This window comes from Manduca sexta, chromosome 6 (genome assembly GCF_014839805.1).
Source record: "Manduca sexta isolate Smith_Timp_Sample1 chromosome 6, JHU_Msex_v1.0, whole genome shotgun sequence".
NCBI classification, from domain to species: Eukaryota; Metazoa; Arthropoda; class Insecta; order Lepidoptera; family Sphingidae; genus Manduca; species Manduca sexta.
Window position 1 is genome coordinate 5104652 of NC_051120.1, and position 72089 is coordinate 5176740.

Genomic DNA, 72089 nt, shown 5'->3' on the forward strand with positions numbered 1-72089 from the left:
GGTAAATTTAAAGACACCTCCAGAGAGGAAAGGAGAAAGAATTTCTAAATTAATATCCGTGTAATTCCTAGAAAACCGGTACTTAAAACACAGCATGAGATCAGGTCTCTTTAGGAGATATATTGTTGAAATATCTCTTTGTTTTTAACCTCCGACGCTAAAACAGGGGTGTTAAGTTTAAGGTTTTTTATATTTCAGTTGCGTCCGCCTGGGTATTGTCTATTTCTGCCACTATGTAGCAATATATAAGAGCTGGTGTATTACGGCTAGTAGCCATAATTATTGGTGATTACCAGTTTCAAAATATTCTGGATGGCAAGCGAAGTATATTGTAATTTAAAATTCGTGTTGCTTTGTTTCAAATTAAATGAAGTAAGATAATTTATTTGAACCTGTAAAAAAACAACCTCAATTATAATTTACTTGCATTATACTTCGTTTCTCATCCATAATATGTTGAATCTCGTAATGGCTAATAATTATGTTAGCTACTTTATATTATTTAAAGTTTATTTAGAAAAGCAATTATTTTCCATAAACGTATCAGTGATTTAGCAATATCTAAATCACTGATATCTTCATGGAAACCCCTACCATAAGAACCTTAAACGTCATTTGTATCTATTTATTAAAAAATATATACATGTTTTACTTAATTGGAAAATATGTCACCTAGTAAATACTTCATAATTAATTATAGGACACAAGTTTAAGTATGTAATATATGTAAATTTAATACTGTAAGAGCAAAAATTATAATTTTATTTATTTCGACCTTTAAAGTCTGAAAGTGGCGGTTAGCATTTAAACCCTTTTGTCTAGGCATCGAAATACATTAGTTCCATAACTATAGTACTCTGCGGGAACGAGTCAGCCAAGCCGGTCTAATGAAGTGACGCTCATAAATCATAAGCCAGCCCATATATTAGCATTGGGCAGTATTGACAGCGACACCCATGCCCATTTATCACTTCGTGTTTACATAATTAACCAAGTCAATCGGGAACTGAGATTAAGCTACAAATATTAGGGCCACGTTACTAGATTACGGGTGGTAGGTCTTTCATATGTGAGGGTCCGTCTGGGTATGCACAAAATGTCTATTTCTGCTGCCAAGCAGCAGTGTGTAGTCACTGTTGTGTTCCGGTTTGAATATTGTAGCCAGTGTAACAACTGGACATAATAAGATTTAACAACTCATGTCTCAGGATGGCGAGTGCAGTGGAATGCCAATCAATACTTTGTAATTCGAGTTGTTGGATGGTGTTTCTACTGTTTATGGGCGGTCATATCGCTTACTATGACAACGGCAAGCTCGTCTCGTCATTCAAAGCAATAAAAAAACAAAAAGATGAAACTCAATGTTGCTCTGAAGTGCGATGCGAGATGCGAGTTGTTAAATCATAACTTAAACTTTGTTTATTAAATAGTTCAATACATCAAATGCCTACTTGAGATCCTACTTACCCTCTTACTCTTTTATTATGGCTTTTCGGAACATATTGTTAATAGAATATCTTAATTATTATGTTATTATTATAATGTATTTCTTTAACCACTCTTAACACTTACTTTAAAGCATGATGCAAAAATTATTTATCTTTCACGACCGAAATATACCAATTTAATTTTGAAATGGACACAACACAGGTGACTCACATAATTAACTTCTCATTTTCTATATTGAAATTTATAACCATTCCGAATTCAGTTGCACTAAAGGTATTTATTATATTCCAATTTGTCCAGTAATTTGTAGTCGCTATTTTGGTTTGTTTGCCGATATTTCTGTGTCGACATAAGCTTTATTTATGATTGTTGCGCGTAGAATTGTATGGACCTCCCTTTTTTATAGTTAAAATATTATTTATTGGTATGTTGTTGAAGATAAACTGTTTAATTAAATCCCTCCTACCCATTTTACTACTACTACTACGCACTAATTTCGGTCATGGCGGCTAATCTTAACGGACATCAGGTACGCAGGAGATATCAAAATGCACCAGTGCGTGAGCAGTATACAGGTGCACCCTTTGATCTTCACTCTCTTAGAGGCATGAGACGGGAATCCCATCCGAGTGGAGCAACACCAGGTGTAAGACCAAAGGCTTTCGTGCTTGCCGAGGCACGTGGTATAACATTGTAAAACCAACCCCAACAAAATGCGAAGTAATTATTACGACAGAAAAACCAGTCACAATTTTTTTTCCGATCCTGGACTCAAACTAGGGACCTTAGAGCGGAAGTCGCACCACGTCTACAGATTGTTGAGATACAAATTTACTAATTATCAGTTATATAGCAGTCAATTTGTATTCTGATTTTTTTATTATTTCTTTGTATGACGAGACGAGCTTGTTATTCGCCTGATGGTAAGCGATACGACCGCCCATAAACAGTAGAAACTCTTCGGTTTATTTCACTTCTTTTGTGTAATGTATTGTTTTGATTGACTGTTGTAATAATAACAATAACTTAGTATTCTATAGTGTCTTTTTATGTTGTCAATTCTGTGTAACCTGTAATTAAATTAGCTAGCATGTTTGTAACATTGTATTATGTCCTATTTCGTGTAATACGTAAGCTGCTGGTGCACCATAAACATAAATAAATATATGTTTCTTGACAACAAGTTGACAAGAAAATAGAGTTAAACCTCGCTGTAGAATATTCAGTAGTAAATTGTATTGAAATAAAAGTTCCAATAATAATATGTCCTCGATATGCAATGGGAATCCTGTGTGGTGTCTAGCGGCATTATTAGTGCTCACCGATACGAATTTATGAGCCAACCGAGGTTTAAATTTGACTAATTTCGTATTAATGAGTGCATGTCTCGACGTTTTATTACACTAATGGAGTTTTAGAATAATATATTTCTTAACATATTATGCTACTTTTCTTTTAGAAGTTTCTCGAGTTCCATGACTATAGATTAGTCTACCTTATATCAAAATTAATTATGTAAGCTCTATTATGTGGCGTCAGAGTAACAATATCTACCTACATTTTACAAATATACCACTTTTTAAATCCTGCCTAGGATGGTCCGCGAAGCTATTGAAATTAAAAAACATACTAATTTTAATAATGAAGATGGTTGGAAGCTTGCACAAGTCTGGGATCCAGTTCTACATTTAAATCGGAACCCAAAAGACCGGCTGCCAGACTTCAAGACGCTGTGAGCTCATTCTACGTAGATCGGACCACCAACAGCTAATTTTAAAAAGTTGTATATTTGTAAAATGTAGGTAGATATTGTAACTCTGACTTTGCGGATGAACAACACCTCAGTCCCCCCCGTGACCATGAAGGCTGCAAAGTCTTCGAAACGTCGGGAATAAAGTAAAATATTAAAACCGCGGTAAAATCCTTAAAATAGTCTGATGATGGACGTCAAGCTCAGGGCCATTGCTTTGAAGTGCGATGTCATACGCTGTCGAGTTAAAGTCAGTATTTAAACGTCATTTTAAATAAACAATTCCAATTGCTTTTTTACCATATACTATAAATAGTTCAGTATCTTCAACGAATGCTTAGATCTTAGATTGGATAATTATTACGGGCCATGGAGTACAATGCTTTGTTTTTTAATTCGAAGTCCTGTACTGCTGATACTTTAACAGTTGTAGGTGCATACTATTAGAATATTAACATTTTACTTCTTATATTCATTGTAACAAAAACACAAATAAAATAGTAATATATATTTTATAACTAACTTTAATTTTACGATTTTCATTTATTTTATTTTGAAAATGGAAGCAACCAGATTTAATCATAAACAATCCAATCAATTTGCATAATTTGGATTAGCCGAGACGGAATGAATTCGTCGTTCCAATTTAACTTCTGAGCGCGGCTTCCCTTGGGAGCAGTGACTTTGATCGATGCTTTATGTTCGCGGGTTTGAATCATGGGGTTACTATAGTATTTATATTGTACAGAATGAAAATTATTATCTAAAAGACAATTATTCACTTCATCTGGATATACTGTAATATTTTTTATTTATTTATTTACATGCTTGCTTAGCCACAAAAATAAGAGAAAAAAATACATAAATATCCAAAACTAGTTCTTAAGGCTTAATCAAATATATGGATCGCTGTCTCTCAAACTAAGCAAAAGCTTGTATCTTCAGTGACAGATAGGAATTTAAACTTATTCAGGTCACAAACCCGTGTAGAATCTTATGTAACCTTTAATGAGTTTCAAAATAATTTATTTTGATCATGTTGAGGTTGTATTGGCAAACACAAAACCTATTCGGATAATGTGAACTGGCAGCATAATATTATTTGAATTATTGAAATTGGAATGATTAACAATGTCGAATTATTACTAAGTGCTATGTGCTGTCTTATAATGGTTGTGTTTGATGTGTAATGTATTACAAATACATTAGTTATTATTCTACTGATAATCTAGTTTGTTTTTATTCGCACGCAAATTCTGCCATGCAATTCAGATTAGGCAATTTTATTCTATTATACTGAGTATATTACATATTATGATAGGTTTAGGAGAGAATCGAAAGCATGTTAATCCAAAAGAGTTATTTCTAGGGCAATGTGGCGTGGAATAACTGATCTTCAAACTTTTAAAAGAGAGCAATAAAAAAAAAAATTGTTCAAGACGTAAAACAAAAGGAGTAGGTAAATAAATAACATTTCCCTCGAGACACCTGAACAAGATTTAATACAATTCCCAAAAGGGTTTAAATTAGAGCCTTGAAAAACAAGGGAATAGATAATCCTTCCAAACAGTTCCTTAAGGTTTACGCGTTCTTTATTGTTGCCCTTAAAACGGTTCCAAATTTAACAGCCCCCATAAAAATGGGATTATATTCATAACAGATAAAATATTTTAACGGCAACACTGGGTTTCGTTTGTTTATGTAATTCATTTTATTGTTTTTAGTACGTTTTTATTGCCAGTATAAATGCTAAGCGTGGGGTCAATAAGTGCTGCTACTGGAAGAAATAATTTGTTTTTTTTTTTCTTATTTACAATTATTATAGTCTTGATTTAATATTGCTGGCCATTTCACTTAATATTTTACACTAATTGGGGTACGATTTTGCTAAATAGCTGAGTCTGTACCTATATTTAAAGTTCTATTTTCAGAGAGAATATGGTATAAGTACAATTGTTTCGTAACCGTTATTTATAATAATAAACTGATTCTATAATAATTCGCGTGATGGTGGTATGTGTGTGAGAGCGAAAGGTATTCAAATTCGCACGCATTTGCCGCCAACTAAATCGACCAATACCGCTGGCCAACGAGAGGCCACACGCCCGCGCCATCCAGCGGATGACGCTAGTAACGAAAGTTTGGTGCATTGATGGCGGCACGTTCCCCGGCGCGCTTCATAATTAATGCTATAACTGTGAAAGTATAGATGTCCCAGGACCCATAATCCTTACATTGTGTGTACTAACTGTGTGTGGTGTCCTGACAAACGTGACGGAGTGCAGCAGCATAACCAAGGCGGGTTCCTGACGTCGTGTGGAAGTGGCAGATGTGAGTACTTGCATGCATTTCCATCGTCACGCGAATATACGTCTATGTCCCTATGTATCATCACAATACAACAATGTTTCTAATGTAATCAATATTGAAGATCCAATTATCAAATTTGTGCCCGATGTGACGACAATCTAAATTCACATCTTGGGACGGAATACTCACGGTGGAAACTGGTGGTACCAATAGCGCCTCTGCCTACCCTTTCGGGAATATCGCCTTTAATAAAAGGCGTGAGTGTGGTTGTTTTCAAATTTAAAATTGCATCAGTATCCTTATTTCATTGATATATAACACAAAGACGGTAAGGCCTCATTTAAATTTTTACACGCAATCCCCTAGCGGTATTGGTTCGAACCCATCGTCTAATCTTAGAATGATTGATGCTCTTATTGTGTGCCACTGGAATAACGACCATTGTAAGTTGACCTGTCTTTTGATCTGAAAAAAATATGGTATTTTACATAAGGTTATAGTTATGGATCTTTTTCTTATAGATTTTGTGTGCTTACGGATTTTTTTATCGATCTATAGATTTGGGAGGTGATAAGTTATTACTATAACCATAGTTTGCTTGAGTCTCCGTTAATCTAACTTTATCTTAATGTTAATATAAGTATGTATACTACTTGAATTTTCCTTTTTTAAATTGATATGAAAGTTTAAGTTAAAGTAAGTAAGAGTCTTTGTGAGGACAGCACAGATTTTGTATATATTTATGTAGAGGGCGAATTGAATTTAGAGTGCCTTATATAAGTGATAATACAGAAGTGATTAGTTTTTTCTTTAATCATTTCTATTTGAGTATTTCTCTAATATAATATGTACGTTCCGAAATAATTATATATATTTTTTGTGTCGTATGTTTTTTATTTGTTTTAATACAACAATTATACATTATTTAATAAATCGAATGTCTTAAGACGAACAAAAATATACACATGGAGACAGAAAATTTTGTAACATTATTTCGTATTTACTATTTCGTTACATAAACTTATTTTCAGAAATACTCATTTATTTCTCGTTTATATATATATCCATTTGTAAAGAATATGTTTTTCAACAACGTTCGATCGCATCCACGGATCAATTTAAACTGGTCGTAAATATATCGTATTGCCAATTTATTAGGACCTATTTTGGTGTATTTTACGTACATGTGTCGTTTGAAAGTGGATGATTTATGTGTGTATGAATAATTCATGTAATATTGTATGTTGATACGTCACATTATTCACAATTTGCTGTTGATACCTTAATGCGATTTGGGAATAATAATGCGAGATTTTGCGTTCGTGTGTGTCAAAATAATTTCAATAATTTTAGACATTTGGATTGACGTGGACTCATAGGATCTCAGGGCTGTTTGGATGGCGTAGTAGAATTTTGATACGCCGGTCGTAAGGTCTTGAGTTTGATTTCTAGGTCGGGTAAATAGTTATAAGTGTAATCTATTAACACAAATTGTAACCACATTATGGATGATAAGTACTTCCTTGAGCGGAGATTATTAATAAATAAATCGTGATATCGAAGAATGTTGAGTTTTTTCACGGGAATTGCCTCCGGTGTGCACTGTGCAGGCGCGGTCCGAAGGTGGGATTATATAACCCCACCAAATAGTATACGTCAATTTAAAAAATATTCTAAAAAATTATAAAACAAGAAAACCGATCTGTACTTGATAATAGGAAATCTAAAAAAATACACAATGACCCCCTTTGAAATTTCAGGCTGTGACCGCGCCTGCCGGTATGTCGCAATAAGCTTATCTCCTATGGTATATAACAGCGAAATGATATTGATTTACGTCTCTGCCAACCCTTACAAAGGTTAGTCGTGAGTGCTAAATTATTCTATTGAGTTGTCTTTTTCATAAATAACTGAAGTATTACCATAACTACTTTAGAATCAACAAGTCAGCTCTGAGAGTTCCCTATAAAAACTTCAGTTTGAGCCACTTTTATTACCGGTATTCTGCTCCGTGGCGTTAGTTCCCTCGGGAGTTTATACTTATCTTCGGTAGAATATGTGACTGGGAGTTTTAGGGATTTGCAGAAAAATATATTCTGTACTTTAAAAACAAGGCAATTAGGTCTTATTTAAGATACAAATAAAGCAAATGTATGACTGTTGTTTGTTTTGAAAATGTTATAGGTTTTTTTTGTTATCATAACATCTTTATATGCTCATATATTAGCCAGGTTTTTTGAGATAAGGCAAGAGAAACGCATGGAAAAACTTTCTAGCAATTTGTAACTTTATAAGTTCTTAAGCTGATGTTAGTTTTATACAGATCTTTTTATGTCAAGTCTTTTTTGCACACTAATGTAAGGCATACATACTACGGTCTACCGGAGAGGTCATCTGTGCAGGTATCAATTGAAAGAATTGATTTTCGATTCTGCGCCGGTCACCTGCACAGGCTCAAAAATCTGCACAGGTCTATTCCCACACACATTGCGGTCTATCGGCGCAGGCATACCTGCACCGGTGGACCTTTCCGATGGACCGTAGCGTGTATGGCAGCCATGACTCTCGAAAGGTGTTAGTCCAGAATATTTTGTACCCCCCTCCCTTCCTGTATTTTTTAATGGCAACAATTTCTTTTGGGGGTACAGCGTGCTCCCACAAAAAGCCTTGTCTTATATATTCTTAAAACTAAAGTTACAAGATCGATAGACGTTAAAAAGATTTTTGTCCAAATTGCCAAAGTTTATTTGCTGTCTGTATATTTTCCTAAATATCTTAATAGTTTTTTTGCTGACTGTATTTATGTAAATTTTTCCTAAGTCTATAAATACAGGCTAAAACCTCTTCCCAACTTAAGAATAGTTTGCCTGTAGCTGCAAGAAAATTCCATTAGAAGACTTCAGCAAACACCTTTACAAAAATCCACTCTATAATATAAGTAACTTTATTCTAAACCATTAAATATACAAACGCAGACGCTGACTCTACTCGCGTTTCCACGTTCCTGATTCCAGCCATAAATTATGTATTCCTGTTATAAAATCCCGTCTTCCAGATTTCACTGATCCCGCTCCTTAAATGCGCACTACTGAAGAATAAGTTAACTCAGTTTTACAACACTATCGTCTAGATAGAGCGTGTTGGGACGTGCATTGGCCAGTCTTGCATTTGGTTCTCTAGGCAATTATGATCTAATATAAGTTGCGTGGGACTAATTTCGGGTAAGGAGACGGGTTTAGAAAATAACGGAATCGAATTTGTGCTTACATTTTTACATTTATTAACACTCTTAACAATACAGCGATTGATTTTATTTTACAGAAGCAAATAAAGATAATAAAAAGGAAGTAAGGAATTGAAAAAAAGGTCGCAGTCAGCAAACTACCATCTACTCTTACGGTTACATCTAAACATTAGCTTTTCCCTGCAGCTCCGCCCGCGTGAAAAAGTTTTTCCAAGATAAGTAGTTTCTCTGTATACAAAGTAGCCTGTAGTACTCAGGAGGAATGTAGCTTCTTACTAAATATCTAAATCGGTTTGGTAATTCCTGAGATTAGCGCGTTCTAACAAACAAATTCTTTAGCTTATACATTAGGAAAGATTTATTACTAATAAGTAAATTGTGCAACAGTTAACATACTGTCTTATAATGAATAAAGTAAACAATGGCTAGAAGGTAATTAGCGTTGAAGTTGAGGCCGTAGACAGCCAGGAATCTGTCCAGGGGAATGTAAATCAAACAGCATTTAAATTGATGACTTTTTCCAAAATTAAGCAAATGAAGTAAGTGTGTTTAGAACAAATGAGTGAATTGAACAATGATGATAAGGTAAGTGATGAAGATGTTCAGGGCATGGACGGGCAGGGAAGTGTCCAGGGGAATGATGCGGCACGCACGCAGCTTGAACGGACGAGCTTCCACATACGAGATGAAGCGCTTTATGTCAGAATAGGTGTTCTTATCTGGAATAAAGGTGTTAAATATATATTTTTATGAAAGATACAGATACATACATACATAGTATCACACCTCTGTCCCGTAGGGGTAGGTAGAGACTATGGATTGCCACTTTGCAATCTGGCATACTTCTCTAAATTGAAACATATATCAATTTATTTATTTATTGATACGGTGCCGATGATAGATTAAGGGTATACTTAAGTACTTATATTTTATGTGTAATTATTGGACAAGAACTCATTTTTGGCGTCACGTTGGTAGTTGTTAAAGTTGCAGCAACTGTCACTTTCATGGCAGTAAGTATCTAATGTTTTTCAGCAACTCTTGGTACGAGGTGATTATTTTCCCCGGTTTAAATATTACAAAGATCAGCATTTTCGTATCCATTTGTTACTTAATACTGCAATAACTACCAGTTTCCAAAAGCAGTCTATTGTGCAGCGCGACTTTGATGTCATCAGATCGCCACGACAGCAGTCCACCACAGAGCGGCGGCAAGAACATCAGAAACACCGAATAGAGATTGGTGATGTATCCAACAGACATGCCAGGTATTATCTGCTAAAAATGTATTAGTAATTATCAAAACGAAGTTAGTGAGCGATAGCCTAGTTGGTTGTGGAACGGACTGCCGAAACGAATGTCCGCAGGTTCAAATTCCAAGGGCACACACCTCTGACTTATCAAAAAAATTAAGTGTGTATTCTTTGTGAATTATCGCTTGCTTTAACGGTGAAGGAAAACATCGTCAGGAAACCTGCATACCTGAGAAATTCTCTATAGGAATTTTCGAGGGTGTGTGAAGTCTACCTACCCGCACTAGGCCAGCGTGGTGGACTAAGATCTAATCCCTCTCAGTAGTAGAGGACGCCCGTGCCCAACGGTGGAACAGTATATAATACAGGGCTGATATTATTATTATTTATTTATTAAAACGAAGTTAATGAACCAAAAGTCGCATGAGGTCGCTAAATGCGGGCCGCTTACAATAGGTTCTAGAAATCTTTGGGGAAGGACTATTTCAGCAGTTGAGATCCTGCGGTTGATGATAATGATGTATGAAACAAAAAAGTTTTTATCCCCGAAGGAGAAGGTGCAACCAGGACACCCAATTTTCGCCGTATGTTTAAATATTTTATTTATTCAATAGTTACACCAACGGTTTACCTCTATAACCTTACAACTAATACAATGAATTTTCTTATACTAGATGATAAACCTTTACAGGTGTATACACCGTTGTTTATAGGGGCGAGGTTACAGCCATATGAGGCGCAAATACCTCTCCAGGCTGATACTGAGAAGGAAAAATCTAAATATTCTTCGGCCCGATAGGTAGAGACATTGCAATGGCAGTAACCCAGACGGTATTTCGAATGTGAGGGACTAAACTAAGTAACGGATAATTTAATTTATTTCTCATGGTGATAGGTTATATTTTATATCCGCCCGAATAGCGACCACCGTATACAAGGTGTTAATATCCGCCATAGTGACCCACGTAAGTGTGTCGCGTTCCGGGATCAGCCGGTGTATCCGGTTTCAACAGGCCGGCATAATTGTGTCGACTGCCGAGGGGTAATCATTTCTCATTAGGCGACATTCCATTGGACCCCACTCCACTTACCATCGGGTACAGTGGGGTCACTTTTCCTTGCCCGAAATATAAAAAAAAAATTGAATACACTTACCAAACCTGTCTGAGCTCGCAACCCTTTCAAAGATCTGTATATAGATATCATTAATGTTGGTCCATTGTGCAGAAATATCAGGATGAACTGCAAATAAACGCATGCATGTAAAAATTATTAATGTGTATTTTTTTCTTTTTGGTTCAGGTTTTTATAATAATAACTAGAAATGAAAGTTTAAAGAAAGATGGAAAGCGAAAAATTGTTTTATGTCAATTTTAATACGTCATGTCTTATGTAAATGTAGGTTTGGTACGCGGTGCCCACGTATTAGCCTTTCCATTACAAAACTCCCTTAAACACTGAAGGTATTATAGTGTCAAATACGACGCCAACTCTATCAATATAAAATATACAATTAATTATATTAAATAAGATTCTAGGTTTAAATCATTTAATTCTGAAATAACTATCATGTAAAATATAAAAAAAAAATGAATTTTTAGGCCATTTTTACTTCGCTTATACGTCCAAGTGTCCAAGTGACCCCACTACACCTGATGGTAAGCGGAGTGGGGTCAAATGAAATATCGACTACAACTCCACAGGTGACTACAGGTGATTACCCCTCCACAGTAAATTATGCCGGCATGTTGGAACGAGACACAGGCTTATCCCGAAACGCGACACATTTATATGGGCAACTATGGCGGATTGAACACCCTGTGTACGGTGGCCGCTATCCAGGCGGATATAAAATATATCCTACCACCAGAAAAAACACCTATAAATTAATATAACTCACCACAACATCGAACGCAGATTTCGCCGTCTGTATAGCATCTATTAATCCCTTATAAAGATATTGCATAAACACAATGCTTGTCGAACTGTTGTCGATAATAGTAACGATACTAGACAATCGCCAGTAAGTTGTGTAAAATATAAAGAAATAAACAATCAAAATCAAATCAAACGAAATGAAGAGGAAAATAGACAACTGCCTTGCCAAGAGAGGCCTAACACAAGATGCATCGAAAAATGAACAGTAAACAAACACGAAACTAAGTCGTAAAGCAACGCCGGTAATGGCGAAAATAAACATTTTGATGTCTAGGTACTGTTTCTTCCTGTTGATCCTCAAGGCCGTGTCGAACTTCAATAAGATCTTTTGGTAGTCGCAATACGTCATTCCACTGTCAAAGTATGCAAAGGTTAATGTTGCTATTACGTTGTGGCCAATTTGTATGTAGTACATGAAGGAAGTGACATTTTTATGACTCATATACATGGTGACAACGGTAATGATGCCGACGATAAGACATTTCACAAGGGACAGAGCCTTTGTAATTCTCTTCACTTTCTTAGTTTTGATGTTAAATCCTCCCATATCGAGTGAGTACAGAATATGAATAATTTTCATAATCATTGTTATCGGTTTTGAGATCTTCACCTCCTCAGTTTTAAACAAGTTGTTCACTTTCCTCAACATTTCTGGTTTTCGATTTAATTTTTTCATATTCAGTAGTCTTTGAGTTGGATGAAGTTACTGACGTTTGAAAGTCGACAACGCTTTTAAAAAGCTAAATCTGTATTATAAATGTAATTACATAAAGTAATTGATATGAAAAAATAAAATAACATACCTTGTACTCTAATCCATCAGTAAGTTTCATTATAAACCGTATTAGGATATTGATATTTAACATTACGTTGATAACTTCATTTAAAATTTGTTTCATAAATACATTTTCTATTGTAGATATTTCAGTAAAGTATTCAATCGATACAGTTCCATTTCCACAGAGAAATATCTAGAACGTAAGTGACGCAGTGGGGTTGCTCGACCTCGACTTGCAAGGCTACTGCGATCAAAGTCAAGGGCGCAGTGTAACAAAGAAAGTTCGCATCTAAGCTATATAAAATACTTCACTTCTCTTTTAGTGTTATCGGCTAGCTTAGATGGCGTCTTGTATTTTCTAGAAGCGTCATAAAATTGAACGTTAACACATTTTGAAATGTAATATATTCTTTTTGACAACAGAAAGTATTTAGTCTAGATTTTATGACACGCCTTCTACTTGACGTCAGCACGTCAGGGTTGCCAGTCCCGAGCAAATTGTGATAGAAAACCCATGGAATAGTCTAGAACGTATTCGAACTTAAACAGAAGCTTAGGTTCCCAGCCCTCACAGATATGCTAACTACACAAAAAGCGACTTTTTAACGGAAATTTGTATCAAGGCATGACCGGTGACACAAATTTGTTATTAAAACTGATTACATTTTTAATATCGTAACGGATCCCAATTCAGTGTCCACAGAAATAATTTTAGTTTGGGTTTAATAATTTTGTATAAAGGATTACAAGCACACCTCTTTTAATCTCAAAGGGTATGCAGGACCGCAAGTAGTGTAACCCCATTTTGATGTATATATCCTGTCCCATGATATGATAGGGGCGAGTCAAACGCCATATCGGTTATAAATTCCAGACTCCGGACTGATGCTGAGCAATAAATTAGACCGACTCGGAAATCGAATTCGTGACCTCAAAGCAAGTCAGTCCAACGATTTTCCCACTTTAAAATCACCCCAATATACTATATTTAGTTACAGAAATTAATCTTCGACTATCTTCACATATTATAAAACAAAGTCCCCAAAAGCTGTCTGTCTGTATGAGATCGATTTTCTCAAAATCTACAGAACAGATTTTTGCACAGTTTTTACTAAAAGATAGAGCAATTCTTGAGGAAGGTTTAAGTTAATAGTACATACGTTTGTATGTAAATTGACTGAAATATAACGATTACCGAGTGTTCGTGTGGATGTAAAAAATCACGTGGGTTGGGATTTACGCGGAAAATTTTTGTAACACACTAATTACAATACGAGCAAAGCCGTGGGCACAGCTAGTGCACTTTAATACGAAAGCTAATTTTAGTATTGGAGTCGTGTTGACGCACGTACAGATTGTTTTCAAGGATACTAGATTACTATTAAGTGAATTAATTAATTGCATCCTGATTGTTGGTTTGATTAGGTCAAGTATGGAACATACGAATTTATCCTTGGTTGATGATGCAAGTTCAGTTTAAATCTGGATAAATATACATTTCTGTAGGCATGCTGTTTTTAAAATGTTATGTGATACAAATGTAAAGCTGAGGTCTGGGGTGCGAATTCCGGGTCGAGCAGTGAATTTTTTTTTCCAGCTATCAGCCCGTAGTCTAAAAGTTATAGCAATAGATGCCATTATCATGGCACGGAACACACACGGCGAAAAGTGTGGGTTTCCCCGTTGCTCTACCTACCCCTTTGGGGACAAAGCTGTGATGAGTTTGTTTGGTTTATATTTTGAACGCATAATAGTTTAGGCTACCGGTGCTCAATGATCATGAATATACCATTTGTTAAGCAGTGTATTTTATTTCCACCTGTTCCTATCCCACTTCAAGATTCATCACCTCCCATCTTGTTGTTACACGTTTAGATGTTGCCATGCTTTAGGCAACTATTACGTGACAATCTTGACGTTGCGTGCATCATTTATAATAGACCCTTAAGATTCCATCTTAACTTGGCTAAATTGTAAATCAGCAAAAGTGCCAAATGGTGTTGAATGGTGTTTTTTTGTTCTTTTTATTAGCACATGCGATCGATTGTCAAATAAGATTTTATGTTTTATTTCTCCTTGTTATTGAAATCATTTTTACAGCATATTGACAAGGTAATATAATTGTTTGTTGTATAAGGTTATTATTAGCTAACTTAATACTTTAATCAAATCAATGCACCAATCTAGTAGACTAAGATCTCTTTCGGTAGTAGAAGAGACCCAGCAGTGGAATAGTATAAAAATCAGGGCTCGTAGTTTAATTATTTCTTATTTTTATGAATCATAATTAAGAAGTTATTTATTCCCGACGTTTGATTTAACGAATATTTCCAGAGAATAAATTTATCACATTAGTTAATTTAAAAAATCAACATCAGTTGTATAATTCTAGATAATTGTAATTAATTAATGATCATCGTTATTTAATGACGATTGCATCGATACAAAACGATTGAATCACTGTGTGTACTTTAGTCTACTCAGTGGCATACTGGGATTCAGTTTTGTGTTGAAGTGATATTTAAGAAAATGATTTTTTATCGACTAGCTTTGCAAAGGTATTTTTTTTAATGGCCAGTAATTCAGTGTTTAATGGCTTTGTAATTTTGAATCTTTGTTCGTGATCGTTTAGTGTGGTGTGTGCTAAAAAGAGATTACGCTCAATTGGATTGATCAGATTGTTATTTAAAAATAGATTTTTGCCTTCATTGAGTATACAGATATTAAAATATTAATTAGATGACAAGAGTTTGTAGTGGTGTATTTAATGCCGTTCATCTATTGTTCTTCTAATTCATTCGTTTGTCCTTCTTCACCCCATTTGTCATCAGGCTTACAATCTAATTATATGAAAGGGAATCACTATAGCACAAATGTTAAAAGTCTGCTATGATGGTCCCTTTCGATTAGTCTATTTTGGTGTTAGCTGGTATACATCTAGAATGAGAAGCCAGTATAATTCTGGCAACTATAAAGGCATATATTATTGCCTTTGGTCGTCAACAGCCTATTTGATCAATACTATACTTACCAAGTGCCTTTTACCACCTGCCATGAAAATATTCTTGTTATACAATAAGTAATTTAATTCTCAAACAAACTCTTAAAGAAAATATTTTTTCCAGAATCATCGACTACCTAAACCTCGATCAACTATTCAAACATGAAGAACCGAGGCACAAAAAGCAAAAAGCATACAAAACGCAACTGCAGACAGACAGACGGATGAACCTATTCATATCTACGTTACTATCGGTTCTCACTTGGCTAGTCTGTTTGTCGATCCCGTTTGCAGCTTTGGAATCACCCTGTGAATCGCTGAAGGAGCATAATTTGTACACCCTGTATAAAATAGCAAAATGGCTTGAAAGATATAGAGCGACGATTGATAAGCTTATAGTGATATTGTTTTTGACTTTGGTATACGTTACAGTGAAAACTGTGGTGGTTGCGATAAAAAAAACTGATCTCACTGTGAGTCCGTGGATAGAGAGAGGGAAATATTCTCCACCATGTCGCAGGCGAAGAAAGAAGCCGTTTTTTTGGTTGTGATATGTCGTGCGAGGAATATTCAGTTTTAATCGATAACATTAAAAATAAAACAAAGTAATTTATTAGTCTCGTAGGCGAACATAGTTGCATTTATGATAGGCCAAGATATATGAAATAATTATAATTACTAGTTAAGTTAAAAAGCAAAGCTTGATGTCACTAAAATAGCCAGCTCGGCTGGGAGGTAAAAGGAGAAAATATATAGGTCTATATTTAAACAAATTACAGAGAAGAATGATGGTAGGATATATTTTATATTCGCCCGGATAGCGACCACCGTACTGGTGTTAAAACCCGCCATAGTGGCCCACGTGTGTCGCGTTCCAGGACCAGCCTGTGTATATTCGGTTCCAACAGGCCGACATAATTGTGTCGACAGCCGAGGGGTAATTGGCTCTTGGCAGTTCACATTGTATTGAACCTAACTCGTTACCATGAGGTGCAGTTGGGTTATTATGGCGTGCTCATATTAAAAAGACTCATTGCGATCATCAACCATGGGGATAGACCTTAAGATAGGTAATATACAAGCATTTCACTAGCTATCTAAGTGATGAATATCCGAAGAAGAGAGACAGAAAGAAACTCCTTACTTACTTGTTATCATCAATTATTGTAAATGACATCTTTTTTTTTCATGTCATTCATTTAGATTGCCATAATAGTTATATAACTACCCCGCCGTTAATTAGTTATCTAGGACTGTCCTTAATTGTATGCTTTCGTGCGGATATGTTAAATGTATTCCAATTATGTAAATAAAAATATTTTTTTCAATGCGTTTTTTTATATATGTTGTTAGTACCTGTAATCTATTTGTTCAAAGTATTTGCATTAGACACAAAATCAAAGAAAAATTAAGATAAGATAAGTTGAAATTTGTTCACAGATAGACATTATTTTCTTTTTTTTGTGTCGCGGAGAAAGTACCTTATTACTACTACCTTAAGCCCCCACGCACCGAAAGACACTGTCCACTACCTTCCACGCTGCCGTCCATCCCGGGGGTCACCCGAATGTGCAAAAGCGTACGATGTACACTAAGGATGGACAGCCTCCTGCTGCCCGCCGATGACCCCCCGATGGCCCCTTTTAATCTTAATTAATCTTAATTTTTAGTCGCCTATTCCGACAGGCAGAGGATACCGTGGTGGAATTCTCCAAACGCCCCCAATCCACAGAGCGAAAATAGAATCCTGACTTAACATAGACCCTAAAATCTATATTCGAAATAAGAACTGTGGCAAATTATTTAGATGAAGGATTTCTTGTGTAATATAATTTTTATTATAATAAAAGGAATATAAAAATAGTTGTACAGCAAAAAGATTAACATCAGTAAAATATAGTATGTTGATATTGATGCTATGATAGCCTTTTATAAACCCATTTGGTTATAGTACCTACATTATTTGATCGCCACACATTCCACAACACCAAAGAAATCGAAGCATTAACCAAAATGTCCAGCTTTAAAAAAGCAGTGGATATTTGGTACAAAAACGTCTCAATATTAGGATTAATAAAAGTACTCAAATTCATAACCGCTCATTACTTTTACACTGGTTCGTGCAAATTCGTGAAATGTGTTTATTTATTGTATTGCATTGTCCTGTGTGTAGTTTCTGCATACGGCGCATTTCCTTTAATACCGTTCAGATCTATTGAATACGTATTGAGTGTTATCATTTCTTTGTTAACTGCTGACGATTATATCTTTAGATATTTTCGTTCTCTGGAAACACTTGATGTTGTGATGGGAATCAAATCCCGTTCTATTTTCAACAACAAAGTGAGGTGTTTAGTCGCCTATATGACTTTGTTTAGAATATTGTTTCTTTTTATCCATTATTCTGGGGACGAAGATGTTTATTCCTTATTATCTTATAATATACCATTGTTGAACCAAAGAATAGATTCTTTTGTTTCGGTGGTAATTTTCTACACTCTGTTGGTGCGTATGAAAATTTTGAGAGTAAGATTTGAGAGGAACCCTATACCGATTAATATTGTGAACAAGAATAATGTGATGAACAACATCAAGGAAGTGAGGCGATGTCTGCTGGACTATAACAACTTGCTCGACAACTTTCATGATATAGAAGAAGAGTTGCAGTATCTGGTAGGTTTATCGGTTATGTGTTATTGATGCTCGATGTATACTTGCTAGTTATTCTATTTGAGCGGCGAATTCAGCTTTATTTTAATTGATATAATAAAATATTATTATATTATTACTTAACGGATTTTTAACTGTATTAGCAGGTGTTTTATATCCGCATGGATAGCGATCAGCCTGTGTATATCCAATTTCAGCAGGCTGGCATAATTGTGTCGACGGCCAAGCGATAATCATTTGTCGTCAGTCGAAATTCTATTCGATCCCACTTCACTTACCATCAGGTGCTGTGGAGTCACTTTGTCGTGCACGTTTATTTATTGCTATTAACAAAACGTACTAATTATTTTAGATGGCCATTATCATCATTTTCTGTATGCCGAAGCTCATCACTTTAGACGTCGAGTTGATAGGCAGTGTTTTACTTGAGGTAATACTATATTGCCATAACAAACTAGCTTATGTAAGAATCGAGTCGCTCCTAGCCAAATTCGGCCACAGCGGGTCATCTCAACGATCAGCCGGGTACAAAGGATATATTATAGTGCACAAGTGTGTGCGCAATACACAGGTGCACTTTCTGTTCCTTTACTCTCATAGTCCGGTGAGACGGCAATCCGACATAACCGGAGAGGGAATAGGAGAAGGACATCACGCCGCAAACTGAGGAATTTTTGTTATTAAGATGGAAAAACCCAGTCACATTGATTAATATAAAGATAAAATAGCTTTATTATGAATCTAAATTCCATGAAACGACTTTCAGATGGGCGGAGTCGCGAGTGAAAGTTAGTAATATTTTATAGGATATTTTAAAGGACTGCTTTACTTCTTTTGACTTTTAAACTACCGCTCTGAGTTCTAGGGTTCGAATCCCAGGCAGTGATATTGAATTTTTCCTATTCAGCATCAGCCCGCAATCTAGAATCCAAGCTCGATATGGCGATAGGCTCGCCCGCTATCACATCACGGGACCGAGCGCACTTGGCGAAAACTGGGTGCCCTGGTTAAACCTCTACCTTCCCCTTTGTGGATAAAGTGATGTTATATCTATTTTTTTTACAGACGTGGGACTTTAGTAAATTAATGCTACAGATTGAGGTCACCCAAGGGTTCATTCTGGTGTGTTTGCCAGCTGTTATCGCTGACCTGATAAGGCATGAAGTGGCCAAGTTAAAAAAAACCCTCTTAAAACAAGCTATTAGCTGTTCCGGTAAGATTTATATTTTATATAGGCCATTTTATAGTGGCGTATTATGTTGACGGTACGACTATCGCCTTTATGGACCTGATTTAGTAATAATATTATATTTTATTGTATTGAATGTTATCGTACCAAGTAAATGGCAAAAAGCTCGCCTTCTATTAGATAGCTGGTAACATGTTGGTAGCTGCTTACCCCTAAAGGTGGTTAGATATATTTTGTAAACGGATAGTGACCACCGTATACAAGGTGTTGTATAACCTGCCATAGTGGCCTACGTAAATGTATCAAATTCCGGAATCAGCCTGTGTATATTGGTACCAATAAATGCGTCGCGTACCAGGATCAACCTGTATATCCGGTTCAAACAGGCCGGCATAATTATGTCGACTAGTAAGGGGTAAACATCTCTCGTCAGTCGACTTTCTATCTAGACCTTAATCCGCTAACCGCTTACCATCAGGTGCACCATATAGTGCTAGTATTTTTTTTTTGTTTCGAATGATGAGACGAGCTTATCGTCCGCCTGATGGTAAGCGATACGACCGCCCATAAATAAATACAAAAAATTATCTTGATTTCAGACGAATCCCTGCGCTACGAGTTGGAGTTGGCTCTTGATTACGTCACGCGACGTCCCTTCAACTTCGTGCTGTTTGGTGCTGTGCCGTTAAACATGGATGTGCCTGTAGGCATCATCTCCACCTGCATCACTTTCATCATTGTCACGATCCAGTTTACACACTTTAATAACATTTAGTTTCACGTTAAATGACCTTAAAGAAAGCCGAGCGGCGATAGCCCAGTTGGTTGTGGAACGGACTGCCGAGATGAATGTCCGAAGGTTCGAAACACAAGGGCACACACCTCTGACTTTTCTAAAAATTATGTGTGTATTCTTTGTGAATTATCGCTTGCTTTAACGGTGAAGGAAAACATCGTGAGGAAACCTGCATACCTGAGAAGGTCTTTGTAGGAATTTCGACAGTGTGTGAAGTCTACCAATCCGCACTACGGCAGCGTGGTGGACTAAAGCCTTAATCCCTCTCAGTAGTAGAGGAGGCCCGTGCCCAATAGTGGAACAGTATATAATACAGGGCTGATATTATTATATAATCGACCTTAGGTAGAAATAATAGCTTGATGTCATCACTGAGCTTGCTTATTTGTGTTTGCCCTTAGTTTTAAGAGTAGATCCTCGTAGGTTCTCATGTCGTTAACTTGAGCTTAGCAGTGGCGAAAGGTGAAATATCCCGAAAGGAAACCCGACACAGCATATCGTTTTAGTTAGTTTAGTTTTAAAGGGAAGCCGGTAGAAATCGGGTTATATAGAACTTTCGCCAATGGAGCTTAGTTTTATTTGATTCTAGTTTTAAATAGTAATAAGTATCATCTTTGTTGTAAACTTGCCTCCTTATTCATAGACGTTATTTATCTAAGGACGGAGCATTGCTGTTATAACAAGTCTGTTTCTCAGCTTTGTTTATCTGACAGCTTGCTGTTTGTTCAGCTTTGGTTATCTGACAGCCAACTAGATTCAAGTTGTATCTCAATAATAGCCAATCACAACGGCCCTATGTCTATGCACTGCGGAGGCTGCCATGCCGTCAGCACTGATAAACAGACTTGTTATCACAGCAATGCTCCGTCCTTAGATAAATAACGTCTATAAATAAGGGGGTTGATCTTTACTTAGAATTTAAAAGATATCGTAAAATGTAGTTAATTTCATTTTTTACTCTGTCGTCTCATTATAAAGGTTACATTAAAAGACACCGTTTTTTATTTATATTATAAGAATAGTAGTTAAAATTATAATTATAAGAGTGACTATGTTATAACACTAGAATTTAATTTGTTTATAAAATAATTAACTCTCTTGTTAATATTTAAATGCTGGCTCACTATTACAAGGTACTATTTAATGCACATATAGATTTATATACATGATTCTAAGTTTTTTTCAGTGAATATTTCCAATAATCCCGAAGAGCAAAAAAGGAGGAGCCATGAATGATAGACTTTTCTAATTATCACCAACATGGAATTTTTTTTTTATTTTTTTTAACACAAGTAAAAATTAACACGACTCCTTGTAATAACTAGCGAAATATTTGTCAAAGTAAACATTCATAAAATAAATGTATTATAAAAACTGTGATCTTTAAAATTGTTTATTTTCATTGCTTGCTTGGCGAGTTTGCCTTTCGCCTGATGGTAAGCGATACGACCGCCCATAAACAGTAGAAACACCATCCAACACTCTAAATTACAAAGTATTGTTTGGTATTCCACTGGATTCCTCAACCTGAGACATGAGATGTTAAGTCTTTACATGTCCAGTAGTTACACTGGCTACAATTCTCTTCAAATCGCTTGGCGCTAAACACTACTGCTTGGCGGCAGAAATAGACATTGCGGTGGTATCTACCCAGGTGGACTCTCGCATATGAGAGACCTACTAATAAATGTATTATTGAACAAATCAATTATTCCGTACAACGACGGAGCAATGATTTCGAATTTTCCCCTAAATAAATAGCGCTGTTGGTCTAAAGCTTGTCACGAACATTCCGAAAAAATACATCTAAATAGAAACCCGCCTTCGGCCACAGACAACTGTTTGTCCGCGATTAATTTTACGCATCACCTATTGTTGGTAATTAAACCGTTGTACGATGGATTTTGGAAAGCTTAAGGGTCTTGTACACGTGTAGGGATAGACACAAAATATATGTATGAACTTAACATAGCTGGCAAATTATAAGTTGTGTAGAGGTATAGAACATGCTTTTTTATTTGATATTATTTTAACGATATATAGCACTAGTTTTATAATTAGTAGTTTTTGGTCTTTTGTTAGTATTTAAAATATATTGTCAAAAGAAAATCATTTAATTTTTTACTCTACCAGCCGAAAGGCTGAAAGAAGAGAAGAAAGGCGTTATACTATGTACATACGTGTGTGATCGAGTGTATGGAAAATAAAAATGAAAACTAACGTTAGTAATTTTATTTTTGTATTTTATTTCCTCGTCGAACATTTGTAAAAGGATAAGAAATATTTTAAACTAATTTCTAATTCTTGCACGATAGACTAGTGAAATGGATAACTGTTAAGACTAATGTCCGCAGGTTCAAGACACCACTGGCTTTAAAAGTTATCAATTATCGTCAATTTTTAACGATAAATGAAAACGGCGTGAGAAAACCTACATACCTGGGAATTCTGCATAATAAGGACTTCACAGTCATAAATAAGTAATCGATCTGCCAAACCACGCTAGGCCAGCGTGATAGACTAATCTGAACCTTATTAGTAGGGAAGGCCCGTACTCAGCAGTGTTATATATATATATATATAATATAGGGCTGGTTTTATTATGATGTTATAATTATATTTTATTATATAATTGATGCTCCGATTCTAAAAATCTTTGCACCAATAATAAACATTTTTCCTGTGAGTACTATAGTTAATTTTTCATCTCCAAAATAATTTTAACCTGCAAGCAAAGGTTTTATTATAAATAATCTAAACATATCATTATTTACAATCTCGTATTCCTTTCAGTAAAAGCTCTGAGTAAAAGCTATATAACTTTCTTAACTTACCAAGGAATAAGAAATTCCTTATGCAAGCCAAGTTCGGGATAAACAGGAATGTAAAGCAAACGTGTCATAAACAATATTAAATTCTGGAAGTTTTCCCGGCGCTGAAAACTACGTATTAGTCGTAAGTTCCATTCGACGTACGGAACCCAACTCTTGCATTTCCTTAAAGATGGCGCGCGAGCTACGAATTTTGATAGACTGTGTTTAATACTGTATTGGAATTTAATATTTTTAAATATGTTTTTAATTATTTAAATTATGTAATTGGTAGTATATCTATACTAACATATAAAGCTGAAGAGTTTGTTTGAACGCGTTAATCTCAGGAACTACTAAACTGATTTTGATTTTTTTTCACAAATAGGAAGCCACATTACTGAGTGAGTGAGTGCTATAAGCTAATTTTTATCCCTGAAAACTTTTTCAGACGAGCGAAACCTAGCTTAAAAATAAATTATGATGTCAAAAACTGTCCATATTTATTCTAATGTAAAAAACAATACGCCTGCTCTACGGCGTTAAAGGGTCCATACAACCCGATTCCAGTCGGCTTCCCTTTCCTAATTTATGTAAAATCTATTATGATTTCTAATGATGAATGAAGCCTGCGATCTGCAGATGCATATTAGTACCTACGTTTTGTAGCCAGTGAACTACTGGACACAATAAGACATAAAATACTTTGAAATTCAAGCTGATGGATGGTTTTTCTACTGTTTATTGGCGGTTGTACCGCTTACCATCAGACGAACGGCAAGCTCGTCTCGTCATTCAAAGCAATAAAAAAACTATGTGTTGAGTTGGGTTACCTTTCGAAAAATTTCACCCTTCACTGCTACTCTATACTTACAGCTCGATGTCCCGTCTAAAGTTAACGCGAACCATATCTGTGGATCCGATGAACTCCTGTATTTCTCTATGCAAAATATATGATTTATGGATGTCTGTACCCATTCGACAGGTATGCATTACGTGTCACATTAATGTTGCCAGTTTTCAGCGTCTGTGAATATAGTTTTATTTAGATACTAGCTTCCGCTCGCAGCTTCGCCCGCGTGGATTTCGGACTTCAAAAATGGAGCCGGTCGCGAACGTTCGAGAATGTTCGTTTTACGAAGCTACTCGCTAGGTGATTCGCTAGCCTCTAGGTGCCAAGCAAGCCGCCTGCCTGTGCGTTCGCGACCTTATATATATACAAAAATAATCCTTATAGCATGATTCAGTATTCACGCATGATGGCTTATTATTAGCGTATTTCATGTATAACTTTGGTGTTTCTATACCGATTTCTCTGATTCTTTTTTATGGAATATTTAACAATATTTGACAAATATAATGAGAAAGCTTCGAACTGCTAAGCTATCGGGAGTTACACGTGTTATTGTGAGTCAACCATAAAAGATAGACATATGCTGTCGTGGGATATTTTTTACATCATTTTAAGGAGAACATTTCCGTCATACATGATTTCTGTGTAGCTTTAACCATTAAGGTTGCACACGCGACGGAAGCTTAAAAATGGAGTAACTTCTCCCGTTTTCCCAACATTTCCCTTCACTGCTCTGCTCCTATTAATTGTAGCGTGATGAAAAGTATACTATAACCAGCACAGGAGTATGACAAATAATTGTACCAAGTTTCGTTAAAATCCGTCGAGTAGTTTTTGTTTCTATAACGGTTATACAGACAGACAGACAGACAAAAATTTTACTAATTGCATTTTTGGCATCAGTATTGATCCCTAATCACCCCCTGATAGTTATTTTGGAAATATATTTCATGTACAGAATTGACCTCTCTACAGATTTATTATAAGTATAGATAGAAGATATAGATTGCGGAACATGTTGAGGTTGCATAGGCAAACACAAAGCCTCTTTATAATATTATGTGAATTGCCAGCATAATAGTATTTGAATTATTATATTTTGAATGATTAACAATGTCCTGTTGTTATTGAGTACTATGTGCTAGTTTGTTACGGTTTTTTTTTTACCTGACACCACGTTATGGCTTATACACACTGGACTTTCGGGTGAGTGATTTACGCTTTCGGAACGAAAGTGGATGTACCAGTTGCGCTTTTACCAATATTTTCGGGGATAAAAAGCGTGAGTGTGTGTGAAAATATTTTTTGAACATACGCAAACTTTATTTATCGGTACGGCAGCGCTCTGAGGTCCTGGGTTCGAATCCCGGGTCGGGCAAAGTGATATTTGGGTTTTTCTGCTCAGTATCAGCCCGGAGTCTGGAATTTGTGCCCGATATGGCGATAGGCTCGCCCCCTATCACATCATGGGACGGAACACACTTGGCGAAAAGTGGGTGCCATGGTTGCGCCTCTGCATACCCCTTCGGGGATAAAATGCGTGATGTTGTGTTGTTGTGTGCAAACTTTATTACTTACCAAGCGTAGCTCGCGAGTTCGTCCGCGTAAAATCATTTACCGATACAAAAATCCCTAAATCACTACAGTGATCCGTAATTGCAGGACACCAAAATCTATTTAAAAGTTTTATTAAGAATTCCCTATATTTCCCACGGGAGCAAATTGAATATCCAAATCCTTTTGGCTGTTTCTGAATTTTGGAAAAAAGCAACATGTTAAAAACTCGTAACTATAATATTAGTAAGTTGGTACCTTTTTAAATATTCTAATATCAGCAATAAAGAGTAATTTAACCTTCTGACCTGTCCTATACTATAACAGTCCTTTTATATAGGTAAGTACCGCCAACGGGAATCAAAATTTAACAATCAAAACTATTAAATTTATTCGCGTGTAGTAAACTCCTGGCGAACGTGACGCACAACAGTTAAAGCTGGCGCATAAAATATTCCTAACTACCCGCGTTACTGCCACTAACCGTTTAACGGTTAAATTTAACCGCGACACGTGAATGTTTTTTGATGTCTTCTCATAATACATGAAAGTTATCTTTATTTATGTTTGGTTGAATGGCGTATAATTTTTGATTTTCTGTTTTAATCGCTATGAAGATATGTGCACTGAATGCTATGGTTATGAGTGTAAGAAGCGTGGGACTTGGTGCTGACTTCGATATAACGTAGTATATATAAGTGATGAAAGGTAACATTTTCCTAGGAAACCCGACACAACATATAGGTACTATGAATGCGGTCCGCAAATCGTTGTAATAATAATTATTAGAATCTATATAAATTCTACATACAGGGAAGCTAGCAGGAATCGGTTTATAAAAATCCTTCGTCTCTATTATATATTGATGGTTATTATAGACCTATCAGGGCAATACTAGGCGGTGTTTTGCAATTCAAAGTTCAGATTGCGTCATTTTCCATAAGGCGGTAGTCTTGTTCGCCTTGTCAATAAGTTGAATAAAAACTAAGGCCCGAAATTGACACGAACAGAAACTTTTCCTCAAGTTGTATGAAGAAAATTACTTGCAAATCATACCTTTGACAAACAAAAAATCCTGCTGATGCGGATGAAATCTTAGTCAAATAATAGAATAAAAACTACGGCCTGAAATTGTCGCGAGCAAAAACTTTTTCCTTAAGTTCAATTAAGAAAATTGCTTGAAAAAATACGACCTCTTCTCTGACAAACGACAAATCCTGATGATGCTGACGAAATCTTAACGTGTTTGATGTGTAACAGGTAACCCTAATTTACCTTCAGGTTATTTGCATGCCCGTTTTGTCTTAAATGTTACAAGACAATCCAAGTTAATTATATCAGTTTTTTATAGCACTAAATACCAAAATAATGAGAAAACTTTTTACGAGGCGCTTCAATATAAAGATTCCTGTTCAATGCGCTTTATAAGCTATTCAGATAACACAAAAGGCGAAACTTCGGAAAGTCCATAAACGGTTTGGCATCGCGCGAATTTTCCGAGGCTTTTCGGATTGTACACACCGAGCGGTGCGATGTGAGTGCAAAGCTATAATTTTAATGTTAATATTAATATTATAGCCGATTCTTTTTAACAAAAAAGTACATCTATAGAAAATTTTGTTGTAACAAAAAAATAATGAAGAAACCTTCTAATTTTAAAAAAAATATTTAATTGTTCAAATCGAAAATTCTCAATAATTCAGAAAAATATTCATAACTCGAAAACTATAAAAAATCGCGGAACATACATGGGGGTGATTCGGACACCCCAAGGGGTGCTCTATCTTTGGACCTCCGCTTGACACTATTTTCTGGGACACCCTGTATAATATAGGGCTGATATTATTATTTATTATATTTGAGCCACTACCGTACATCGATTTCTAGAATTAAGCGTCGCGCTAATACGTACGATATCGGACGATTAAATTTCGTACGAAAACGAACCGAAATTATAGTGGTTTAAGGTTCATAAAGCTACATCCCAAAGCTTGGTATGAGCTGACCTTATGGAATATCAAAGCGTGTTTATCGTTTAATTTCATCACGCAATCTCTTTGGCCAATCTCTGTTTACTAACTCAATAACCATGTTTGTAATGTATTTCATACGTGGATGTTACATATATCCAGTTTACTTTGAGCTGTTAGTTTAGTACGATGTATTGATGATTTGGACATGACAGAGGTCTGTGTTAATTGGCTATTTTGTGATGCTCGATGTTTGTAATCCAGTCCAGTTTGACTTGATCTGTCGATTTAGTACTAATTATTGGTATCCTGGACCTGGCAGAGGTCTATGTGTATTGGATAGGTTTGATTCTCTTTGAGGATATGTTGATATTTGATGCCTTTAGAAATGTATGAAGTAAAACATATTTATTAAAGTTAGCAGTTATTTGGCAGTTTATGTAATAATTTATTACAAATTGATAAATTTATTTCAAATATAAAACGGGTATTTCTGGTGAAAATATTCATTCTGCATAGATGATTTTTGGCACAATGCTAGCCAGAGGTAAAGTCGAGTATGCAGTTTCATTTATTAATACAATATCAAAACGACCCTGTATAAAGTGAAACTAAACCAAATATAGAGAATGAAAAATAATTATTTTTTATATGATATCTATCTATACTAATATAAAGCTGAAGAGATTAAACGCGCTAATTTCAAGAATTACAAAACCGATTTTAATTTAATTTTCACTAAGCTACATAAGCACTGCGCGCTATAGGCTTTTTATCCCGGAAAAGTTTTCACTCTATACTTGATAAAAACAAAATTTTTACTTGAACTATATGTCCATTATACTCAAAACAGCGATTCGACCGTCCAAATATCACACGAGCTATATTTTTCTCCAATAGGTTTTTTCTTATGTTTTATTCAGACGAGAACAAATGAGTTGAAGAAATAAAACGCTATTGCTCCCTATCGGCTATTACAGCTAACATATGCATCCATCACCACCTTATTTTATTTGTGTAGAGTTGATTATCGCATGTTCGAATGTCATGTTATGTTTGTAACAGTAGCCGGTAAGGGTAACTGGCCACACGCGCGATCAATCAAAGTCGAAATTATTTATTGAGTCAGATTCTACATTTATGACCATTATTATACCATTGTGACATCCTTAATGCTTGTCTTTTGGAAATGGAGCCGTGAGTATATATTTTTACATTACCTTCAATAACGTGGGGATTTTAGAGTTCGAAATTATTTTTTTTAAGAAATCAGTGGTATGCGAAGATAATATATAGATTATTATTCTCACGAAGTTGACAGTTGACCTCGTAAAAGTCGCAGGAGGTCGCTGGATGTGAGCCGCTTCTAATAGATCGATCAGGAAATCTTTGGGGGAGGCCCATGTTGAGCAATGGACATCCGGCTGATGATGATACAATCCAAAAGACTTGAAGAAATAAATTCCGTTTTAATATAGAAATATTCTAAGCCATATATGCATGTTTTATTAAGCTGAAGGCACGGGCTGAAGGTATCCATAGCTTTAATGAAACATCCTTAGTCCAAACATGGCTTGTAGCCCCCGGCGATAATCGGCTAAGTGCTACGGATACAAACATAGGGCTTGTTTGTCCTCTCGCGCATATACAAGATGTTATAATAAGTAATAGTACATTACGTTTTCCACTTACTTTTATACCGTTATAAAAAAGGTCCAGGGAAAAGATTTTTCAAGAATATTCAAGCTGGTTTTTTTGTCGAATGAGTATTGTTAAATGTAAATAAATATTGTAAGTTTTTTCGAAAGAACAACAATCAGTCCGTCCCTGACCATGAAGATAGTCGCGATGAAATGCCAAAACTAGTTTTTCTTTTGATAACATTCATGTAAAGATAAGAAATCATTATATTATTTTTAGTTTTTACAATTAATCTACGCTTCCCAATTGGAAATATTACATTTTTTTTTCTCAAATATTTGCCTTACATCAATGGTTATTGATCTAAAATCTTTAACTTTAAAATGTTTCATTCTATTACCATGAAAGAGATTAACGTAATATGATGTGATTTTAACGAACCAACAGCACTAACCATTGGAATAAATTTGATCAAACGTTCGATTCCAAGGTGCTTCTAATGGCAAATATTCGTTCCAAGCGCTTTCCTAATGTTAGGTTCAAAAGTAACTCTAGAGTCTTGGGAAACTGTACTTCAGTTTAAGTGTGATGACTTCGCATATTGGATATTGGCACATGGTAGTCCTGATTAAAATTATAAGTATTATAAAACCCACCCCCGGTGGTAATGTATTGTGAGCGTGCTACGACATTGCTCCGGGTTCGAATATACTACTTCTCCCCTGATTTGTTTCAGCCCAGAGTCTAAAATCTGTGCTCGATATGGCGATAGCCTCGCCTATCGCATCATGGTATGGAACACACATGGCATAAAGTTGATGAGAAACACCTTCCTTACGGAAAGTACTGCCGAGGCGAATGTCCGCAGGTTCAAAATCCAAGGGCACGCACCTGTGACTTTTCTAAAATTATGTGATTATTCTTTGTGAATTATCACTTGCTATAACGGCGAAGGAAAACATCGTGAGGAAACTTGCATACCTGAGAAATTTTCCAAGAATTTTGAGGGTATGTGAAGTCTGCCAATTCGTACAAGGGCAGCGTTGTGGACTAAGACCTAATCCCTCTCAGTAGTAGAGGAAGCCTGTGCCCAGCAATGCGACAGTATATAGCGCTGATATTATTATAATCTTGACATTACATGTGGCGTCGTTCCACTGTAATTTCTCGAGTTAGGGGCACATTACAATGTTTCTCTCTCTCGTAAACCATAATATCTTCATACTTAATGGCCTACATCACCAGTCGGCTAATTTGCCGTTCATGTCCGTAATAATTTGAAATCCCTTCTTATAGGTCGTAAACTGTTTCAGTTTATTGTAAACCAAGTCATTATGTAACATTAAGTATGGGTCTTATATTAGTTCTTAGGGTACATTTAGTAGCTTCTCGTTAGTTTAGTGCCAGTTAAGGTTGTGGGCTAGAGGTTCTGGGTTCGAATTCCAAGTCGGGTAATATTTTGTGTGGGTGAACATTATTAATCGTCAGGGATTGGATTCTAAAGCGGGATGACGTCAGGCGGTCGTTAAAATGAAGGCAAATTCTTTTTGTGACATACTTGGAAAAGTGTTTTGCACCAACTCTACATTGGAGTGGGTTAAAAGGAGGAAGAATAATTTATTTCATTTACTATTGCAAGAGACAAAATGATGCGCAGTCTGTAAGAGTCATAATAATTTATTACCTCACTTGGTTTAGATACGAAATAAAAGAAAATATTTCCAAAAAAAGGGAAAATTATCATTTAACTGGAACTCATTCGGTGCAGGATAAGCAATTTTTAACCCTCAAACAGGAGCGTGACAAAACCACCCCGGGGAGTGTAAATTTCTTTTAAACACTCCTCATTATTCGCAATAGCCACATAACAGTTTTAACCCTTCGCAGCAGATGGGGTCCGTTTACCGACGATCGGGTTTTACATCCACTAAAAGATTTGTTTGTGAATTGTGTCGATAAATATATTATATAGATATAATTTTATGAATTTCGTAATGGATAAAAGTATTAAATTATGTAAATATATCTCGAGCAATAAGCTTTAAATACACAGTGATTTTATAGTCTTTTTGGAACCAAAATATTGTGTTTACTTAGAACGAATTGTAGGACCGAAAAAAATAGTTTTTGATACTATTATTTTTCGCTCGTCCAAGTTTGATAATGATAGTAATGTAATAATGATAGTAGATAGTATTGATACAGAATTTAAAATTCTCCGGTCCAAAACGAATGTAAAGTCACGGTGTAATTACTTTATGAATAGCTTTTTCTCTCTATACACCTTATTGTTATAAGGCGCCTTGTCAACCAACATGATTTGAAGCTACACAATAGAGATGAACTTATTGATCCGTTGTATCGTGACGGTACATAGGGATATAAACGAATATTCGCGTAACAATGGAAACGCATGCAAGTACTCACATCTGCCACACGATATCAGCAAACCCGCCTTGGTGTGCCGTTATACTTGTAGCATTAACAGGATACTACACAAAGTTAATACACACAATATGAGGATTTTGAGTCCTCGGGCATCTAAACTTTCAGTTATTCACATTAATTAAGCGCGTTGGGGAACGTGCCACCATCGATGCACCAAACTTTGGTTACTGCACTGTCCGCTAGATGGCGCGGGCGCATGGCGTCCCATTGGCCATTGGACTTGATCCATTTACTTGGCGGCAATGTGTGCGAATTTGAATAATTTATGCTCCTACACGTATACCACCAGAAGCGAATTATATAGAAAACGTTTATATTATTATAAACCACGGTTACGAAACATCAGTCTTGTTAGTAATTATTACTACATCCACAAAAACCTTTGATTTTATAGCATTCCTGTTTTAAATTTTTATGACGTCATTTAATTCACCAATCTTTACATCGCTTGCACTACAAAACATGCCTTAAGATAGCCGCATAAAGTCGTCAACTGAGAATCATGCTACAAAGCCATTTTATAGTATTAGGTTTTGACAGATATTACTAAATATAACATAAAGTGCACGCCACAATCTTTTACAGCCGGATTACAGGATTACATTGTTAATTCAATCTCTTACGTTATGCGAATGTATGTCGTAAATTTTACCTACCATTTTAGTTTGTGGGTTTTATTGGGTTTTATATAATGGGTACGTGAAGTTGGGGAATGAGAATAGGCTAGGAGATTTCAATCTATCTATGTATATAAAAATGAATCCCTATTTCCCTTGGTCACGCCATCACGCGTGAACGGCTGGACCGATTTCACTATTTGTTTTTGTTGTGTTTGTTATTGTTAGGAGAAGGATCTTCCCGCCCTGTGGAATGGGGGCGTTTGGAGAATTCCACCACGGTATCCCCTGCCTGTCGTAAGAGGCGACTAATAGGGGCCACGAAGGGGGTCGTCGGCGGGCAGCAGGGGGCTGTCCGCCCTAGTGCATTTCTGTGCATCTTTGCACATTTGTCGGTTGACCCCCGGGTTGGACGGCAGTGTGTGTAGTTGGCCTCACGCTGCCGTAGACGCCGAGGGCGTCCTTCGGTGCGCGGGGGCTTCTGAGCCCCCCCCCCCATAGGAGACGGGCCGCAAGGCGGCACCGCGCAGGGGCGGCTGCGGTCGCAGACTAGACACTTCAACGTCAGAGGAAGCCCGCAGCCGTCCCTAATGCGCCGAAGTGGGCCACCGCGGAGTTTTAGCTGGTAGGCCGTGCATAGGTTAAGTTGTATATAGGGTTAGGGACTCGGCCCGGCGGTCGCCCGAAGGTCACCATCAAATCCGGGCGGCCCAACGCCGGGTCGTAAGGCACGGTTACCCCAGCATAATCGCTGTCGCCCCCCACGAAGGCTAGGCGGTAGTAATAAGGGACATTCTACGCGAAACAAAAAAAAAAAAAGGAGAAGGATCTTGTGAAAGAAAAAAATTTAAGGAAGTTGAGCGGAACGTTAGAAAAGTTAAGAAAAGTTAATTTCATCGATTGACAGAATGTGCGCTGCAAATTCATAGTCGGGACAACGTCTGTCGGGTCAGCTAGTATTTGATAATTTTATAAATCTCTTGCCTCAAGCGCTATTTAATATAAGCACAACAGTCACATCTCAAAGAGAGTTTTAAGATTATATAGTGCGGACATTGGGAAGATTGTAATATAATTTTTTTTTCACTTATGTGCTTGATTTATCGTGAAATAACAAAACATCAATATAAAATACTTCATATTTTTTCATATCATGATTTTTAATGCGAATATTAGCATATTTCCTAGTAGTCCGTTCTATTACTAATTAAGCTACCGCCGTTTTAGGCGATATTAAAAATAAATATAAAAATGTTTTCACAAAAAAGTTGCCGTCAATTATTTTTCAATAGCAATAAAGAGTATTTTTACTGTATCTAAGTGACAAATATAAACAGTAATGCAATCAACTAACTAAAACAACAAAAAGCTTGAACTACAAGACGTCCGAGGTAATTTCGTTGGCGCGCGTCCATTTTCCACTGAATCTATTGTGTTGAGTAGCAAAAACAGCGGGCGGTCAACTAATTTGATTCTCCACATAGGATTACCAACCCTTACAAACCAAACACTTTAAAAACCAACTCTAACACACAAACTTAAAAACTGATTTTGAATGTCAAGATTAGTAAGAAGAAACTAATCAATCTCAAGCGATTGTAGCTTTTATGTGTGTAGATATTGAAATGAAAGTGACGTGATGCAAGCATATTGAAAATGCAAAGAATCTGGGAACTAATCAAGCGGTCACGTGACCGGACCCGCTGCGTCCCATCATGATTCATTTTATTTGATATCCCCTTAATAGACTCTTATGTATGTATATTTAGAATAAACAATTTTGTTTATTTTGGATTTTGTAGTCTATTTTCAAAGCTTTGGTTAAGTGTTTTTTTATTGTATTGCTAGCTTTTGCTCGCGGCTGCGCCCGCCGTAAGGAGTTTTCCGGGATAAAAGTCCCGCTATATATTTTTCCAGTCGTCTTTAAGTGCCTCTTCATAGTTGAAGGTTAGCCGTCAGCTTCTTGTATTTCTCTTTATCATTGGTCAGGCGGAACAGGTGTTCATCAGAGGTGATACCGGTCCACTCCCGGATGTTTCTCAGCCAGGATTTTTTACTTCGCCCAGCACGTCTCTTCCCCTTCGCCTGTATAGATTGCAGAAGAAAATTGTGTAGTCAACTTTTAGGGAAAAATTTACTAAGTTTATTGTTTATTGCACGAAGTTCCATATTTAATTAAATATATACATAGAATCATTTAATAATAGGGAACAAAAATTACTCTATACGTACTCAGTTTATTAAAGTTGCAGTACACATATTTATTGCACTTTATGTAACAGATACATAAGCATACACCTGCCAGCGTATCACTTCACACTTGGTCTAAAGTAAAGTTTATACCGAAAACCATGTCGCAACTTGCTGACATTCAGAGCACCCAGAATAAGCTAGAAGAGAGCTTCTCGCGGAGAATGGCTGAATTGGAGGCACAACTGCAGTCTGGAGGGACAGCCAAGGACACCATTTCACGCGTTGCCGAAGAGTTTCGGACCTTCAGGGAGTTGGTGTACAATATGCTCGGACTACTAAGGCAGCAAATCACAGAATGCACCCGCACCGTTGACGCCTTGGAGACCAGGCACCGCCGGAAATCTCTTCTCTTCCTTGGAGTGACGGAAGAGGCAAAGGAAGATTGTACCTCGGCTATTATGAACATACTCCATAACTCCATGACTTTAAAAGATTTATCTGCGGTTCATATCTCAGCTTGTCATAGAATCGGAACACCCAGCAAAGATCATCCTCGGCCAATTCTAGTCAGGTTCACCAAGCTTGACCAACGATCTTCAGTTTGGAGGGCTAAAACTAAGCTTAAGGGATCATCCGTTTCTGTGAAGGAGTTTCTGACTCGACCTAGGCAGCTGGCTTTCGCCAAAGCTCGACAGCATTTCGGGATGCGTGCATGTTGGTCTCAAGACGGTGTTATAGTTGTCAAGGTGCCAGATGGTAACCGCCTGAAGATAACTTCTTGCGACGAATTGAAGGTGCTTACAGCGAAGTATCCCAAGGCAACGGCCACCTCTTCGCCTGCGCGCCAAACCGGTGGTGGTGCTATCGGAACGTCGAAAACGAGCACAAAACCACGCAGACTATATTGACTTCGCGTTTAGTATTTTTAATTTTATTTCCGAACCTTTTTTTTACAGTAGTCAGTGTTATTACCTTTCTTTTTATTACCCTTATTTTTTTTTTTTTTTGTAACTGTCAAATTTGAATGCATGTATGGCCAACATAATAATAATTAATAATGACATCTGACAAATAACACTTAACACTTCGTTCGGAAATTTGTACTTTTACAATGGAACCTTACAACTTGTTTTTCTTTTTTTTTTTATTATATCTGTCTAAGGCTGGCGGGTAATGCAATAGTGATATTTGTGCTGGTACGTATATTTTATTACTTTTATTTTATCTGTTTACCAATTTTAATACATATTTGTGTTTAGTATAATTATTTTTATTATCTATATAATTTTATTTATTTATGGATTCAGATAATGAATCTTTCCATTCCGCTCTTGAATCTGCTACTCTGAGCAGCGATGACAGCTTTTCCTCGGTGACTATGGGGCTGGGGGACCAGGTGCGACAAACATTCAACACGCATTTGTGCCATAGTTTTAACGTGTGTCATATAAATGCCCAAAGCATTCCTAGTCACTACAGTGACCTGTCAGAGGCGTTCACTGACGCCGATGTTCATGCCATCTTGGTTTCTGAGACTTGGCTCAAACCTCACCTTCCTTCTGCTATTTATCCTCTTCCAGGCTTCATACTATTGCGTAACGACAGAGTTGAAAAAAGAGGAGGTGGCGTTGCAATATATCTGCGAAACAATTTACCCTTTAAAATTGTTGCCTCTTCCTCTAATTCACCTACGGTAGAATATCTTTTCCTTGAGGTTTGGGTCAATGGAGCAAAAACTGTTCTTGGTGTCGTTTACTGTCCTCCTTCTACAGATTACTTCTCCAGTTTCGAATCGATTCTGGAATCTTTAGGATCCCAATATGCACACCACATCATCATGGGAGATTTTAATACCAATATTCTCAATCTCCACTGCCCTCGTTCCCGTAAACTCCTTAATATAGTTGAGTCAGCATGTTTACATGTTTTACCTTTGCTTGCGACCCACCATAACATTGATGGTAAAGATACTTGGCTCGATCTTATCCTCACCTCCAATCCCGCCCTTGTTTCCCGCCATGGACAATATCTTGCACCTGGCTTCTCTCATCATGACCTTATTTTCCTGTCCTATATCCTTAAACCCCCCAAATCCTCGCCTAAGATTCTGCGCATGCGTTGTTTTGGTCGCATGGATATGAATAAACTGTGCAGGGATGCCGCGGCTTTAAACTGGGATCCATTGAGGGCAGCATCTACAGTGGACGAAAAAAGTCCAGATCTTCAATAATAAGATTCTCGAACTTTACGATGTCCACGCTCCCATCAGGAATGTGAAGTTCAAGCGTCCTCCTGCGCCGTGGTTGACAAATGGTGTTCGAATGGCGATGAGGCGTCGAAATCGGGCTTTCCGTACATTTAAGAAAGATCGCACAGACGATAACTGGGTCTCCTATAAACGTGCTAGGAATCGGTGCAACCAGATGATACGTAATGCTAAACGCCGCCATATTCTCAATAACATAACCTCCTCCTCTGCAGCTAATATCTGGAAATTCCTTCGAACTCTAGGTATCGGTAAAGCGAAGCACTTGGAATTTCAGGGGACAATTGGTTTGGATGATATCAATGAGCACTTCACAACTTTCTCCAAACTGGATCACCAAACCAAGCATCGTACCTTGAACTTCTTAGCTGCACTCCCTCATCCTAACATCAGTCCCTTTTGCTTTTCTCCAGTAGCTTCTGAGGAGATCAAAAAAACAATACTCTCTATAAAATCCAATTCTACAGGATGTGATAACATAAGCCGCCGAATGATCATCACTATCCTTGACCATATCCTTCCAGCAATATATGACATCATTAATAGTTCCTTTAGAACCGGGGTTTTTCCGTCGTCCTGGCGGAAAGCCCATGTTATTCCCTCTCCCAAAAATCCCTAACCCATCTCTTGTTAATCACTTTCGTCCTATATCTCTTCTTCCCTTCTTATCCAAGGTGCTGGAAGCCTGTGCCCATAAACAATTGTCTAGATTCATTCACCTGAATAATCTATTGAGTCCCTTGCAGTCTGGATTCAGGCCTGGTTACAGCACCATCACTGCTCTCCTTAAAGTGACTGACGATATTAGGAGCGGAATGCAGGACACCAAAGTCACCGTGTTGACGTTGATTGACTTTTCAAACGCTTTTAATACCGTCAATCACGACATCTTGCTATCTATCCTTTCCCACTTGATGATCTCTAACGATGCGCTGGATTGGTTCTCAACTTATCTTCGAGGACGTCAGCAGTCGGTACGTTTTAGTGAATCTTTCTCACATTGGCGCAACCTTGACTCTGGTGTTCCTCAAGGCGGTATACTATCTCCTTTACTATTCTCCATATTTATTAACTCCATAACCCAAAACCTTCAGTGTGCGTATCATCTGTATGCTGACGATCTACAAATATATGCTCAATCTAGTGTCGATGATGTGTCCACTGCTATTGAAAAATTGAATAGAGATCTGAGCAATATCAAAAAATGGTCCGATCGCTATGGCCTAACTGTGAATCCCAACAAATGTCAAGCCATAATTGTAGGCAGTTCGCGGTTAGTTCGGAGGCTAGATATGCAGTCACTGCCTCCAATTCATTATAATGGTTCTGTTATCTCTCTGTGCAGCACTGTAAAAACCTAGGGTTACATATAGATAACACATTTAGCTGGCAAGCCCAAGTGACCTCAGTTTGCCAGAGAGTTACGGGCATCCTGCGTGCTTTATATCGTCTGAAGAATTTTCTCCCCTGTAAAACCAAGATGATGCTTGTGCAGAGCTTAATCTTTCCTATCCTCGACTATGGTGATGTGTGCTATTTGGATCTGAATGCAGACTTACTCAATAAACTGGACCGTCTTCTAAATAACTGCATTCGATTCATCTTTGATCTCCGCAAGTATGACCACGTTTCATCTTGCCGCTCTCAGCTTAAATGGTTACCTATTCGTCAGCGCCGAAATCTGCGCACTCTGACGACGCTTTTTCCTTTATCACCTCCCCTACTCCTCCTACTTACTTAATATCTAAATTTCAATATTTGGGTTCCAACCACGAGAAAAACCTGCGTTCTGCCGATAACCTTCTACTCCAATGTCCTTCTCATACTTCTGACTTCATCCATTCTTCCTTCACTGTCAAATCTATACTACTTTGGAATACGCTCCCCTCGGAAATCAGGACGTCCACTAACAGGTTCACTTTCAAATCTAAAGTTCGGATGCTCCTCGCCAATAGTGTAGCAGATTCTCAAACATAAAAGTCTCTGGAAATTATTTTTATTTTTATATTAAGTATATATTTTATAGTTTAAGTATATCTTTATTTAAGTAGAATGTTTGTTTTATATAATATATGTTTTGTCTTATTTATTTTTATATACCTACACCCACATTGTCTCATCTCTGCATCACCCAAAGGTTGACTGTTAGAAAATGCCTCAGGCATTAAGTCCACCTGTATACATTTACTGTATATAAAGTTTAAATAAATAAATAAAAAAATAAATAAATATTGCAGTAACTGTTTATAATGCATTAGCTATACCAGCAAAATTGAAGTTAACCGTTCCAGTTGAATACAATTAAATAGATATTGATGCTATATGGCTGCAGATTAGTGGTACTAGTTCCTGTGGTCCTTCAGCCTGCCGTAGTTGATAGCATAGAAGAACATTCATGCTATTAATCATATTCATTACTGATATATTCATGTTTTAAACTTAATATAATTCGGTCGCTGGTATAATTTCGAAATTATCAGTAATTTATAGAATTTGCGAGCAAAAACTACAATAAATAAATTTATCCTTAAAAGGGCTTAGCGTAAGATTATTGTATTACGTAAATATTAAACTATAGAAAATATATATTTCAAAACATAAATAGAAATTAAATATATCGGTATTGCTTGTTGTAAGTTAAATTTTATATTCGCCCGGATAGCGACCACCGTACACAAGATGTTAAAACTTTATATAACCTTATATAAATAAAATAAAATATATCATCTATAATTAATATTAGGTTCACTTTGCAGTGCCCGAAAAAAATACCTAAACAGAAACTCCACCCAAACATGTGTACATAACACAAAGTCAACAATAGCCCCCCAAATTGCGATTCATTTCCGTTAAATAAACATATATGACGCACAAACAGAATTGCAAATAGACCTGTTAATCTAATAAGAGATGCCAGTCGGCACGCTTCATTTGAGAGAAAAAATGTCACGGATACGTTTTTTGTGGGTATTCTGTGGGGACATGACGTTGACAAATATAACGGCATTTCCGAGAATCGTGTAATGTAGATTGGACGTTTTGAATTTCGAATTTGAAGGGAATGGTAAGCGTGAATGTAATTTAAATTTGTATTGGCTTGTATCTTCTGGAATTAGATTCATTTGAAATATATATTTAGCGTTTTTAATATTTGTTTGTTTGATTATTAACTCAAAACTAAAATACTATTAGTACTTATAAAAAAAAACTTAACTTATTTTCTAAAAGACTACAATTTTAATCAAATTAGTTAACAAATAAGCAAAAGAACAAGAACATAAAAATATAGCTAGCGATATGCAATGATTGTGAACGTCCATCCGATCCTAAGCAAAATGCAAGCAAAAGTGTATCGCCAACGCAGTGGTCCGCTGGCCAGCCGGTTCAGTTTCGCGCCCTTTTTATTTCTTCTTTTTTTCGTACGACTGACCACGTCACCGTGCTTATTATAAAATAAGTGTATCCCGCGAGATGGCGGTTAATGTTGTTAATTTTTATAATTTGTCGATAAATACAGTTATAGAATACATATCCAGTTTCGTTAACTTATTTAAAATGTCGAACTAAAACTACATTTTGATTTTATCGCTTTTTTTTCCCGAAATTCGAAAACTGCATCTCATCATGTAGGATACGTACGGACAGGTACAGGTCGTCCGAAAATTTAAAATACAAAAAACCGCGATCAAATCCAAAATCTACATTTATTTGCCTAACATTCGCGCAAACATATAAATCAATTAAATATATTGATATTAAAAACTCTAAAAATATTTTGAACCTATTTTATAGTATTTAATTTTCTATCTCGTTAGTCTACACTTATATTGTGATTGTTGACATTGTATTAGATTTCTTATGATACAATGAAAAATAAACCTTAGGGTACATGATTAAAAGGCTAAAAAAGGCCCGCAATAAAAAAAAAAACTGGTTGCTATGTTGACTTTGTATTAGGTTTTTTAAGATACAATAGAAAATAAACCTTACGGTACATGATTAAAAAGCTAAAAATGGCACGCAATAAACAAATTAAAAACAAAACTATCTTAAATGTCCCCTTAATTCTAGTGACGTAGCATTATGATCTTAAAGACCTAAATTTAAATTAATTTGAGTCCCCCATTTTAATCCGCTCGCATTAAAGGGTTAAATGACATGTCGCTCAAATAAATTCCGCCACGCTGGACGATCGTTGTTAATTTGGTTAGTAATAATTCGGTTACTTTTATAGTAATAGGTAACCCTTCGCAGATGTTGCCCGATTTGAGTCCTTAAATTAAATATGGACTATTAACAGTCGGGAGCTATAAAATTAAAACCATAATTGCGTAATATTGTTTGTACGTGGAGGAGGTACCTATTTTCTATTGTCTTAAATATTGTGCTCATGCTATGATTGCTTATAACCAGAGTTACAATAATTACTTACGTGATTATAGCTATAAACATGTATAGATTTTATAAGAATTATTGTAAACTCTGTTAGCAATCCTTATCCAATAAATAAATATATTTAGTATTGTCGCATGGCAAGCGCAGCGTTGGACGTTCACCTGCAATGTGGACAGACGACTTGATAGTCGCAGGAACACGCTGGATGCAGGTCGCTTTTGACAGGTCCGTCTGGAAATCTTTAGGGGAGGCCTATGTTCAGCAGTGGACTTTATCTGGCTGATGATGATGATGACTTTACGGTGGTGCTAAGAAAAACAGGGTAGGTGTGTTTATAAATGGTGAGATACTTAATTTAGCGTGGGTGAGTGTAGAGAACATCGTCTTATTGCTACGGAGGACTATGGACGCACTGGTACAACCTGCAGGAAATATATTACTAGCGTTATGGCGTCATCTTATTAGGTATCTATATCTGTACTTATAATAAATCTGTAGAGAGGTCAATTCTGTACATGAAATATATTACCAAAATAACTATCAGGGGGTGATTAGGGATCGATACTGATGCCAAAAATTCAATTAGTAAAATTTTTGTCTGTCTGTCTGTATAACCGTTATAGAAACAAAAACTACTCGACGGATTTTAACGAAACTTGGTACAATTATTTTTCATACTCCTGAGCTGGTTATAGTATACTTTTCATCACGCTATAATTAATAGGAGCAGAGCAGTGAAGGGAAATGTTGGGAAAACGGGAGAAGTTACTCATTTTTAAGCTTCCGTCGCGTGTGCAATCTTAATTAACTTAACCAAACCTCCTTAAAATTATATAAAAAATATCCCACGACAGCATATGTCTATCTTTTATGGTCGACTCACAATAATACGTGTAACTCCCGATAGCTTAGCAGTTCGAAGCTTTCTCATTATATTTGTCTACTCTTACGTTTATAACACTCTCAGTCATCCCTTATTAAAAAAGTTAACATTATTAAATATTCAATAAAAAAGAATCATAGAAATCGGTATAGAAACACCAAAGTTATACACGAAATACGCTAATAATAAGCCATCACGCGTGAATACTGAATCATGCTATATGCTTCCTTCGATTTCACCAGGTTCCCATCATCAGACCCTGACCGGACACTCAGACCACCTGCATACTATCATACATTAAAAAAACATCCCGACAAATTTAGCACTTTCTCCATTTTTGAAGTTCGAAATCCACGCGGGCGAAGCTGCGGGCGGAAGCTAGTAGCTAATAAGATTGTTAATAAAGGCTATCATTATTATTAGGAAATTACGGATTGCTCCCAACCAAGAAAAATAAATATAAGAAATTCGCTAGCGCAATGCCAGCCTAAAGTTGCACTGAAAGCAGTCTATAATGCTCTGTTTTGAACCCCAAAGCCATGCGATTCAATACCAACAGCGAGTTTCCACATTGTCGTCGGAGTCACGTCTAATCCTACCGCACATTAACGGTCCGTCTGTACGCGACAGCTCTGCCATACATACGAGACATTGTATGACCGCGGTGTACACTTGCAATTTTTTGTCACGAAATCAGGTCGAATATAAGTCTAGTATGAGATCTATTAACTTATTAATTTCTAGAAGTTATCTAGAACTTATCTATTAATTTCTAGAAGTGAGCTATATCATAATAGATTGTGGCTGTTTGATGAACAGGAGAATATTTATTAGGTATGAAAATATAACAACGTTGATTAAGTTGCAAAAGTATAGTTAAGTTTACAAAGAAAAAGATATATTCTAAATTAAATCTAATCCAAATCACAAGCAACATTAAAATTGCGCATTTATGAAATTCAATCCAAATCAATAATCAACATTAAAAACACGACCAAAAATCGCAAGTGTGCGCCCGAACTTATTGTATTAAGTTGCGTCTAAGACCAGCGTCTTGTTACAGTTAATATTAAATTAAACTAAGACCCAAAGTCATTAAGACCCGTCGAATGCATTGCCGGGTTAACGTCGGGCAATTCCGAATGTGGTCATTGTATGAACGACTTCAACGTTATGTTTAATTATAATAACGTAGTGTGTTTATTATTAATATCAATGGTTTGTTGTATTATGAAATGAGATAAATGTCTCGGTGGCGTAGTTGTTACGCTACGACTGCTCGGGTCTCGGATTCGATCCCCGGGTAGAGCATTGGGTTTTTCTACTCAGTATCAACCTGGAGTTGGGAATTTGTGCTCCATATGGCGATAGGCTCGCATCATCACATCATGGGACGGAGTGCACCGGTTACGGTTCTGTTTTCTTCTTCAGGAATGAATGTCTTGAGTGTGAGTATTTTTTTATACAAGCACAGCAAAGTTACCACACTGCACCTGATGGTAAGTAGTGGGGTCCAATAGAATGTCGACTGACGAGGGATGATTACCCCTCGACGGTCGTTATAATTATGCCGGCTGTTGAAACCGGATATACACAAGCTGATTCAGAAACACGACACACTTAAGTAAGCTACTATGCCGGGTTTAAACACCTTATGTACGGTGGACGCTATCCGGCCGGATATAAAATATATCCTACCACCAGTCAAGAGGAGTGAAATAAAATAAAATAAACTAGTATACATTTACATATAGGAAATAGTTAGTCCCGTGTTATACCTAAATGCGGGGCAGGGGCCTCCTCTTGTACTGAAAACGTTGATGGCCTAGTCCGCTTCCCTGGCCTAATGTTTGGTAGACTATTCCCGAGGCAATTCTTGTACGCTCGGTCTCCACATTGAATGCCCATGCATGGGGGGACATTTGTCGCGGCCCTAGCCTACAGTGAATGTGTGTATACCCCATGGTTGCAATTACACATAGGGGTCTAAGACTCGTGTACATTTCCTCTCCTAATCACTTCGCCCATCCTGTTACTTCCTCTTCCTTCCTTTTTTCCTCTCCTATTTCTCCTCTTCCTCTCTTCCTCCAGGTCCCCTCAGTCGCTAAGCCCGGGGCAACCAGTATACCGTTCGTGCCTCGGCGTTGATTGCGGGGTCTGTACTTTAAAAAAATGCTTGGTAGACTTCATTAGTGTCAAATTTTGTAAGTAGAATATATTATCATGTTTTATCATTGATTGAGGAATTGGTCTTTCTCCGTTTTAAACATTCAAAGTTTCATGCGTGGCCAATTAACAAGGAACTTATTTATAAATTCGAACATTACTAGAATTATTAAAGGCTACTTACTCAAGACAGTATTCATTCACACAAAAAATCCTATGTAAAATTCCGTGTAAATGACCGGTAATCAGAAGACCCCTCGTTAAAAACTGTGGACGTTCAACTTATTTTTCGGCTAATACGAGTTTAATAGGTGCTACGACACACATGTCGTGGTAATTTGAACACATTTCGAATATAACTTTATTATAGTTATGATTGGTATAGATTGATGGGTTTTTACAATGTTCAATTATTTGTTTCATTTTAATCTATATATATAAATGAATCTCTATTTCCCTTGGTCATCGCATCACGCGTGAGCGGATGGAACAATTTCGCTAATTCTTTTTTTGTTGTGTTAAATATTATCAGTAGAGGGTTCTTATGACAGAAAAAAATCAAAAAATTGCGCAGAAAATTAGAAAATTGCAGAAAACTTAACGAAAATATTAATTTTATATAACTGTCAGCGATTGACAGAATGCGCGCTGCAAATTCATATTTAAAACGGGACAACGTCTATCGGGTCAGCTAGTTTTTTTTTTATAATATATATTGCAACAAAAGAACAGAGAATAATAATATTAAGAATTATTTAAACAATAATTGGCATATCCGAGTTAATGCCTGTTTCTTGGTATAGGTACTATATATGTGCAATGTGAGGATAAAAAATATTTTTGTGAGAGTATTTGATACAAATTTTGTTATAAATATACTGATTTCTGTAGCCAGTGATAGTTCTTTATATTTTTAATCAAAATAGCTTCAGTATCCTTACAGAATGTTAATAGTCTACCAGTCGATATGATGTAGATGGTACTTACTTAATTCATTTCTCTTTTTTGATCATGACTACCACCGCTTATCTGTTACTGCTTTCGCCAATGTGGAGTAATAATAGTGACCACAAAACAATTTAAAAAACATATGAAAAAGACAGGTAGTACCTATTAGTTTTTACGGAACCTCGATGTGTGAGCCCAACACGCATTTTTCTGGTTTTTCAAAAAGAAATCGCTTGAAATAACTATGTCAATTGATTTTGGCCATAGAGAATTTGAACTTGACTGTAAATCTCTGTTTAAAACTGTCATAAAAAATTTGAACCAACTTTAATTATCATTGTCAATGTACCAAGGTCGTTTTTGTCACTTATTTTTTGGTGGCACGCTAATTCTCTAAAGTTGTAAGTCCATCATTTTTGTCCCCCCCCACCCCTACCTTTCTGTACTTTTTAATGGAAACCTTTTCGTTTTCGAAATATCCTATGGCGCACTCCATGCCCCGCGTGCCTCCACAAAAAGCTTTGAATGTATATACATAATGTCATCATTATATTAAAATCCTTCACAAATATCATTCTGTTCAATCGATGTATTAGAATATTAATATATAACATGCTTTAATGATTACATGCGCAATAAATTCTGCAGGTATAAACGGCAATATTAATATTAATTTTACGTTCACCATTATCGGGTATGGGGGAGGACCTATTATGATCTGACGTTAACCCGTCCACCGCTATGCATATTTTAAGCGACAATAACACATTTTCAACACGTCATGTCACGCCTCTGTATCTGAACACAAGCAAAATGCACTCAGTAATGACATATATTTAATATATATCTTTGTCCAACGATGAGATTTTATAGGCTGACACAATATAAAAATACCTTATATAATCATAAATATACGCTAAAATACGAACCTTGAGTTATGAGTATGAGGAAGCAAGAAGGCTTTTCGTCTCGTATTATTTCCATATAACACATTTTATACATGTAAATACGACTATGCAGCAGCATCGAGAATTACTAAGTTTGAAACCACACTGAGTCTGTCACCTTAAGACAATAAATAAGTCTCATAATGGCTAATTCTGGAAATTCTGGAATCTGATGGTAATACGTTAACATAAAACCTAATTTGTGACGTCACGTCGCATATTCCCAGTATGCCTATGTCATCTCTCAGATTACGAAACTATAAAACTTGTATAGGTGTTTTATTATTCTCTAACCATTGGACGTACACAGCAATGCACTTTCAGATAAAACTTCAAACTGAATGGTCAATAAAAACTGTCGAACCGATTGAGCCGTCAATACGGCCGCGCAATATTTTATTGTGCAGCGTAATGGTGAGATAAGGCTTTCCTTAGACGGAGATGCAAAAATAGTGGCGTGTTAAAGGATAGTAAAGTTAGAAAATATTGACAGTATAAAGAAGACAGATTCCATAGCAGTTTGGAATTGTTAAAAATATTATGCTTAAGAATATAAGTGGTTACTAGAGCTATGATTTTGATAAGGGTTGTTGAAATCCCGTGTATGGTAAAAAGAAATTCGGGTATTTTTGATTGGTGTTTTCTCGAGATAAAAATTTATAGCTGATAAGACTGTAAGCTCAATAACTAAGGCAGTGAATAATTTATTAGGTTCGTAGGTGCATCTTTGATACTGTAATTCATGACCTAGTTAAAAAAATGATTAAAAAAATGTTATTAATACTAGGGCATACACTGTTATTCAAGAAAATCTTAAGTCATAAGTTTCCAAATCAAAAATTAACATAAAAAAAATTAAAGCAAAAATAAACTGAAATTTTTCAATCAATCTTGTTCATTGACGATCTTGTATATTTCTAATTTTATTTTTGAAATAACTAAAATTAGCTGCAATCCAAGAAACTAATCCTTATTGGATGAACCGAGATAATTAATGATGTCACAGATTAATAAGATCTTGAGTCAAAAAGCGGGTCATAAGTAAATCCCTAGGGGGAAGGAATAAGATGTCACGATGTAATCGTATGGTTGGACACCGACGTTGATAAATAGACGTCAATGTCTTGGGTTTTTGGTGGCTTGATTTGAAGAAGGCTAGCGTTTTTGTGGGAGATACTTAAAAAGGGATCCTTTTTTGTGCTTTAAGTACGTAATTGAGAGAAAGTATTTTGAACTTAAGTTATTTGACTTATTTTTATTTATAACTTTTATAAAAAAATGCTTTTTTTTTTTTTTTTTTTTTTTTTTTTATTAATTTGAATGACGAAACGAGCTTGTGGTTCGCCTGATGGTAAGCGATACGACTGCCCATAGACAGAAACACCATTCAATACATTGAATTACAAAGTATTTCTTGAAATATGTACGTAGTATAAATTTTAAAATAGAAGAAATCATTGACCTCTGGTGAAAAATATACAAGTTACAAGCTATCGAAATTCGGTAGTAGGCAAGAGTGTCAAAAAACAGAAAAGGGACGAAATACTAGAATGTGATGTCATCGGAATTACGATGCGTGATGCTCATTTCATAATATTTTAATTCTGTTTTTACAGCAGGACTTTTTTTGTTCTAATTGCTGTTACACATTAAAAAATGAATAAAATCAATAGTCAAATACCCTATAGAAGAACGGAACAAAAGTTCATAATATATTCAGATGGTCTGACATCAATATTGTTAATTACGTATTTATTATACTGCCGTGGTAAGCTCAAAAGCAGTATCTCAAAAATAATCAAAATATTGATGTTTATGTCGTCAGATAGCTTAAAGAAATACACATCCAATGAACTTACCTAAATAACGATATCTTGTTTATAACTTGTTAAAAAAAAACTTAAAAGAGCATCTCTATCTCAATTTGACATACAAAACTATAAAACTGTATTTAAAAATTTCGATTATCTCGAAATAAGGTTTGGCATATCGCTTTTGCACTTAGCACCGCAGTATAGAAGTTATTGTATTCAAACAACTTATCACGCGCTAGCTTTTGCCATCCTAATCTAAAATGTTCTGGTAAAATCTCTTGTAACTCGCGTCGTACTGTCAAGAAGACAAAACATCTCTCTATACCTAATAGGCTTAACAATATAAGCGCACTTCGGTTAATTGCTTACGATGTCGGAATACAAAGTGATCACAACGGATTCTTCCCAAATCGTCTTTCGTGTTTAATTTGATTGTTCGTTTCCAGGGATCATTTTTCAAAGGAAATTGATTTGTTTTCGCGACTGTGTGTTGTGGAGTGATTTGACTCCGAATCTACGTTGGGGAACTATTTTATTATGCTCATGCTTCTTTGTAAGGCAGAATCAGTCCAAATGTTAAGTGTTAAGCCAGAATTATTCTAGTTTATATAGTAAAGAAACTAATGCAGGAAGAATAACTGAGTAATTAAAGTTATTTTTATAATTTTTGATTCCTTATTGTTCGAATAATATACTTGTCTTTTTATATTTGCCCCATATTATTTCCAAAATCAAAATAAAAGCGGCGATAGCCTAGTTGGTTGTGGGACGGACTGCCGAGACGAATGGACGCAGGTTCAAAACCCAAGGGCACAAACCTCTGAATTTTTTTAAAAATATGTGTGTATTCTTTGTGAATTATCGCTTGCTTTAACGTTGAAGAAACATAACGTGAGGAAACCTGCATACCTGAGAAATTCTTTACAGGAATATTGAGAGTGTGTGAAGTCTACTAATCCGCACTAGAGCAACGTGGTGGACTAAGTCCTAATCCCTCTCAGTAGTAGAGAAGGCCCGTGCCCAGCAGTGGGTCAGTAAGCAATATAGGGCTGATATTATTATATTATTATTATATTTCCCAAATCTCTAAATGTAGTAGATCACAAATCATGTTTTGTTTGTATTTTACATTTTTGTCGTTTGTAGAAGAAACATTACCCGCTTTACTCTCCAAGCTTCCCTCTGCGCTTCAGCGTCCAAAATACACTGGAATTAATATCGAAAATTATCAAAAGCCGACCCGCGCTTATAATCATATTAATATCCCTGTTTTTACCCACCGTTTATGCAAAATATATTTGCTTTGCCGTCAGTATTTGCATGTATTTGAGGCGTCATTTTTGATGTTCAATGGCACGTGCCAGATATAAATGGTATTTTTTTCCACCCGTTTAGCATAAATACCTCGGGGTCGTTTAATTATGTAAGCTGTGGAAAGGTGCCTTTCTGTGTTTGAATATTAATTGTGTTATTAAAGAAAAGTTGTTTTTGAATTGAAAAGATGGTAAGTAGATCACAAGTTATAAAGTCTGTTCAAAAAGAATATCGTCGTGGCCGAAAAGTGAACTAACTTTCGATTTAAACATAGCAACACTTCCCCGCCATTTGGTAAATGTTAAACTCATTGTCATGTCGTATTGCTTTGTTATAAATGAACATGTGTGTTGTTTTTAGGGATTTTCGTATAGAAACATACTAGAATTGAACAAAAGAGGTAATTAAGCACAGTAGCGACCTCAAATCCCATGACGGTTTTCGTTCTGAACAGACTACAGCTACTGTTAAGACTTTGTCTACAGGATGAAAGATAGTAGTATCTGATTCTTACAAAAAATGAACATTGTTACATTGAAGTGAATTTACTATTGTTTTCGTATGTTAAGATTTACAAAGTCCTGATCTCCCCTTACCTATCTCTGTTTCTTTCCATTAAAGTCGACACATTTGTTTATAGGTTTCTGATTAATTATCTTCTCGCGGTACTAATTGTTTTTTTTAAACTACAGATAACTGTACCCCACAACTTCCCCACTCATTAAAATACCCTATTTCTCTAACGCGTCAATACCTGCGTCTAATTAACCGTAACATTTCACACTCCGACCCTTTCTTACACTGCGCCAGTGACCTATAAAGGGCCTCAGACCCTCCTGGGACCCCAACCCCACACTTCACAGTTCTTTCAATTATTCAAAGTACCCTACATCTGGGGGGCAAAACGTGCACAACTTGACAAAGAACTGGGTGTGATGTTGGTAACAATAACTATCTGTATAGTACTACGAGAGAAAATGTTCAAACTTTATAGAAGCAATTATTTGCTGTCGCTGTGCCTTTTTTTCGTAAAAACTCGTAATTTCTACCACCACATGGAGGGTGAGTGGATCGGTTTTGTTGGTTTCACCGGTCTTACGGCCCAATATCGATAATAGGAGTATAGCATCATCTGAGCATTAGACCGAGTCCCTAACTCCTATATACCAACCACATACACCGACATATCTAACCAAACCCGACGAATTTCTTCAGCGCGTAAATTCGGTGAGAAAATATTAAAAAAGTAGCCTTTTGTTATTCCGGACTTATCTATAATTTAGACGTACAGAGTTATTTTACCATTTATAATATAATGAATAAATCAAGTTTTAGTGGCTGTAATAAACGGGTACTTAGAAATACTATATATAACTAGTATGACGGCTATTCTTCAAGAATAATTGGGATACTTCATAGGACAAATATATCCCCAAATCGTTTGTTAATCGTAAGGCACATCTTGAATAGCTCGTGGTAGGATATATTTTATATCCACCTGGATAGCAACCATCGTACACAAGCTGTTAAACCCGCCACAGTCGCCCACGTAAGTGTGTCGCGTTAAGGGATAAGCCTATGTATATCCGGTTACAACAGGCCTGCATAATTGTGTCAACTATCGACGGGTAATCATGTCTCATCAGTCGAAATTTATTAGATCTCACTCCACTTACCATCAGGTGCAGTAGGGTCAATTTGTTGTACTCCTATAAAACAAAAGAATTTCTGGATCGTCACACAATTTTATTTTCTAGCGTGAGTCATACACCTATATGATATTTCAGATCCAATCGCATTAAAAACCCAACATGGTATCTTACTTACAATATTTAAGAATATCATCAATTCACAGTTGATAAAACAATATAGCCACGAAGTAAATTAAATTACTATTTCCAACCTACTTCGAACGAACTAAACAAGTTAATCTACAATAAAGAAAGAAAGAACCACAGCATCTCGCACTTACCAAGACCCTAATAGAGTTGTTCGAAGTATAAAATTAAATAGAAAGCATGCACGTGTTGGCGTAGTCTTTGTTGCAAGACCTTGGGTTAATGTCAAGGTTAAGACGATGTTCTGCTTGCGTCTTCTGATATTAAACCTTTTTGAAATTCTTATTATTATTTTGAATTTTTATAATTATTTTGAAAAGATTGATGAACGTGGAGGAAGCGTGTGAAGTATGCCAGAATCGTGCAAAGTGGCAATCCATAGTCTCTGCCTACCGTTATGGGACAGAGGCGTGATACTATACACATATGTATGAAATTAACTTAATAAGCATCATGGTTTTTAAGTTAATGCCAATTTCTATACACCTCAGACGATGCTGTGACGAAAGTCTTCGAGATTTGCGAGTAAAAATTTAACCAACCGATAAAATCTGTAAAAATAGTTTTGTTTCAAAGTTATCATGGAGTAAGGTTTACAATGTGATAAACAAACCGCTTGCCTGAGAGCTTTACCGTTTTTATACTTTTTATAACTGCTTTGAAAAGTCTAATGGACTTAAGACGACGAGTCACATTTATCGGGATAGCATAATCTATATATATAAAAATGAATTGCTGTTCGTTAGTCTCGCTAAAACTCGAGAACGGCTGAACGGATTTATCTTATCTTGGTCTTGAATTATTCGTGGAGGTCTAGGGAAGGTTTAAAAGGTGAGAAAAATTCGAATAATTGCCGCGAAAATCCTCAAAACAGCATTTTTCTATTTCCCATACAAACGTTTTCTAACTAATACGTAGAGTCAATTTGAGCTTTATTGCTATTGTATAAAGTTCACTGTTGTCTAAGCAATGTAAGTGTGTTCCTAACATCAAAGCAGTGTGTGTTGGAGCACAGAATATAATAATGTAATGTCGCGTTCTGAAACTCAACAAAAGTGATATCGCGGACCCGACTAAATTGAACAGTCACAAAATTTAATATATCATTAGTTATTTGGTTGGCTTCACGATATTATTTCTTTTGTTTTACTTTAAAAATGCATGTTTTCGTTATGGACAATTTTTGAGCTACTTTTGCATATCTATACTTATAATAAATCTGTAGAGAGGTCAATTTTGTACATGAAATATATTTCCAAAATAACTGGGGGTGATTAGGGATCGATACTGATGCCAAAAATGCAATTAGTAAAATTTTTGTCTGTCTGTCTGTATAACCGTTATAGAAACAAAAACTACTCGACGGATTTTAAATTAACTTGGTACAATTATTTTTCATACTCCTGAGCTGGTTATAGTATACTTTTCATCACGCTACAATTAATAGGAGCATAACAGTGATGGAAAATGTTGGGAAAACGGAAGAAGTTACTGCATTTTTTAAGCTTCCGTCATTTCGTGTGCAACCTTAATGGTTAAAAGTTCCTTCGATTTCACCAGGATCCCATCATCAGACCCTGACCGGACAATCGGACCACCTGCATACCACCATAAATTAAAAAAACATCCCGACAAATTGAGCACCTTCTCCATTTTTGAAACCCGAAATCCACGCGGGCGAAGCTGCGGGCGGAAGCTAGTATATAATAATAATATCAGCCCTGTATTATATACTTGCCCACTGCTGAGCATGGGCCTCCTCTACTACTGAGAGGGATTAGGCCTTAGTGCACCACGCTGGCCTAGTGCGGATTGGTAGACTTCACACACCTTCGAAATTCCTATAGAGAACTTCTCAGATGTGCAGATTTCCTCACGATGTTTTTCTTCATCGGTAAAGCGAACGATAAATTCACAAAGAATACACACATGATTTTTTAGAAAAGTCAGAGGTGTGTGCCATTTTTTTTTATAGCATAAAATATTTCATAAAACATCTTCGTGAAGAAACAGACTGTTAATGAGCGGTCGTATTGCTTATGTTTAGGCGAACGGCATGCTTGTCGTATCGTTTAATTGCAAAATACATTGTAGCCAGTGTAACTACTGGACATAATAAGACTTACTATTTCATGTTTTAGGATGACGAGCGCGGTGAAATACCAAACAATACTTTGTAATTCAAGGTATTGCTTACCATCAGGCGAATGGCATGCTCGTATCGTCATTCATAGCAATTATAAAAAAGTTAGATTATTGTTACTACTATTTACCATCTGAAATACTTACGATTAAGGTATCGACTTGGGCATTGATACTTGACTACTATGTTGTATCATGTATGTAATCCAGTAGTCTACAAATATTGATAATTATTATAGTGATCTACATTTCGCTACAAATAGTTTTTAGCATGTTTATTTGAGATACATACAATAGATGCAAACGGAACACACCAATCCCGACCCAATGCCAAGGCGAAGGTCTCCAGATCTCTAGATATTCATAACAGAGCGTTCAAGGTTTATCATTATTGCCACAAAGGAGAATTTATACCGAGATATTTCAGGGAAACGCTTTGTTTTCTCATGCATGACTTTTTTCTAATGTATGCTCTATTGAGTTGCAACGTCATCGCCGATTAATTTATTTGAGCTATCTTTGTTCTTTCAAGGACTATGTAAATGGAGCGTTGGGTTATACAATCTATAATATTTATTGTTGCCTCATATTTCGTTTTCTGGGTTAATAGTTCGATTTGATAGAAGAATCAAATATTTTTAATTTTTAAGATAAATTAAAAAAATAAACAATTTAAAAAATTAATACTGGCTGTCACGAACAATCCCCTCACGGCAGATTACGAAATTCTTTTTTCAAATGCCGCTGTCATTTGACACATTACGTCACCTCCCTTTTTTCAACCCGTTACATTTTCGGAATTACGCGGGCTCCGAACAAATGGGATGAGCCCGTGCCACAACAACGCAGACGGTCTAATGTCTGTCCATCAGCGCCCTAAATTGAGGGGGTCATTTACCAATTACCAAACGAAAATGCTTTGTCATCGCACGTTTGATTTACATTGCTGGCTTTGAAGAGAGATCCGTACAAGTATTGATTGTGTGACGTTTAATAAAAACTATTTTGTACGTTACCAGGCTTCATAATGAGCAATGCGGTTCTATTTTTAATTTTTTTTTTCAGCAGTCTGTTTACATGTTAATAAAACATAATATTGCCACACTAATCTGCTATGTGTTACTGTTTACAATACTTTATATTTGTACTCTGATATAATTTTGTATTCTATTGGTAATCAACCACAGATAGTACTTAATATTTATTACCAACCATGGTAATAAAATAAAAAAATGATTAATGCATAATATTAACGTGCAATAAAAGAAAAGTTGACTGCTTATTCAATATCAACGAGCAATGTACAAAAAACTGATAAGTACAACCAAACACACCTTCGTATCGTGGTAGGGGTTTTGTGTTCAGAAATTATAGTCCAAATCCATCTCTGGAGTGAATGACGTCATTTGACATAGCAATGGCAGGACGCTGAAAGGGGAATAACCCATACTGGATTGTCTATAGCCTGATGAAATGGGGGTTGGGTTTTGTATTAAATTATTGGACGGACAAACTTCGTTTGATTAGAAATTCCAATCGATTTTATTGTATTGATAAATTGATAATAGCCATGGTTTATTTTCAATGTCGTAACAGATATCTGAATGACGAGCTGAGGAAGTCACTCGATGGTAAGGAAAGCTTCTTGCTACACTACAGCTTAGCGATACATATAGGCAACGCTGCAATGCTGAAATCGGTCGTAAAAACGTCTATTCCTGCCGGCAAACAGCAGTGTGTAGGCACTGTTGTTTTCCGGTTTGATGAACATTGTAGCGAGTGTAATTGTATTGGACATAATAAGACATAACATTTCATGTCTCACGATGGCGAGCGCAGTGGAATACGAAACAATACTTTGGAATTCAAGGTGTTGGATGATGTTTCTACTGTTTATGGGCGATCGTATCGCTTACCATCTGGCGAATGGCACGCTCGTCTCGTCGATTAAAGTATAATAATGTCAATTAATCAATAATATGTTCCCGATATAAAATTTTCATTACTACTACATTAAATATGGTAGCTTCATTTGTGTACACATCAAATATATTTTTATCCCAATCGATTCCATTTGTGCCTATGTCTAGTGTTTCACAAGCCGCATTGGATAATAGTTAACAATGAATTCACAAATAACAAAATATTTCACAAATCATGTGACGATTTTGAAGATGTTAAAATTCTTACGAATCCTCATGGGTTATTACAACCCCACTAATTTATCTCAGCCTCTTGTGTGGACGGCGCGTGCGTATAGCTTCACAATTTGGTTGATAACGTTATACTCTTTGATCAAATATTTCTTTGTCTTATACGTGTTTCATATAGCGGAGTTTTTTTTAAGTATCACGCTGTCTCTCTACACGGGCGACGAATTCTTCTTCAAGTATTGTCGCGCCACTGAAACGAACGATATTATCATCGGTAATAAGTTGTCTGTCTTCAACATTGGCATTAAGTTCATAATTCTCGTAACTATTGCCTTCAGACTATTATTGACGTGTCTCAAAATACGCCATTTCAAAAGCCATACTAATTTGAATCTTAATTTCTTCACAATAAATTTCGTCATCATAGCGTCTCGACTTACTTGTCTGTTGGTAACGACTGTTCTGGTAATATTATATGTTCGTATGAAGTATTTAAGGCAGAGAATGGAAAGAAACACGGTTCCAGTCAATATCATTAGCAAAAATTTCATTTTGAGCAAAGTCAGGGAAGTGAGGCGATGTTTGTTGTACTACAATACTCTTCTTGATAGTGTCGCGGACATCGATCGTGAGTTGCAGTGTTCGGTAAATATATTTTCCTTTAGTTAGATACGATTGAACCATTTTGAGATATTAAATTCCTTTCAATAATTCATTGCTTTATGCGTAAGGAATTGCATATAAATTGTCACGATATTAGAATCCAAATTTGCTGCTTTCAGTTATTTCTTGAGTTAATAAATGTTAGATTCATTTTTCATTAGATTTATTTAAAACTGAACGATTGATTATCATTGTATTAAATAGTCAGATGGGTTTAACTTAACTTCGCTTTTCTGTTTCAGCTCACCGTTCTTATGATTTTTTGTATACCCAAGTTTGTTATTTCCAGTTACATAATTATTAAGGAATTCTTAGGAGATGTAAGCTACAAACTATACATTTAATTAATTTATATACCTTATAGATATTTGCTTGTCTACCGATCAACACTAGGCCAGCGTGGTGGACTAAGGCCTAAACCCCCTCAGTAGTAGAGGAGGCCCGTGCTCAGCAGTGGGCAAGTATATAATACAGGGCTGATATTATTATACATGATCATTATTGTTAGTCGCAACATGTCCACTACGAAACATAAACCTCCCCAAAAAATTGCTTAATGGCCTTTTCACCTGTCTCATGACATGTATCATGTACCTGTGTCATAAATTATGTCTGTTTAGGCTGGTAAAGGATTGTGATTTTCATTAAGCATGATCTTGAGATACTGTTATAGCTACCTAGTTTTATCAATGCCTTCAGGCATCAAAGTTGAATTTGCTAGGGTGGGGTCACCGTTATCTCTAGAACCAGCAATAAGCTACCCCAAGTGACAGTAACCATTGGGTGTTCGCTAGATTGAGTTTCCAACATCTTAAAGTCCCTGCATTTAAAACTCCATGGTTGCCATCCACAGGAAATTTATCCCAGAAAATGACATTTTACAATCAAAATTCTGTACTGGAAAAAGATTTTGACTTTGCATTTTTACAGGAAAATTATATTGGATTATCATACCTACATTTATTGGATATGTTAGAAGGATTCTGGCTAACCTGCATGCCGGCCATCGCAGCGGAGTTAGTAAAGAAAGAAACTGAATTAATGAAGCACGGTCTGTCCAAGCAACTGGTTCGATGTTCCGGTAAGTTCTAGAGGGATGATTTAAAGATTTGAAACGAAGTTCGTAATGTCTGATAGCATAATGAATTATCTTTTTGTCACTATCCAGAGGGATGTATCCACTGCATAAGGCGGCAGCATATTCTACTTATTTAAGCATGTTTAAGAAAGAACTTGTCTAAGTTATTACGTCATATATCTTATATAAATACCCTTTGGGAAATCCATTTCCATTGAGCTTTAATTTTGGGATTTAAACCCAGGACATTAAGCATTGAACAAAAAAGTAGTCTTTTTCTATTATGTAAGATTAAAATAGCTAGCAAAATATGAATGTGTTACTGTCTAAAAGGTTTAAAGTGTGATAGTATATTTAAATTAAACTATTTTTCGGTTTTAATATTTTACTTTTCTCCCGACGTTTCGAAGACTTTGCAGCCTTCATGGTCACGGGGGGGACGGAAACGTCGAGAGAAAAGTAAAATATTAAAACCGCGATAAAAACCGAAAAATAGTTTATTTTAAATATCTAACATTCGCGTAAACATAAGAAATCGTTATGGGATGGTACATACTCTCACAACCATCTATTTTCTTAGATGAATCGCTACGCTTCGAGCTGCAAGTAGCTCTTCAGTACATGGAACATAATCCTTTCAACTTCATCCTGTTCTACACTATACCCCTGGACATCTCCGTGCCGATCGGCATCGTGTCCCTCTGCGCCACTTACACGATTGTCACCGTACAGTTGAAATATTCTAATTTCGTCAAGTAGAGCGGCTTTATCATTTCAAAGATTGCTTATGTTTAGTAGTGAATTGTTTATTTAAAAATAAATCATCGCTTTGTTACAAATGGTTTTATTTGGAACCTTTATTTTTGTATTTTCTTTTATAGTATTCAACTTTTTTTGTTACACAATGGGTGTCTCAACGGCGGGTGCACATCTGCGTATTTAAAAAAAAAAAAAAAAAAAAAAAAACACTTCACGGCAATGAAGACTCGTGAATAGCAATACCTGCTATAACTTTGAACCAAAAGGCTCTGTACAAATTGGACCAAATGTCCGATCCATTAGGAGGGATGAACGTTAGTAAGATAACTTTTTACATCAGGGCATAATGTGCGGGATAGCCGTTTGGAGTCATATTATTCTTTGGATAATTAATGACTATCATTACACTCATGGTCGCTGATAACAATTATTAAATCCTTGAATCGTATTGTAAAAGCTTTAAGTAGGTTTAATCACTATAATTGGCTGTCAGATTATGAAGTAGCAGCTAGCTAAAGTATAGCCGTATTTCTCCAGTAAGTGATCGTGACATCCATTTCTACATTATGGGTACGCACTGCGAGTCTTCATGCCGAAAGCATCGAGTAACAGAGTTTTTATCAAAGCATTGCTCTGTACTTGTCTAAATAACATTTGTAAGTATGGTCTTTAATGTGTTAAGTTGACAAGCGCTATTCAATAGCGTATTGCAAAAGCTTTAAGTAATTCAACCAACTTAATTTGCTCCTTCTCTTTTAAGCAAACATAATAAATATTATGACGCATTCAGTAACCTACTCCTGTTTTTAAATCGGCTAAAAAGGGTAAAACAAAGTTGTATCTTGAGATGTCGCTCACATTCTGCCTAGTCGATTTGTCTGCAGGTATCCTAAATATTTTTTTAGATAGATCCTCAGAGCCTTGTATCACGTCTGTAAGTGCAACCTCCACATGGAAACCAGTATTACAACCATCAGACTTTTCATGCAAAGGAATAGCAGATGCTATATCGACCGCGCCGTTAATCTTAATAATCTGCTAATCCGTAAGGCGTCAATATACGCTCCATTTAACCGGGCAATGGAAGAAGACGTCCCACATCCTTACAATTCGATCTGGATGATATGACAACTCAGGCCATCGAATCAAAGCATGAGCTATGAAATCTGACACACTGACTGTACAGACTGAGCACACAGACCAGAGTTCAGACCTCGCCGCATTCCTCGTGACGTCGATCTTATAGTGCAGTCCCGCAACCCGTCGCTGACGTCGACGGGTAACTAAAAATTCTCTAATCGATGATGATCTATATCCTCTTCCAGCGACTACCATGAGCCGAGGTTCATGGCCCACTAGAGGGGCTTTTGGGGCACTAGGGTTGTAGTGTCTAAAATCGCTCATCATCGTGATATAGTAAGTAGTAACTGGACTCCCGTCAGGCTGTTAAGATCGTAGTGACCGCGATAAAAAAAAATACAGAAGAAAGGAAATTGCTGATCCAATGCCAAAAACTAAAGTGCAATTCATTATTATAAGTATTCCAACATATTATAATAAGTATGTGTTCCTAAACGTATGAGAGTTTTCCTTGTTTCCAGATTGACTTTACTTCCTCTATAACAACCTGCAGTATTATCCACTAATTATGGGACATCAATCATATTAATCATACATTCAATCTAGTAGTTACATTTGTATACAAAAGTAAATTTAATGATATTAAATGTATTTTTATTTCAATCGAATCCATTTGTGCCTATGTCTAGTGTTTCACAAGCAGCATTGGATAATAGTTAACAATGAATTCACAAATAACAAAATATTTCACAAATCATGTGACGATTTTGAAGATGTTAAAATTCTTACGAATCCTAATGGGTTATTATAATCCCACTAATTTATCTCAGCCTCTTGTGTGGGCGGCGCGTGCGTATAGCTTCGCGATTTGGTTGATGGCGTTATACTCTATGATGTACCCTTTTAATTTCTTGTATTGGTTTCATACAGCGGAGTTTTTTTCAAGTATCACGCTGTCTCTCTACACGGGCGACGAATTCTTCTTCAAGTATTATCGCGCCACTGAAACGAACGATATTATCATCGGTAATAAGTTGTCTGTCTTCAACATTGGCATTAAGTTCATAATTCTCGTAACTATTGCCTTCAGACTATTATTGACGTGTCTCAAAATACGCCATTTCAAAAGCCATACTAATTTGAATCTTAATTTCTTCACAATAAATTTCGTCATCATAGCGTCTCGACTTACTTGTCTGTTGGTAACGACTGTTCTGGTAGTATTATATGTTCGTATGAAGTATTTAAGGCAGAGAATGGAAAGAAACACGGTTCCAGTCAATATCATTAGCAAAAATTTCATTTTGAGCAAAGTCAGGGAAGTGAGGCGATGCTTGTTGTACTACAATACTCTTCTTGATAGTGTCGCGGATATTGATCGTGAGTTGCAGTGTTCGGTAAATATAATATATATTTTAACTAGATTAAATCTAACCTATTATGAAAATCATTTTCAAATGTTTACGTAAGTCACTTTTTAAAATTGCATGATGCTAGACTCTAGATCACTATTTAAAACTGTGTATGAGTCAATAAATGTCAGATTAATTTCAAATTAGCTTTTTAAAACTGATCCATGGATCATGATTGATTTTAAAAACTCTGGTTTTAACCTAGTTTTTCTGTTTCAGCTCACTGTTATTATATTTTTTACTTTACCCAAGTTTGTTGGGTTCACTTACATGTTTACTATGGATATTTTAAGTGGGGTAAGTTAAACATATATCTAATTTACTTATATGGTCATCATAATCACTCGTAATATGTTCACTGTGCAAAATCAGGCCAATTGTTCCCGTTTTCCTGATTGATCTGATGGAAACGTTATTCCATTTCTTGTTACTTATAGCCATGTGTACCTGCGTCATACATGCTGTCTGTATTTCTTAGGACAATCTTGAGTTCTTATTGTAGCTCAACTTACGTTCATCGATTTTTTTATCATGCAAGTTATTTATAACTATGTCCCAGCTTATAAGCGGCGATAGCCTAGTTGGTTGTGGAACGGACTGCCGAGACGAATTTTCGCAGGTTCAAATCCCAAGGGCACACACCTTTGACTTTTCTAAAAAATTATGTGTGTATTCTTTGTGAATTATCGCTTGCTTTAAAGGTGAAGGAAAACATCTGAGGAAACCTGCATACCTGAGAAATTCTCTATAGGAATTTTCGAGGGTGTGTGAATTCTACCAATCCGCACTGGGCCAGCGTCGTGGACTAAGACCTAATCCCTCTCAGTAGTAAAGGAGGCCCGTGCCCAACAGTGGGACAGTACAGGGCTGATATTATTATTATGATATATTGCCCAGCTTTATAGTCAACTGAGCCAGGTTGCGCCACCGTTAGTCGTAAGGCAAGCAATAAGCTGTCCTGACAAACGAAAACTATTGCGCAACCATAGATGGAGATTTTAAAATCTTATATACTCTACATTTAAAACTGCATGGTGGCCTTCCTCGGGGAATTTATCCTATGAAAACGCACTGTACAATCAAAATTCTTTAAAATTACAACAAGGTTTTGGTTGCACATTTTTACAGGAATATTATCATGGGCGTCCAATTGTATATTTATTGGATGTGTTAGAAGGATTTTACCTTAAGTGCTTGCCGGCCATCGTAGCGGAGTTGGTAAAGAAAGAAACTGAGACAATGAAGAACGGTCTGTCCAAGCAACTAGTTCGATGTTCCGGTAAGTTCTGGGATGTTGTTTCTAAGATTTAAAAGGAGGTTCGAAATGTCTGATAGTAAAATGAGTTATTGTTTTTGTCATTATCCCTCTGTATGAGGTGCCGGGGCAAAACACTTATTCAAGAATTTTCATAATTATAATTGTATAACGTTTTACGCCATTTGCCTGAAGAAGGTACCCTTTGGGAAATCCGTTCCCAGACAAATCTACATTTCAATACCTCTTAAGGTGGTAGCTCAAGGTCCATTTTCATACATTTTGTTTCGGCTTTAATCTGGGTAACTAAACAAGTATTGGCAAGTAAAGAATTTAAATTCACGTCTAGTTAGTGATTAGTTCTCGCAGTTGAAAGAAAAATGTAAAAATAATTAATAATCATGGATATTTCTGCCTTTAAAATTTCGTCATATTAAATTTTAAAGGCCGAAATATCCCTGATTATTAATTATTTTTACGTTTTTCTTTCAACTGCGAGAACTAATCATGGATATTTCGGCCTTTAAAATTTCGTCATATTAAATTTTAAAGGCCGAAATATCCCTGATTATTAATTATTTTTACGTTTTTCTTTCAACTGCGAGAACTAATCACTAACTAGACGTGAATTTAAATTCTTTACTTGCCAATACTTGTTTAGTTACCCAGATTAAAGCCGAAACAAAATGTATGAAAATGGACCTTGAGCTACCACCTTAAGTAAAGTATTGTATTTGGAAAATAGCGATAATAACTTTTCTAGTGCTCCGTTATGTAGGGACTGTGTACCACCAAACCTATTTCATTCTAAGTTACTAGACAAAAAAAATCTTCATTAAAAATCTTACTAACTCGTTGTTAATGGGTTTCGTAGTAAACAGTCCCTAAATAACGAAATACTAAAATGTGAATAATGCCAGTTTACTTTAATGGTAGTTTACTTAGGATCCATCGATTTATCTTATGTTCGAAATTGTTATGGACTTGAGATTTGAGCTCAGGACTTTAAACATGGGATTTACGTAAATCGTAACTATGAGCCTAACAATATAGACGACCACTATTATCTTCGATGGAAATAGCTGGCGAAATCTGAATGTGATAGCGTTTAAAAGGGTATAATCGTGATAGTATGTATCAGTGGCGAAGGATGAAATTTTCCGAAAGGGTACCTGACACTACTTGTAGGTACTAATATGCATAAATGCAGTCTGGCAATCATTCTAATCATAATTAGATAGTGTACATAAATTACGAAAGGGAAGCCGGTAGGAATTGGGTTATATGTATCCTTCGCAACTGGTACATACTCTTACAACGATCTATTTCCTCAGACGAATCTCTGCGCTTCGAGCTGCAAGTAGCTCTTCAGTACATGGAACACCGTCCCTTCAACTTCATGTTATTCTACGCCATACCCTTGGACATCTCCTTGGTGATCGGCATCGTCTCTCTCTGCATCACTTACACTATTGTAGCCATGCAGTTGAAGTATTTTAATATCAATAACTAGTGCGTCTTTCTCATTTTAAATTGTGCTTTTGTTTAGTAGCGTATTGTATTTGCTATAAGAAATCGGTTTGTTTGGAAAGTTATTTGTTTTATTTTTCTATAATAGTTTTTCTTTATTTATTACATGATGAGTCTCTCGTAAGTGTCAGTTCATATGTGTGGGTACGTATCAAAAGGCGGAAATCGTCCCCCCGACATCGCAATTATGAAACACTATTTTTTTACTCTATAAAAAAAAGATAAAAAATATCAAGGCAAGGTTTGACTTTTTACCCACCGTCTTACGCTTACACGGGCCTTGCGTGAAGTAAACCTTTCGTATGTAATCACTACATTTCAATATCTCATAACTCGTTTTGTATGAGATGAAACATTAAAACTGTCGCGCAAGCGCAAGACTTTTTAAAAGTTAAGTTTCTCTCGATCTAGAGCGATGGAAACATGACATCCAACTTTACGATTACCTGTGAGATTTATTTGGCAATTTATAACTAGTTCTTTTGTAAACATAAAAAAGTCTAAAACAAGCCTTCATATAAAACATAAGTGACCATCATTCTTGAAATACCTATATTTCTAGAAGAATACTAGCGTTGTAGACCCTCAGTTGCAAAAATGATAAACATGAGTCCGAGGGGATTCGTGAGGTATCCACAAATCTCACATATCCTACGAAATGCAACAACCTTACATTCATTATGGTTTTCCGTAAAACCGCGGTACTGTCTAGATCGAATCAGGATATGCAACTTTGTTTACATCGTGTTTCTACCTTTTATGACTAATTATGAATATAAGCGCATACCACATACTCTCCTCATATAAAAAGAAATAAAAATAATTTGATTTAAATAAGTTTATTTTTCAATTATACAGAGAATCTACTAACATTACTAAGTGCTTATATTAGCTTTGTTAAATTATACTAATGTTATTTTAAACTTGAATGTCTCATTCCATATCTCCATTATTTAGTTAGTAGTTTCTTCATTGACAGTCACAATCAAATCCAAATTATGTGTTTCAGTTACGGTAACTTTTATTACTTTTACTTTAAATGCTACTATTGTAGGGCATGAAGAAGCTAGTTGTTTCAAAATGGCTTGTATTTACGTAACTACAATATCCTTCGACAGTTATATAATATCAGTAAATTTAATGATCGGTATAGCAACAATGACGTAGGTTATACAAAGTGTTATTAGTTTGACGACGAAGGTGACGTCGAGAGGCACCGCGCCCCACAGCACGTACTCAAAAGGCCTAATCGTGATGTACTGCAGCGCTCTTTGTAGCTCAAAGCGCACTGATTCATCTGAAAATAAATATTAAAATTGTAGAAGTGTATATCTGATGAGTTCAGGTTCTGTTACTGTCTAAGCGTGTGGGTCACGTTTTCAGGTGATGCCATCCATGCTTAATGCCGAGGGTCATAGATGGAACGGAATGAACAGGAATTAGGGTAGGAAGGTATTCAGTTTCTTGAAATCTCAATACGAAACTCTACAGCAAATTTTTGCTTAACACACCATGGACAACATCCAGAGATACCAGCATGAGATGTTCTTCTGCGAGCGTGTTATGTTGCCATGTCGCAGAAAGCGAAGTCTTAACGGGTCGTGAGCGACCGGATCTCCCCCGCCGCTAACAGAGTAGCAGCACTGGGGCGATGGCGACTGACCAGGTGTACCAGCCCAGTGGCAAGGCGCGTGGAAGAATACCGCCATGATTAATAATCCCCTTTTATCCCTTTTAACTATTGTAAAAAGGGACAAATGGCATCCATCAGGATTATCAGGATAGTCATACACCAGAAGTTACCCTGAAATGGAATAATATGCAGATATTGCCGCTGTTATCGACGTCGGTTGCGTCAAATACGGTCTATGAAGATAGTTTATCGCAGAGGTTGTTCCGGTGGCGATCTAATATAATGCCTTATAATACTCTGGAAGCACTACTAACACGTTGCTAAAAACTACCGCATGATTTGTCTTGGCACGCCAACATGTATAGCAAGCTAGTAACATTGACACACCCTCCTTGCCTCTGTGGACTGACGTGGAATCACCGCGGAAAAAAGGCTGTTACTTGAATTTTTTTTGAGATAGTCTTATTAACCCGTTCAGACGGCCTATTATTGCTTTAAATACATGCATGTACAGGGTCACTCTTTCATTCTAAGCAATAATAGGGCGACTAATGACAGGCGTCGACTAGAGTCGTCGAATCAAATCAAATTGACTCCTTGATTCGCGTGCTCCACATTAACTATGGAACTATGTTAATTACCAACGCATCGCGGCGCGCCGCTCCGAGTCACCGCACTGAAAGGTATTGCTCGATTTAACACCACGGGTTTTAAGCTTTATAAGATCTCACCTGAAAATCTAAGCAGCTGCTGTGAGAGTGCTCGCGTCAGGTTCTCCACCTCATATTTTATCAACTCCGCTATGACAGCCGGCGTGCAGGTCAACAGAAATCCGTCTATCGTATCCACAGTATAGATCATCCGGTAAAGTAATATCTATAACATAAAACCATTATAAATTACAAACAAAATTACTGCGTCATTGGCGTATTTTTATTGCGTAACGATTGTAGTGCTGTGTCGGGTTCGATTTCTGGGTAGGTGAAAGTGAATTAGGTTTCGATGCTCAGTGTCATCCCGAAGTCTGGAATCTGTTACTAATTTTTATATAAACTCGCTCTACTGTTGGTCGGAATACAAAAAATATACATCACGATTTTATCCTAGAAGGGGTCGGCAGAGATGCAACTAGGGCACCCCCTTTTCGGAACGGAACACACATGACAGATAGATATTTTGCCTATCCCATCGGAAATAAAAGGAATGAGTACAAGTGTGTCTGTGCGTGCCGACAGAAGAAAGTTGCAAAGCTGTGGTAAGCATCAAGACTGTTCGCAAGTATTGAAGCTCTGTATTGCAGAAGCGTTCGATCATAACTTCGCGTAAAAACTCACAGTTCCTGAGTATAACTGAATCAGGTTGTAAACGTTAATTACGATTTTCGGCACGCTTAATAGTGTTATGATGTAGAGCTGAAACAAAGGAAGAAAAATATAATGCCGTTGGCAGACCAAAAACTAAGCTGAGTAGGTTAGCAGTGTAGCTTGTAGAGCTGAAAAAATTACACGTTACACATAGCTTAAATTAGTACACACAAGTATTAAATTGTAACTCAGCTGAGCGAGCCTAGATACACTAATTTTGCTTAGTTTTTGGACGGCAACTAGCTTTACACTAAATATTATTAAATTTAAACATGTCAAATTTGGTTAGATAACCAAGTATGTTCGGATGTTTGTTAGAAGTAAACCAACTGTAAACCGCTAGATGGAATTGTATGAAGCTTGGCGTTGACGTAAACTAAGTCTTATGAACAAGTTTTAAATATATTTACCAAATATTGGAATTCCCCATCAATATCCTTCATTATGTCAAGTAAATTATGATAATGTTGCAAACATCTCCGCACTTCTCTAACTTTACACATCGCTGCGTCTTCGTTGATGATGTTCACGGGAATCGTGATTTCTTCAAATCTCCTTCTTAGAAGCCTCACCCGAACGTAACATGTGTACAAAATAATCATACTAATTAAGCAGATCATTCTACTAGTCATGACAACAATGAATATTATACACAATACCCCACGGTCAATGTCACGTTGAAGATATAACACAACGGAACATGTTAACGATATTCTCACAGCGTAGAAAATGAACACAAAAATCCTCGTGACGTCATCGAATATAGATTCCTTCTTCATTCCCATCATGACCTCGTTGGTTTTGATTGTTCGGTAAAACCTGGAAAGGTATTCGTCTCCAAACATCAACGATAGCGCGACGCTCAAAATATATTCTATACCTAAAATGAAGAATGAAACATTTCCTTTTACGAGAATTGTTTCAGCTACAACCCCTGCAAAGACTATACAAAATACTTTATGAACATATATTAGAGGTTTAGCAGTAATAGTAACAACATAGTGGCCGCAACAGAATAACGATATTTTAATCAAGTTCAAAATGGTTATGTGTTTTGAGTAACTCTTTACTTTTTCTTTATTTTTTTTTTCTATGTTATCATTTTCTAGTGGTTGTTAGTGATTTTTTTTATTATTCGCTTGTTTTTTAACTTGTTGTAGTATTATGTTGAGGTTATTATAGCGTATGATGGTGTAAGGCGGTTTGGAAATGTTATGAAGTTACTTCCATCCATCTATTTTATATATTATAAAGCCATCATTTATAATTTTTGAGCAATTTTCATTCTATAATCCTAAAGTAAATTAAAACCAACATTATCTGTAACAGATGTATACATCTGTTACAGATTCAATATTATACAGTATTCTAGAATTCTATTCTTAGGTAATGATAGTGATGAAAAACTGATCAACATTAACTAGAATATAACATGTGTTATGTAATACTATTATCACGGATATGCACTACACTGGAGTATTTGTTAATAACACATACATACACATCATCACGCATTGTCTTTTCAGGGATTGTTAGAGCTATATCCCACATTTCGCTATATATGTAACCCTATTGGCATTTCCCGGGCACAATTTCTCACTTATAACTTTTACTGATCGAGACCCTGATCTCGAAGCGTCAGTCATAACGCGTAATTGAACTACGCCATCGAGGCAGTTGGTATTCCAGACTAGCCGTGTCAACAACTTTGAAGACGTGAACTTAGATAAATCTTTTGACGCATTCTTCTTATTAGTCGAGCAATCTTGACAGAGTGGTCGTGGTTGTTGCGAAAGTGATATGCGGAATGTGGTCGGCCTCGTCGGTCCTCTCGGCGATCTTCGCAAGTCTAATGCTTCTCCATTTCTATCGGTTATTAGCGCTGCGTGAACAGTATGATGGTAGGCCTCTCATATGTGAGAGTCCACCTGCGTAGGTACCACCGCAATGTCTATTTCTGCCGCCAAGCAGCAGTGTGTAGTCACTTTTGTGTTCCGGTTTGAAAGACATTGTAGCCAGTGTAACTACTGGACATAATGAGACTTAACATCTCACGTCTGAGGATGACGAGTGCAGTGGAATACCGAATAATACTTTGTATTTCAAGGTGGTGGATGGTGTTTCTACTGTTTATGGGCGGTCGTATCGCATACCATCAGGCGCACGGCAAGCTCGTCTCGTTTATCACAACAATAAAAAAAAATTGTCGTGGAGGAAGCGAATCAATCAAAATCAGTCCAGCGAATGGGGAATCTGCCTCTAGTTCTTTTACGTGTCCTTAAGTAACTCGAGTTATATTTTAATGAACAGCTTTGTACTATATAGAAATTCTCCTAACCCTTCAAACCTAAGATGAAGAAATAAGGAAAAGCATTAATAGAAGCAAAGATAATGTATGCACTTTATATAAATTACACTTAGTTTCAATTATAAAACATTTATTGTGCACGCAAAATCAATCTACAACTAGTTTTATGTAAGTATGTGAACTGCATGGCAATAAAGACGTACGTGATGTAGAGAGAGATGATGCCAATAGATACATTGACGTCTAATGGTATGACGCCAAAAAGCACGTAATTAAAGGTCGTCTCGTGATATAGTCGGCAGTCCGCATAGCAGCGATTCATCTGAACGAATGCTTTCAACCATATTTCAACCTTAAAGTCTCCTTTAAGTTAGCGGCGATAGCCTAGTTGGTTGTGGAATGGACTGCCGAGAATGTCCGCAGGCTCAAACACACACACGCACACACCTCTGACTTTTCTCAAATTATGTGTGTATTCTTTGTGAATTATCGCTTGCTTTAACTATGAAGGAAGTCTCCTAAACCTTATTTGTTTTATGATATGCTTGTTTTATTATATTGCATAAAACAACAAACCAGCAGATGTTCGTTATTAACTGATCTTCATCGCTCATGACCAAAAATAATTCCAAAAAAGGACGCTCTCGGATGTTAAAGAAAATATATTAAAAAGGATGGGAAGTTATTTGGATTCAACTTATCATTCAAAACGTAACTGCGAAGTATTACTCCGTCAGTTTTCCATGGTGTGTAGGTTTACTTTGTCTAGTTATAGAAAAATTGTTATACGCCGTGGTACTATCAGTTGGAACATCACACCGAAAAAAAATCTATAAGACGCTTCAGTATTTCTTATTGGGGTGATATTTTTTGACCTTCATGAAACGAGTAGGCTCGCCACACGTTAAGCATTGCAAACGCCCAACAACAGCCACACTTCTTCAGCAGTATTTCAATACAAAATAAACCTAATCTAACAAATCGACTACAAAAGTGGAACACTGGAATATTTTTTATGTCATTAATAACTTCGAATTACGCTCTGATTGGAAAATAGAAAAAAAACATATTTTAGATAGATTTCAATTAACGCTTTTAGTTGTTGACTTCAGACTGAAAATGGAACAAACATAATTAGTCTAATTAAAGGTATGGGTGTATGGGTATGGTTATGGGTTTTAGCTCAGAATGAAAGACGTGGAACTAAAAACTCTTACGGATCTTTATTTTTCCATTTCAAATGTTGGCTCAAAATTAGAAACAAATTGTGTACGTGATTGATCCTATTTGCCCTGACTGAATAAAGGAGCTTTGATGTGCAGATGACTTATTCTTTAGATTGATCCTGAGTCTCGATAATAGTTTATTGAAAACAACGGTTAATAGTCTTGATAGTTGATCGTAACATTCATAATAGTTCTTTATTACATTTCTACCTTTAACAGATACTTATCTGTTCGACTGAAACATGGGCTATGTTATTGTTTTACGTCGTTTCTCTGAATTGATTGTTAGAAATAGCACAAACTACTGTGTCTAGTACACGTAAACTGTAATTATTGTATACACTATCGAACGTATAGAGTTTTAATGTCCTTGTATCATAAAATATCTCCTTCGTTAATCAGTTATTTCCGTCACCACTGAGGTGCAATCACATAGTTTTTATAATGTTGTATCTAGGATTTAATAATACAAATTGTTCACGAACCTTTATTATTGAATTTTTAATTCTAAAATACATTGTTTATATATACGTCTTAAATAATTCATAATATTTGCTTGCATTTCATAGAACCTAACTTTAGACTAAACTTATTTAACTTTAGGATACAATTATTTTTTTATCAAAGACGCAAACGTGCAAGGGGATGTCCTGAGAACCGATCATTGTTGCTCATAAACATCCACAATAACGAAGAAATCGTTTATTCGTTTTTGTTTCTCTAAAAGCTAAAATGTAATAACTGCAGGGCGACTATGGTATAAGTGATGCAAACTTTGACGATGCTGATGACAAGCGAAGAGTTGACAGGAATGGCGTCCCAGATCTTGAAGACAAACGGCCGTTGAGTCAAGTAATCCAAAGCCGCTTGTAGTTCGAATCGCAGGGACTCATCTGTAAAGGTACATAGCATCACGCCTTTTAGGGGTAGGCAGAAATGTACCAACTCCACTTTTCGCCAACTATGTTAAGTCCCATATATCTGGCGAGCCTACAGGCATTTCGAATAATACACAGCGTGGGCATTTAACTAACACTCACCTGAACAACTCAAAATCTTTTTGGTTAAGATATTCCGCATTTTATCAATCTCATAAATAATAAATTCGGAGAAAATGGCGGGCAGTGAGATCACCAAAATCATATACGCATCTTCTAAAGCATATGCGGTTGCCAGCAATGTTGATTTCTGCAACATAGACTTGTAAGACTGTGGTTATACTCAGAAATACTGCAGTATTGACCCTATACATGGCAACAGTCTTAATGTAATTGAATGAACATAAAATCCTATGGATGCAATAATGCACATCAACGATTTATGGCGGAAAGTTTAGCATAAGAACATCTCTAAGCCGCGGACGAGTGACTTGCTCCTCTCGCCATCCAATTCTTTAAAAATATAATTTTCTGTAGAAAGTAAAGTAAATATAGAAATAGTTAATAATGTTTTCAATAAAATAAATAGACTTAGAATGACTGAATTAGTACTCACTGATATAATTTTTACAAATGCAACCGACAGTGTTATATATTTCGGGAAATTCATTATCATGATCAGGGACAACTGAAAAGAAAACTCAAGTTATAATTTATTTATAAATATTTCTTGCGTATTATCTACACGTATGTTATAACTGATTTATGAAAGATATTACTTGTAGGAAATCTAAGATTCCTTTCAAATTTAAAGTGTCAAGAGCGAGAGTTTGAAGAGTTTTGTTTAATTTCTTAGCGATAAATCCTTTCATATCCCCCTGCCTGCTAACCCGAGTTGGCTTCTTTGTTTCACCTTATACCTTGTATTCCTTATTCATTTTATCCCTAATTTAAAATGTTCTTAGTTACATAAGTGATCTTGAATGTTATTTACAAGTAATTATAATTCAGAATTTATTAGTCTTATAAATTGTTTTTGACGAATCATAAGTGCAACTTTATTCGACTACATGATTGTAAGTATTTTATTTATTTAAAATACCTTGCATTGCAGCTGCGTTTCGATGGAGTCCAAGTTATCTAACAAATTGTTGTAGCATTTCAAAAATTTCTTCACTCGTCTAATATTTGCTGCGATTTCATCTTTCCTTATTATGTTTACAGATGTAGTGACGCCCTCCAAGTATATTCTTATTAATCTCATTCGATCGTACATCAAGCCAAAGATCATGAGATTTGTAATTTCGTTCAGATCGATTGAATATTCTACGAATGATAAAATAAAACATTTTCTATAATTCGAGCTGACATACCAATATGCTATATAAACAGCCGATTTGCTTAAAAATAAAATAGTTAATGCATATGCTAATCGTTTGTTCAGTGTAACTGTTTTCTTGAAGCCCATGATGACGTCGTTGATCTTAATTGTGTTGCAGTATTTTATGAGGTAATTCTCTTCACTGATTAAGTTAAATATTATATTTATGATGCAATGAATTACTGGAATCGG

The 72089-nt window shown here is 36.2% G+C and overlaps 1 protein-coding gene across 1 annotated transcript; it reads left to right on the forward strand.

The window, feature by feature from the left end:
* Positions 1-17736: 17736 nt before the first annotated feature.
* LOC119192623 lies at positions 17737-20379 on the forward strand. The gene is made up of 4 exons (XM_037446432.1): positions 17737-18396; positions 18746-18823; positions 19459-19606; positions 20182-20379. The coding sequence occupies exons 1-4, from the start codon at positions 17737-17739 to the stop codon at positions 20355-20357; spliced, it is 1062 nt and encodes a 353-aa protein (XP_037302329.1). The 3' UTR covers positions 20358-20379.
* Positions 20380-72089: the final 51710 nt, after the last annotated feature.

Coding starts and splice junctions, on each gene's coding strand:
- LOC119192623 (XM_037446432.1), top strand. CDS start 17,737: ATGTCCAGCTTTAAAAAAGCAGTGGATATTTGGTACAAAAACGTCTCA. Junction 18,824..19,458: donor TAGGCAGTGTTTTACTTGAG/GTAATACTATAT, acceptor TTTTTTTTACAG/ACGTGGGACTTTAGTAAATT. Junction 19,607..20,181: donor ACAAGCTATTAGCTGTTCCG/GTAAGATTTATA, acceptor TCTTGATTTCAG/ACGAATCCCTGCGCTACGAG.